Source organism: Pristis pectinata, chromosome 14 (genome assembly GCF_009764475.1).
Source record: "Pristis pectinata isolate sPriPec2 chromosome 14, sPriPec2.1.pri, whole genome shotgun sequence".
Lineage (NCBI taxonomy): Eukaryota > Metazoa > Chordata > Chondrichthyes > Rhinopristiformes > Pristidae > Pristis > Pristis pectinata.
In genome coordinates, this window is record NC_067418.1 from 51,712,441 (window position 1) to 51,784,529 (window position 72,089).

At 46.7% G+C, this 72,089-nt stretch overlaps 5 non-coding genes across 5 annotated transcripts; 4 read left to right on the forward strand and 1 right to left on the reverse strand.

The window, feature by feature from the left end:
• The first annotated feature begins 6,415 nt into the window (after nucleotides 1–6,415).
• On the forward strand, nucleotides 6,416–6,487 carry trnaw-cca (transfer RNA tryptophan (anticodon CCA)). The gene has a single exon. It is a non-coding gene; the product is annotated as a tRNA-Trp (tRNA).
• Nucleotides 6,488–43,982: 37,495 nt separating this feature from the next.
• On the forward strand, nucleotides 43,983–44,054 carry trnah-gug (transfer RNA histidin (anticodon GUG)). Its single transcript has one exon. It is a non-coding gene; the product is annotated as a tRNA-His (tRNA).
• Nucleotides 44,055–46,835: 2,781 nt separating this feature from the next.
• On the forward strand, nucleotides 46,836–46,917 carry trnal-uag (transfer RNA leucine (anticodon UAG)). The gene has a single exon. It is a non-coding gene; the product is annotated as a tRNA-Leu (tRNA).
• Nucleotides 46,918–48,823: 1,906 nt separating this feature from the next.
• Nucleotides 48,824–48,896, forward strand: trnav-gac (transfer RNA valine (anticodon GAC)). Its single transcript has one exon. It is a non-coding gene; the product is annotated as a tRNA-Val (tRNA).
• A 4,213-nt stretch (nucleotides 48,897–53,109) lies between these two features.
• Nucleotides 53,110–53,182, reverse strand: trnav-aac (transfer RNA valine (anticodon AAC)). The gene has a single exon. It is a non-coding gene; the product is annotated as a tRNA-Val (tRNA).
• Nucleotides 53,183–72,089: the final 18,907 nt, after the last annotated feature.

The window sequence follows — 72,089 nt, forward strand, 5'->3', positions numbered from 1 at the left end:
TCCTCCCCCTCGCTCTTAACGCTGACCTTGTCCTCGAATCACAGCTCTCCCGCGCCCTCTCACCCAGAATATCTCTCTCCCAGCCAGACAGCCCCTCTCTCTCTCTCTAACGCAGACGCTTTCCCTACACCCACCCCGATCCCGAACCCCGCTCTTTATTTCTGTTTGTGAAGTGTTGCACTGCTCTGTCGCACAATCAATGCCCTGTTCATAGGGAGAGGGCAAAGTGTGTCTGTTTGGTGTCCAGGCTCCGCTTCTCTGGCAGTGTAGACAGAGAGAGCGATCCTCAGCACAGCCCAGACCTTACACCTCACACATAGACACAGGGAGTTCCAACCGTCTTTAATGGGAACCAGGCCGGAGAAGAGTGGGAATGGGGGTGACAGAGGGGTGAAGGAGACTGCAGTGAGGGAGAGAGGGTGGTGCAAAGAGGGGTGAGAGAGAGCGAGAGCAAGAGAAGCAGAGACAGAGAAAGAGAGGAAAACGGAGAGAGGAAGTGTGCTGGGTTATAGATAGGTAGAGAGAGAGAGGGAGAGAGAGAGACACGGGATGGGACAGATAAATATTCTGGGTTCGAGGTTACGGGAGAGCAGGGATTTGAGGACACGGTCAGGTTCCAGAGCGAGGGAGAGGAGTCAGTGGGAAGGTTAGGACCGGGATCAGGGAGTCAGGTGTAAAGAGTTTCCACAGTCTGCTCCCGACTCTCTCTCTCTGTCTATCCCCTGCGCCCTCTTTTTCGAATCCTGACTCTTTCTCACTCTCTATCCTCCACTCTACATATGGAACCTTGACTCCTGCTCTCTCTCTCTTGCCACGGAACCCTCTCTCTCGAGCCCCGTCTCTCTGTCTGTCTGCCTGTCTGTCTGTCAGTCTCTCTATCTCTCACTAAGATCTCTCCATCTCTTCAACTCCGACGCTTATTCTAATGTGTTTAGAGGGTGCATTCTCTCTCACCCTCAATAAACGGCTCTCTCTACCTCTAAACCTAAATCTCTACATGCCTTTAAACCCGACTCTCTCCCTCTGTCTCCAGGCTCCCCCTCTCTCTCTGTCTCTAACCCCGACCCCGACTCCTTCCCACAATTTCTGTTTGTGAGATGTTGCGCCACTCTGTCCCACAGACAAATACTGAGCTGGTGATAGGGAGAGGTCAAAGGGTGTCTCCTTAGTGTCTAGGATTCCGTTCTGAGGCTGTGTCGACAAAGAGAGAGATCCCCAGACAAACTCAGATCTTCCCAATCACATAGAGACCCCGGGAGTTCCAACTCTGTGTACTAGTGAACAAGGAGAGTGGATAGAGAACGGGGTGACGAGGGTGGGGGTGGTGGGAGAGAGATAGAGAGAGGGGAGTGAAGAGAAGCTGTATGGGAGAGGGTGTTTGGAGGGAGTTTTGGAAAGAGACGGGGAGAGAAAGGAGGAGAGTGTGAGAGGAAAGGCAAGGAGATGAGGAGAAAGAGGGAGAGGAGGTTGGGGGAAATAAGAGAGAAATTGAGGGAGATAGGGAGGGAATGGGGAAATATTGACAGGAGAGATGAGTGGGAGAGGGATAGAGAGAGCGTGAAGATGGATAGAGGGAGAGAATGATAGAAATGGGAAAGAGAGAGAGAAAGGGAGAGTGAACGAGAAAGGAGAGAGGGAGAGGGGCAGAGTGAAAGATTGTGAGAGAGAGAGGGAGAGATGGATGATGACAGAGAGCGGGAGAAAGAGAAAAGCGAGGAAAGAGTCACACACACGGAGGTCGGGGACAGACATGCGGATGGAGAGAGGGAGGGAGGGAGAGTCTGGGATTGTGGGAGAGCCAGAGACAGACAGGGAGAGAGACGGGAGACTCATCTCACACTGGACAACAGCCTCTGTTCTCAGACTGTGGAAACTCTCTTTCCAGCCGACTCCGTGAGCCCAGTCCTGGCCCTCACACTGCCTCCTCACCGTCGCTCTAATCCCTGATCGTGTCCTTTAATCCCAGCTCTCCTGCATCCTCTAACCTGGAATGTATGTCTCCGTCCAATAGTAACTCCCCCTCTCTCTCTAACAACGTCTCTCTAGTTCTCTGTCTCCGACTCTCGCTCTCTCTCTCACTAAGCTCGTTTCTATCTCACTCATCCGTCTCTTTCTCGCTGTAATACCCCCCATCCCCGTTTATCTTTCTCTCTCTCTGGCCACGTCTCTCTCTCTAACCCCGAATCAGACTGTCCCTCTCCAAACCCGACTCTCTCTCTCTAACGCCAACTCTCTCTCTCGAAAACCTGTCTCTCTCCCTTATCCCGACTCTCTCTCTAACCCCGACTCTGTCTCTCTAACCCTGCTGCACTCTCTCTGTAACACAGACGCTCTGTAACTCCAACTATCTCTCTCCCTCTCTGAATAACCTCGTCTCTCTCTATCTATCCCGACTCTTCACTGTCTCTGTCTCTGCCTCTGTTGGCCTCTCTCTCTCTCCCCCTTTCTATCTCTTTCTCTATCGCTATCTCTATCTCTATCTCTCACTAGCTCCAACTCTCACTCTGTCAAACCCCGACAATAGTTTTATCTAATCCAGACTTCTTCTCTCTATTTGTTTGTGAAGTATTGCACCACCCTGTCCCACAGTTACACACTGCCCTGGTGACAGGGAGAGGGCAAAGGGTGACTATTGAATGTCCCGGGTCCGCAACTGAGGTCATGTCGATGGAGAGTAAGTCCCAGCACAGTACGGATCTTCCCCTCACATGGAGACCACATGATTTCCAACGCTCTGTCCTGGAAATCGGTGGGGGCGGGAGGTTGGGGAAAGGAGAGGAGAGGGCAAACTGGGAGAGGGACAGAGTAGAGAGGGGAAACAAAGGAGAAAGGGAGAGGGGGAGAAAGAGAGGGAGAGAGAAAGTCGGGGTTAGAGGGGGTCGGAGATAGATAGAGAGAGAGACGGTCGGGAAAAGAGTGAGAGAGAAGAGGGATTAGAGGAGAATGTTGGGGGTAGAGATAGTCGTGTTTAGCGAGAAAAAGAGAGTGGAAATCTGGGTTAGTGTGAGTGAGTCAGTGTGTGAGAATTCGAGAGAATCTCCGTGTCCTCAAGAGAGAGAGAGCCGGGATTAGCGAGGCAGTCGGCGTTGGAGGGAGAGAGAGAGAGAGAGAGGGGGGGGGTTAGAGAGACAGAGAGTCGGGATTGGACAGAGGTGGGGGAGCGGTAGAGGGATAGATATGGCTGGGGCAGAGATAGAGTAAAAGGGGGGTGGAAAGAGATGGACAGAGAGAGAGGGAGAGAAAGATGGAGAGAATGGAAGAGGGGTGAGAGAGAGAAAGAGGGGAGAAGCACACGAGAGGGCAGAGAGAGAAGCGGTATGGGGGGGAGATGGCAGACTCACACCGGGCGACATGGTCTGGACACAGAGTAAAACGACGGGAACGTTCAGTGAACAAAAGGAAATAAACAGAGGTCGACCATTCTGTGCCACGTGTCTGATCCGCCCTTCAACAAGATCATGGTGGACATTTCGCCTCAACACCATTTCCCCGCCCACCAGTTGACTCCCCAAATATCGGGCATTCTATGAATGTCAGGTATAAACACTGTCGCTGACTGAGAGGGACAGGGTTCGACAGAGAGTTGGTTAAAGAGAGGCTTGAGGGAGAACAACAGTGAGTTACAAGGAGAGAGAAACGAACACTGAGCAGCGGACAGGGAGTCAAGATGTGAAAGAGTTCGTCAGAGACACGGCGAAAGGACCGCAGTTACAGCCACAGAATGACGGGGATATTTGGGTGAAATGCGAGTCGGAACTAAATCGTTAGGCCACATCCTTGTGACAACCCTTATGGGACGATGAGCGGAATCAGCTGTTTTCAAGCTGCAATGATGGTGTTCATGTTTGCAGCAAGGATATTGAGCAGCTCTTGTAAAGCTTCATGGGAACGACCGGAATCACAATCTTCACACATCCCGGAGCCAAAGCTGGAAGATTAATTATGCGCAAGATTGAAGTGGCAAAACTTCCGCGTGTGAAGCGGACGCGACACCCGCTACACAGCAGAAACCGCGTCAAGGGTCACTGGAACACGCCGACTACGTCCTCACTCCACTCTCCACTGACAGGGGGCTTCTGCATGTCCATGAAAGACAACGTCTGCTGCCCAAGCAGTAAACACTGGCTGATCATCCGGCCGTCTTTCCGCAGGGGAATGCACACAGTGATGTGTAAATAAAGTAGGGATATACAAAGATCCCCGTCTCCCTGGGTCCCACCTGTCTCTTCAGGATGACTCTTCACACCTCTCGGTTGGTCCGGCTGTGTCTCCGACATCACTGCTCACAGATCACCCTGTCGCCCGGTTCCCACACTCTCCTCACTTCTCTGCATTCCGGCCACGACGTCAGTGGAAGGTCTCATCAAGAACAAATGAAGATGGAATTGCAGACCATCTGATTCCGAGTTGGTGCAGGAACGGCCCAAGCACAAGGAGAGTTTTACTCTTCAAAGTTCCGCCTGCATGAAAGCATAGAAGGGGTCAGAGAGTGAGCGGAGAACAGAAGGTTGTGCTGTAGAGGCCGCCATGAAGCCATTGCATCAGGAAACCACAGCATCTCCGGAGAGACCTTCATCTGATTGTGTCGTTGAAAGCAAGTAAGACAGGTGAAGGACATGGAACACGCGAAAACTTCCCATCGGGAGTGGACTGGTTCCTGATACAGGTTCCAAACCCCAATGTGAACCACTGCAGATCAGGTGCGAACACCGGGAACAAAGAGAGCGGCAGAGGGAACGCAAAGGGGGTTCCCATGTTCAGGATAATGTGGGATACGGTAATGTCTCATGATGCGTGCAGTCAATCAGCGGGCAGGGGATGAGGGACTTCTCTGGGTTATGTAAGGAACAACAGCTGCATTTTCTTGAATAAATGTCCGGTTGCGTCCCTTACCCGTTACTTGATTTCAACAAAACGTTTTCAGAATGTTTCTGCGTGGTTTGGAACGAGAGACCTTTCGCGTGTTAGGCGAACGTGATAACCACTACACTACAGAAATGTTTCTCGATGCTTCGCATGGCCCACAACAGCAGACCCGAACAGCCCAATGTTCAGCCCACTCTGCCAGGTCGCTAATCGGTTCTGGCGCACGAGACTGACGTCTGAAATAGCGAAAAGAAAATGACTCCCGGTATAAATAAAAGATTGAACCCACTGAGGGACAGTTCAGCTGCCGCAACATTTATGGTCATCCCGCCGCAATTGAAAGTGCCTCCGGATGAATCAAGGCCAGGGGTTTGAACTGCACCAAACTTTTCACAGCCAGTGTGTGGTATGGAGACCTCCATTCTGTGTGAGAGAGGCGGAGTTTTAAATCTAAAAGACAAAGAAAAAACAACAAGGCAGAGAAATTAACAATAACGGTGTCTACCTGGGAGAGTCAGAGAAGGAATCGGAGAGGGAGACAGACCGACGAGGAGCAGAATGGTGAGAAGGAGACGTTGCGAGAGTTTCAGACACAGCGAGAACGCGATGGAGATGATAGTATTTCGTGCCAGATTCTCGGTACTAAACTGGTCCTGTGCTTCATCCCGCTGCCGGTGGGCACAGAAGTTTGATCGGGTGTCTTCAAACTGCAAGATCATTCCATGACTTGTCAAGGACAACAATTGTCAATGTGAATGGGAAAGGACAGAAAACGCACTCCCTTGAAAAAAAACTGGAGCAGGAACCAAGATAATGTTCCTTCCCAGGGTCGAACTGGGGACCTTTAGCGTGTGAGAAGAATGTGATAACAGCTGCAGTACGAAAACTGATGAACCAGTTAAAGGGGAACAGAGAAACCAAAAGGACGTTGACCACGAAATGACAGGATGTAAATGAAGGAAATCAGTCGGTTAGGCGAGGAAGGATACTCTTGGGCAAGGTGTCAACGTGTTTCTATGGGTTTCAGACAGTCAATTGCTGGCGAACATATTCACCGCCGCACCAGAGAATCCGGCCTGGTGCTGACGGTGCCATGAAGGAGCGGATCAGAGCAGCGCAGTGTGTTCTTAGTACGAAATGGGAATCAACACAGGAGGCCAGGGGCTGAAGTTCTGGAAGCCGCACCCGGGTAATGTAGACAGCCGCCACCCTGTTAACCAGAGCCACGAGCATCAGTGTAAATGAAACACTGAGCAGGTGGAGCGGAGGCGAGGGAGCGTTCATTTAAATTCCTCTCAAAGAATCTACGAAGACAAAACATGAGACGAGCTGTCGGGAGACTGTGTGCTCGCCATATGGAGTTGAACTGGGTCAATGAAGGGAAAGCCGCTCCGAGGCACGGCTCAGGCAGGGATCGGCAGCGCTCCGCCGGCAGCAGCTGTGTGACAGAGCGGGAATGCTGCGCAATTATCAATGCTCTCTGGCTGGAGAATCTCTCCGACTTCGACGGATCATCGACATTACTTCCATGACATAAAGATTTCCGCGAGACCTTGTGGCGCAACGGTAGCGCGTCTGACTCCAGATCAGAAGGCTGCATGTTAGAATCATGTCGGGGTCACAACCACTGTGTCGGTTTTGTCACAACAGTGTCTGCGGCGAGTTCTCTCGGTACTTCTTTCCGTCAGTGGACACGCCTTCAGTGGACAACTGGCAGATGCTCAGTTATTTCTCATCTTTGGTAAGTTCAGCAATGAAATGTTGATGTTTTTCGTAAGTGTAAAAAAAACATCTTAGTGAAAACTCTGGATCCTGGCAATCTGAAAGAAAAAAAAACAAAAATATTCTGGAAACACTCAGCAGGTCAAGCAGCGTCAGTGGAAGGAAGGAGCTGAAAGTTCTGCATTCACTCCGATGAATGCCAACCCCTGGCCCGCTGAACAACGGCAGCACTTTCAACGTGCACATTTTCACCAGAACGGTGGAGTATTTGTAGATCGAAAGGGAGTATCCGTTCGGCAAAGGAGAGGGTTCGCGGGGAATGGAAAGGTCCCATTGAGTATGCGAAAAGGCACATGTCTCAACTGGGCCAATTGAGGCAAAACGCGAAAGTCTGTGCAGCATTTTTCTTCGATGTTTTCAATTGGTGCAAATGTTGCGCAAAATCGGGTTTTGCAAGGTCATTGAAGTGTAGCCTTTGAATAGGTTAAGATCAAACAGCACCCACCTGCCCAGCACTCAAAGTGCGGCAGATGCTGCAAATCTGATCACGAGCAGATAAAACGTTGGAAGTTGTTTGCTGATGTGATGCCTTTCATGGCAAGATAAGCAGAATTCCGGAAGTTACTTTTCAACTCTGTACTGATTCACCAGATCACCATCAGCCAGCTCTCACGTTTGACGCCAACATTTAGATACACTCGTAACCCAGCGCTCGATTTGTTAATCTGTCCCCTTGTTATGGCTCTGGCTTCAAGAACAAGAAGACGCACCAATGGTCCCGGCGTTAATGCAGAGGGGGCTGCTCTGCACTCAAATTCCAGTATCATGGAGGAGGAGACGGCAGCCAGTCGATGGCCGAATTGCCCTTCCTGTGAAAACCTGACAATCTCAATGTGATTGTGAGTGCCTTGTCCTGAACCACAGCAAACTAGTTGATTGGCTAAAGTTGCCCCGATGGGAGTTGGCGGTGGGTACCTGACACATGATCATTGATGACCTGCTATGTTGCGTCCTGAGATGTGGCTGAACCACATAAGCCTGATTCGTGGTTCACAGACCTTCTGCTCCGACCAGCCAAATGATCACATCGCACAAGGAGGAGACGCCTTTCCGGAGGGTTAATTCACTGTCCTTCCCCGTGTGGCTCAATAGAAAGGCAGCAAACGCTCGGGGTTCACACACAGAACATTCCTGCTCCAGCCTCCTGATCCTGACTCTGAGGAGCTCGGTACAACACGATGAAGGCGCTGGTGATGATGATTGGATTTCTGCTGGTGACTGCACACATCACTGCTCAAAGGGTGAAGAGAGGAGGTACGTGTCTGTCTGGTTTCCTGATCTCTGCTTGGCCGTTAGATGTATTTATAAACTGAAACACTACCGTAAGATTCTTGGCATATTACAACAAAGAGGAGAGTCAAGTCCTCCGTAAGTAAATAGTACTGAAGGAATCCATTCGCCCCATTGCCGGCTGTCTGCACCGCGGTCCCGCTGATCTGATTCCGCCTCTCTACGCTCGATCACTAACTTCCATTGTTGACAAATGGAATACAACCTAAAAACTGCCTGGTCACCTGGGTGTGCCTGAATTTGAAGGAGACGGTGTGATGTGGTGGATGCAGGCGGAGGAGCCGGAGAGAGGAAGGAAGGTGCTGCCTGGAAAGGAGACGGGGAGGGAGGATAGGGAAAGGAAGGAAACGAATGAGGTGGTGGGAGAGGCAATGTGAGTGGCAGAGACGGGAGGAGAGGATACACAATTCTATCCCATTGTTACGGACTCGGTGCATGTCCCTTTAAGACAGAGTTAGTAGAGTGTGTGTGTGTGTCTGTGTATGTGTGTGTGTGTATGTGTGTGTCTGTGTCTCTTTGTGTGCGTGTGTGTCTGTATGGCGTGCTTACATCAACAAAATATAAAGGACGTAATGACGTTGCTGAAGAGGTCAGTAGAAGTCAGTCAGAGGAGAGAGAGAGAAAGGGGAGAGAGACACCAGCCTGCTAGTTTCTCTATCGATGGATGAGAAACAATAACTGTGTCTGTCACTACAATCCACATATGGAAATTAGGAGTAATCCGGCGGAGTTCACTTTGTCGCTGACCTGTAGAAGGAAACAGTAATTTGTGTGGACGACCACGAGTCGGATGCTTTTCGGGGTGAGGAAGTCACTACCGAGTAAACACTGAGGTGTTGTTTGGGTTCCATCGTGGAACATTTGGATTTAGTAATTACTCTCTCTATGTTCTCTACATCTACGTCTTATCTTCAGACAACGGTGGTTGTTGAAGAAGCCTTTGCTCATGTTTCACCTTATGGCTTGCTGAACTGAACTTTAAGAACCATTCCTGGACTTGAAGTTTGGGACTTTGCCACACACACACACACACGAAGAGTTTGATTTGGGGGTTAATTTCAAAGTTTAACATTTTTACTTCTAACATACTAACATTTTTACTTGTATTTTTTCTTATTATAGTAAGTAGTTATTAATAATGTAGTTTCAACACTGAATCATGACTCAGTGTGTTTCTTTTGTTGCTGGTTCGTGACAAAATTGGGGGCTCGTCCGGGATCCAATCCAAAGAATGACGAGGGAGGTCTGAGTTTGAACAAATTGGGGTCTTAGTGGACGACTAATTGTGGTCGGTCTGATAAATTCTTTTTAATTGGCTTGTGTGTGTGTGGAAATCGGCAACAATTGTTACATTTTTGAAAAAAGCCCACCCCTGGAGGATTGCAAGTGATGAGAAAGCCTGATTTGGTGAAGATTGCTGCAGAGCTACATCTTGAGGCAGTAAGGCGATTTATGAGAAAGGCAGATATTCAGAGACTGATGGCTGGCCATTATGTGGAGAAGAAGGTGTTTGAGGAGGAGGTGTTAAAACAGTTTCCTGGCAGTGAACCAGCGATTTCTGAGGCACAGGTGCAGCTGGCAAAGAGGCCGAAGGAAGGAAAGTAGAGTTAGAGGCTGAAAGGGAACGGGAACTAATTCGGTTGAAGTTTGAGGCTGAGGCAGAGGAAAGGAAAGCTCAGGTGGAATTGAGGAGGATGGATCTGGATAGGGAGGAGAAGGAAAAACAGCGCATCATGGGTTAAAAATGAAGTGAAAGTGTTTGTAATCTGATTCTGATTATTTGTTTTAGCCAGCCGGGAGGTTCGATTAGTCCCTCCTTTTGAGGAGGATCAGGTTGATCAGTATTTCCAACATTTTGAAAAGGTTGCTGTGAGTTCAAACTGACCAAAGGAAGGATGGGCTCTTCTGTTACAGAGTGTAATTAAAGGTAAAGCTCAACAAGCTTATTCTGCTTTGTCGGTTGAGGATGCAGCTGATTATACAATGGTAAAACAAGCTGTGTTAAGGCCGACGAATTGGTACCTGAAGCTTATAGACAAAAATTTAGAGACTTGAAGAAATCTGCAGATCAGACATACATGGAATTTGCCAATGGAAAGAGAATATGCTTTGAACGATGGTGCATGGCTGAAAATGTAGTTGGGGATAATGAGAAATTGGCAGAATTGATGTTAGTGGAAGACTTTAAAAGATTTTTCCCAGCTGAAATAACAACATATTTAAATGAAAAGGAGGTGGAAACTTTACAATAAACTGCTAGGTTGGCAGATGATTATGTTTTTACCCATAAATCCAAATGGGACCACCTAAAACCTTTCAAAAGAGTTATAAGGACAATCTTTAATGAGATTAAATTGGGAGGTAATCAAAAAGGGAAGGATGAAAAGAAGCCAGTGCTGGAGAAACCTGTTGAGCGTACTTGTTATTACTGTAAGAAACCTGGCCATGTAATAGCTAATTGTGCCCTTTTAAAGAAAAGGAAGGAAGCCGTGTCCAATGCTTGCTTTCAGGTAATTAAAAAGCAAAAAGATTTAGGAGATGTTGTTAAAGATCAGTCCTTGTCAAAGGTGAAAGCTGAGAGGTTGGAAGAGGTGAGTAAGGAATTCCGTTCTTGTGTATCAGAGGGTTTTATTTCACTGAATGATGGATCACCCCAGGTGCCAGTGAAAATACGTAGAGATACTGGGGCTTGTCAATCTCTCTGGCTGGACAGTGTTTTAAATTTTGGTGAAGAAACTGACACTGGTGAGGTAAATCGTTGTAGGTTGGGTGCTGAAGAATGTCAGAGTGACAGAGAGCGACATATTCAATGAATAGCGGCATTTTTGCATCCAGACAGATGGATATCCAACGCCAAATCAGAAAACTGTATTATTTTAATAAATTGAAATGATTACCGAGAAGAATCGGATTGTTTCTCAGGGGTGAGGTGAGCACAAATCATTGACGCATTCTATTGTCCGACTTATTCGCAACACAGATTTATTAAATATGCCTTGTGTACAAATTAAACTATACAATCTGTACCGTTACTTAAAGTCAAATCAAAGCCGAGTTTATTGTCACGTGCACAAGTTCATGTCTGCACAGGTGCAATGATAACCTTACTGGCCGTAACATCACAGCCACACAGCACTATTTTAGCAACATTGACGAGAAAAACATAAATGATAAATTATACACATTTTTAGTGGAAAGAAAAACAATTAGAACGAAGAAACAGAAAAAAAAGTTCCATTACGTTTTGGAAATCTGCATTAATTAGCGTTCCTCTCAGGAGTGAGGTGAACACGAATCATTCAGGGATTATTTTGTCAGATTTATTCGCACCACAGATCAACTAAATATATGGAATGTATAAATAGGAGAATAGGATCTGTGCATGATGTGTGTTCTTTAAGCATTTAAACAACTCTGTATATATTTAAATAATTAAACAGTAATGTGTAAACCTATCTGTTTCATTTAATATTTTCATTTGGTGACTGTCGCTACTTGTCCACAGGTCGTTTTGATAGAAAATAGAACGAATCTTTCATACCAATCTCCAGCCGGAATACATTTCGGATTTACATGATCCTTCTGGAGAGGGGTCAACACTCGATCTCCTCTCGAGAAATGAGGCTGGGTAAATGACTGATGCGTCAGTGGGGGGAGTAGTTTGGGCACAGTGACCGAAGTTATATTAGATTTAACAAAGTGATAGAGAAGTTAGGGCAGGTCCGCAAATTAATGCCCCAAATTCGGGAAAGACTAACTTTGATGTTGTGCCGACATTTTATCCTGATCTAAGATCTATCTAATCCTTCCCTCCTGCATTGCTCCCCATTTCTCCATCATTAATGTGTATATCTAAGAGTCTCTTAATTGTCTCGAATGTACCTGTTCCCACAACCTCCACACGCAGAGCGTTACACGCACCCACCACTGTCAGTTTAAAAAACTTACTTCTGACATCCTCCTTATACCTTCTTCAAATCACCTTAAAATTATGTCCCATCGTGTTAGCCATTTTAGCACATGGAAAAAGTCTCTGACAGTGCACTCGATGTATGCCTCTTATCACCTCTCATTCCCCTCTCTCCAAACAGAAAAGCCCGGGCTTACTCAACGTATCCTCATAAGACATGCTCTACAATCCAGGATACATCCGGGTAAATCTCCTCTGCACTCTCTCTAAAGCTTCAACATCCTATCTATAATGAGGCGACCAGAACTGAACACAATACTCCAAGTGTGGTCTAAATAGAGCTCTATAGGACTGCAACATCATCTTGCGGCTTTTGAATTCAATCCCCCGAATAATGAAGGCCAACACTCAATAAGCATTCTGAACAACCCTATCGACCTGCGCGGCAAACTTGAGGGTTCTATGGACCTGGACGCCAAGATCCCTCTGTTCCTCTACACTGCTAAGAGTCCTGCCATTAATTTGTATTCTGCGTTGCAATTCAATCTTCCGAAGTTTTTCACATCACACATCCGGGTTGAACTCCATCTGCCACTTTTCAGCCCAGCTTTGCATTCTATAAACATCCTGTGTCATCTACAACAACATTCTGCACTATCCGCTGTACCATCAATCTTTGTATCATCAGAAAACCACACTTACACATCCTCATCCAAGTCATTTATATAAATCACAAAGAGCAGGCGTCCCATAACTGATCTCTGTGGAACACCACTGGTCACCGAACTCAGGCAGAAGGCACTCCATCCAACACCACCCTCTGCCTTCTATGTGCGAGCCAATTCTGAATCCTCACAGCCTTTTTTCCCTGGGTTCATGCTTCCTGACTTTCTGAATTGGCCTTCCATGAGGAATCTTATTGGTGTTGGTATTGGTTTATTATTGTCACTTAGACCGATGTACAGTGAATTGCTTGTCTTACAAACCCATCGTACAGGTCAATTCATTACACAATGCAGTTACGTTGAGTTCATACAGAGTGCATTGATGGTAAAAACAATAACAGCACAGAGTAAAGTGTCACAGCTACAGAGAAAGTGCAGTGCAATAAGGTGCAATGTCAAAACAAGGTAGATTGTGAGGTCATAGTCCATCTGATTGTATAAGGGAACTGTTCAATAGTCTTATCACAGTTGGGTAGAAGCTGTACTTAAGTCTGGTGGTACCTGCCCTCAGGCACATGGATCTTCTACCCGATGGAAGAGGAGAGAAATGTCCTGGGTGGGTAGGCTCTTTGATTATGCTGGCTGCTTCACCAAGATAATAAGAGGTAAAGACAGAGTCCAAGGAGGGGAGGCTGGTGTAACGCCTTATTAAAATCCATGTACACCACATCCACTGCTCTACCTTCATCAACGTGCTTTGTCACATCCTCAAGGAATTCAATCAGGCTCCTGAGGCACGACCTGCCCCTTCCAAAGCCATTCTGAATAACCCTATTCAGCCAATGATTCTCCAAATGCCCATAAATACTGTCTGTAAGAATATTCTCCCGTAATTTGCCCACCACTGAAGTAAGTCTCACTGGTCTGTAACTTCCAGGGTTATTCCTACTCCCTTTCTGAAACAAAGGATTAACATTTGCCAATCTCCAATCATCTGCCACGACTTCTGTGGCCAGAGATGTCGCAAATACCGTCTCTACAGGCGCAGCAATCTCTTCTCTCGCTTGCCGTAACAAACTTGGATAATAACACGGAGCAGTAGAACGGCAAAACATCCCAAACTGGTTCGATAATTCTGACTCAAAATATCACAAAACAGAAAGAGACATTTGGTATTTCGGAATCATGAAAAAAAAAATCCCATAGAGAGTCAGCTTCCAAAAGGGACATATAACAATGCAACTAGGCTGATCCTGACAACAGCTCAAAACAATTAATTGGCTCAAATAAAATCCGGGACGATTCTGCTAGCCAAAGTAACATTGAACACAATTTAGAATCAAATCCACAGGCACCATGATCGACTTGGCCTCTTTCTATTCCATCGAATTCCGATATTTTGATGCTGGTAGGATCCAGGTGCAATCACACACCTTTATCCAGTTCCCTAAAAAATCCTCTTCTGCAGGATCATCCCAATTGAATAGCTGACCTTCCAAACCAGCAGCGCCCGCACCCAGTCCCTGCCAATCATCAAGCCAGGGCAGCTCCTTTAACACCCACCCTCCTTCTCAGAAAAGGGATATTTCACCTGAACCCCAGAATGCAACCAAAGGCTGTGGTAGACAAAGGCAAGTGAAATCGGACTGTGGGATGTATATGTGGGCCAGATGAAACTGGCAGTTACCAGTGTGGCCAGTAATGAAGTACACGAACAAAAAAACAAGTCTTGCCTTCTGTAGTCTGACATCTCTTCCAAACTGTCGGTACTATAAATAGATGGAGCGAGTTCAGAGGTATTTACTCAGGAGAGTGGACCCTGCAACAAGCACAAACTGCTAACATTTCCGAAACCTTTCCCAGTGGTTCCCAAGGTCTCGAAGTTCCTCATCTGTATACGCTGCGGAAAGCATCACTGCAGCTAAGTATATGCCTAACCCAAGCCTAAAGCAGTTTTTAGTACGAATCAAACTTGTACAACTCAAAATGCAAGAACAGTACCTTCGAAGCAGGGTCACAAAGGTGGCCGTGATAGACCAAAGAATTTTCTGTGAAGAAAAAACATTGATCTGTGCAATTCACTGCCAACCACTTTGCCACACCCCTGACTTTGGTTTTCCCTCCAACCCCATAATCCCACTTCCCAAACAAAACAACCCACTCATTGTCAGTAACTTCTGAAACCCGACGTCTGTACAAAAATAAAAGTCACTTCACTGATTCTTGCAGACCAATGTTCTGTCCTCAGGAACCAGTTCCATCTTCAATCAACTTCTTATCTCCATGGACGTCCTGCAACAATACTAACATATCACAATTCACCGAAATATTCCGGCAAAATTCACTCAAATAGTTACAAATGCCTACCTGGGGGAAAGCATTCATGTGCATCCTAATGTTTCATCCCCAGCTAAATCATACAAATATTCTTTATGTTGTAATGAATCGTGGTAACAACTGGCTGGTTCATTTTGCATCAGTCAGAAGATCCAACCAGGCAGTTTGCGATTCGCCCGTGCGATTTCTCCACTGGAGCAATGGTTGATGTTTACAGTATCACATTAAGAACTTCGACTACTTGGTCACAGAGACATCCCACCGTGAACTCCACGAAACCAATGGGCTTCAGATCACTGGAGTGGGAGCCGTGCAAACATCCCTCGCCAATATTAACAACCTCCCCAAACAGCAAGGCAACCCACTGAACACGTGCCGACTTGCACGTCTACTGCCTCCATTATTCCTGTTCTGCAGGCCCCCCCCCCCCCTCCAATGAGTTTCTGGCCTTCGATTCCTCACGGCTCAGACACCTGACTTCTGACCACATCTCCTTAATCCTTAACTCTCAACTTTCCCAACCCCAGTCGGAATTACAGGCCCCAACAGGTTGGTATCCGTGCCCCCTCTTGCACCACCCGTCTCCGATCTGATGAAGCCCACGCCTGACCTCAGAACCTGGTAAACAGGTGATACATTTTGCCAATGAAATCGACACACCCGAGTTTCTGGGAATTAATCTCACTTGTGGCAGCAGTGCAGTGATGAATACAGTCACCGCCCATTATACCTGCACCATGTCAGACCACGCACAAACATCTAACTTCTGTGCCCACAATGCTGATTGGACTTTGTGTGTCTTGATGATGGAGCAGGAACCAAGTCTGGTCATAGGATGGAGGCAGTGCTGGAGACCAATAATTTCAAATCAAGGGATCAATGAAGGGAGGCTTGGGAATTGGTGAGGAGTTCCTTGTCTCAGTGCATGCCTTCGAAAACTATGCGGCCCACCTGCCATTGCATTCCAACATTGACCCAGCCTTCATCCTGTCTTCAATGACTGACACTCATTCACAGTCAAGCAATGACTCAAGGTGGTGGATGTCCAGAATTATGCACCCTCTGCACCGATTTTTGCAGATTCACTGGAGAAAGCATCCTGTCCGGATGCATCTCTGGTTGTATGACAACTATTCTGCCCGTGAATGCAACCAACTGCAGAGAGTTTTGGACACAGCTCAGACTTCAAGGAAACCAGTCTCCACTCCCTGAAAGGTCTACTCGCTGCCTCGGCAAAACACCCAGCATAATCAAAGACCTCACCACCCCAGCATTCTCTCCTCTCCCCCCCCTCCCAACGGAAGGGAAAACACGCCCTGAAAACACGTACCAAGAGTCTCAAGAACAGCTTCCATCCCGCTGTGATTGGACTCTGGAACGAAACGCTCATACGTTAAAGATGAACTATTGACCTCACAACCTACCTCGCCTTTTCCCTTGCACCTAATTGTCTGCCTGCACTGCACCTTCTCTGGAACAGTAACGCTTTATTCTGCATTCTGTTATTGTTTTTTTTTTCTTTTTGCACTATGTCAATGTACTTTTGTATAGAATGATTTGTCTGGATGGCATACAAAACAAAGCTTTTCATTGTATCCCGTAACATGTGACAATAACAATAACCAATAATAAACCAATTACCAATCAAGGAAGAGGCTAAAAACCAGAACAACACGGGCAGTGATGTCTGGATTACTTCCAGTGCCACGTTCCAGTGAGGGCAGAAACAGAAAGATGGGCCAGATGAATGTGTGGCTGAGCAGCTGGTGCAAGGGGCAGGGATTCGGGTTCCTGGATCATTGGGATCACTTCTGGAGCATATGTGACCTCTCCAAAAGTTGACGTTGAGTTCGTTGTCTTTTGCACAAGTAGATGAAGGCACAGGTGTCACAAAGTACTGACTTGCAGCAGCGCCACAGGCACACAGAGCCACAGAGCAATACTGCATGTATACAGGCCCCTTGGCCCAACGAGTCATACCGACCACGTTGACAACACAGCTATTCCCAATACCTTGCATCATATGAGCAACATTCAAAAGAAAAACTTAAATTGAACACAAATTATACACAACTATACACAAGAGGGACGGGTTGCACCTCAACTAGAAGAGAGCCAATATCAGGGGCGGGAGATTTGCAGGTGCTCCTCGGGGGTATTTAGACTATATCGGCAGATGTGTGGGATCCCAAGCAGGAAGCAGGCCGATGACAGGTTGCAGGCAAGTCCTGCAGTGAGCGAGAGCAAATTCAGCATCCAGGACAGAAGCAGCGCAGAAGGAGAGGTGAGACCACTTCATTAAACCGATTAAATCAATGCAAGAGGTCTAACGGACTAGGCGGACGAACTCAGCACGTGTGTTGGCTCTGGAGACAGGGATATTATCGCCATAACGGAAACACGGCTGACAAAGAGACGGACTGGCAGCTCAGTATTCCAGGATGTAAGTGTTCCACGCAGGACAGAGGACAGTTCGGACAGGAGGGGAGCACAGATGATTCTGCAGATGCTGGAAGCTGGGGACTCACACACAAAGAGCTGGAGGAGCTCAGCGTTTCAGGCCGCATCTCTGGAGGGAAATAAACAGCCGACGTTTCGGGTCGAGACCATCAGATCTGGATGCAAGGTATTGGAGAGCAGAAGGCAGAATAAGAAGGTCGGAAGAGCGGCGGTGTCACAGGCTGGCAGGTGATACGTGAGTACATGTGAGAGGGGGAAGGGAGGCAGGTGGATATGTGTGTGTGGGGGGGGGAGTGAATGGGATTGATGTGAGCAGCTGATGGGTGATTCATGGAAGAGACAAACATCTGAAGAAGAAGCAGTGCGACAGGAGAGGAGAACATGGAATGAAGGGGAGATGGGGAACAGATGGGTGGGTAATGAGGGAAGGGGAGGGGAGAGAGCGGGGGTAGTGGCACGGTATTAGGAAAGAAAGAAGAGGGAAGGGGAGAAGGAAGGTGGAGTGGTTACAAGGAATCAGAGAAACTGACGGTGAGGCCGTCAGGTTGGAGACTACCACGGCGGAATATGAGGTGTTGTTCCTCCATCCTGCGTCTGGCCTCCACGTAGCAATAGAAGAGGCCGTGGATGTACATGCCAGTATGGGAGTGGCATGTGGAATTGAAATGGCTGGTCAACGCTAGATCCCGGCTTTTGCGCCGGGCGCAGCGAAGGTCCTGGACGAAACGGTCGCCCATTCTGTGCCGGGTCTCACCGATGCAGAGTGTGCCGCACCGGGAGCACCTGATTCAACAAATGACACCCCTGGATTCAGAGTTGAAACGCTGCCTCACCTGAAAGGACTGTATCGGTCACTGAATGGTGGTTACGGAGGAGTTGCACGGACTGGTGTCGCACTGAGTGCGATCACAGGGATAAGTGCCGGTAAGGTCATCTGCCGGGAGGGACAATTGGAATAGGGAGTCGCGGAGAGAGCAATCCCTGGGGAAAGAGGGCGGGTGGGGAGGGAGGATATCCCTGACCGTGGGATCCCATTGTAGGTGGTGGAAGCTGCCGAGAATAATGTATTGGATGCGGAGACTCGGGGGCAGTTAGGTGAGGACAAGGGGGACCCTGTCCCTTTTATATCGGGGCTGGAGAACATTGCAAACGTGGTGAAAATGGAGGAGATTCGGGTGAGGGCTACATTGATGGTGGTGGAAGTAATACCCTCTTTTCCTGAACAAAGTACACTTCTCCGATGTCCTGGAATTGACAGCCTCTTCATGAGAACAGATGCGGAGGAACTGGGAGAAGACATCAGCATCCTTGCAAGTGACTGGGTAGGAAGAGGTGTTGTCAAGGTACCTGTGGGAATAAATGGGTTTGAAAAAGATATATGTGGTTAATCTACTGCGGAGATGTAGGTAGTGAGATCCAGAAAGGGTCGATACTCCAGCTCCGAACACGGCCGCGGAGGCCTCCAGGCCGAGATCTCTCACATCGCCGATTGGCATCGGGCTGTACACACCGACCTCTGCTTACTGGGGACAGCGAAGTAGTCGGCGGGAACAGGAATTGACGAAGAGGGCTAACGACGAACGTGCGCGTTCTTCTGAATTGGTTATTTTACTGACAGCTCGTGGGCCAATGAGGTAGTGAGTAATTTTTAACATTGGTACGAACAGCATGGAATGAACTAGAACAGGACAATTTGGCACCGATCCCATTACCTGCGAAAGACAATGAGACATGATCGCACTGGAGGGGATGAAAAAAGGATTGAGCTGTGGTGTCACTGGAGAGGGTGCAGAGAGCATTGGTAGTGTGATTGGACTGGAGAGTGTGCAGAGATTATCAGAGGTGGGATTGGACTGCAGAGGGTGCAGAGAGGATTGGGGGTGATTGCACTGGAGATTATGCAGAGGAAATGGAAGACAGCGTCGAGAAGTGTGTTCTTGGGCGAGGAGCTGGTGCAGAGGGCAGGGATTCATGCTCACGGTGAATTGTGATTTCTTCTGTGGTCGCCGCGACTGGTCCAAGAGGGAGAGGTTGCATTGAACCCGAGAGGGACCAACATCCTTGCAGGGAATTTTACCAGTGCCACACGGGAGGGATGAAACCAGATTCGCAGTGGGTGGTATTCCGAGCAGGACCAAGTCTTGGGATAAATCCAGCGACAGCAATTATTAATGTGAGGAATACTCAGTTAAACTTCATCTATTTCAATGCTTGAGGTGTAACAAGTAAGGTGGGGCTGGGGGCGGGCGATCTCAGAGCTTGGATTGGCTCTGCGGACCTGGAAGCTCTTGATATAAATGAAACACGGCTGAGAGAAGGGCAGGACTGGCAGATCAATATTCCAGGATACAAATGCAGAGGAACAGGTAAACATGAAGGAGCGGAGCCTTTTTGTAAAGGTAGGACGTAACAGCGATGCTCAGAGATGATATTATAGGGGGATCGTCCAGGAAGGCCACATGGGTAGAACATAGAAACAAGAGGTGGAGGGTCACTCTGGTGGGGCTTATTAGGGTGACCCATCACCAGAAGAGAAACATGCTGTTCCCGGACACCTGATATCACACCCTGAGAAGCCGCCCACTTGCAATGCGTTCCATTCGCTTCAAACATGCTCAGCCAATCGAAGTCTGCGAGATCCGATCTTACTCCCCCAAGTTAGACATTTTCCCGTTTTGGTCTGCGGAACCCAGGGGAAAATAAAATCTCCCGGTAATACAACCCTATTATTGTTACAACAATGAAGTCCAATGGAATCCAGGGAGAGCAACTTATGTGTTTTGGTTTGCAATCACAAGAAGGCACACCAGCGGCTCTGAGTCGACTGGAGTTTGAGGAGAAGAGGTATGTCATCGAAGGGTCTTGTACATTTCTGCTAATGAACGGCGGAGTGTATTCTAACTGTTTGCTGGTATGGAGTCTCCAATGCACAGGATCGAAAGAGGGTGCAGAGGGTTGGGGCGTCAGCCAGCTCCTTCACCGGCACAACCTTCCCGACCATCGAGGATATATTCCAGACGCCGTGCCTCAGGAATGCGGCATCCCTCACTGAGGACCTTCACCAGGGAGTATGGAGACCCTCACCCAACGAACCAGGAACGGCTTCTTACTCTAACCTTAACCATAATTCAACAGGATTTTAAAGACATTGCAGAGGAGCTCAAAAGGTGAGGGCGCATCAACCAGAAACAATGTGAATACCTGACAGGGACACAAGCTCGGGGGAGAAAGTTCTCCATTCTCACCAAAATACATAAGCACCCAGAGACTTGCACCTTACCAGCCGATCTACTTACGGGAATGGTCCATCATAGCAGACATCACCAGTGGGACCTACATGATAGCAGAATACATTGACGCCTTCCTCAATCTACTTAGAGAAGAACATCCCAGTTGCGTCAAAGACACAAACAACTTCGTCCAAACGGTCAATTCCCTCTCAGTACACCCTGACATCATAATTTTCACCATAGGCATTGAAAGTCGAAACACAAATATAGAGACAGACAGGGGCATACAGGCAGTCTGAGAGATCCTGCAGAAAAACCCAGACCCGGACAGGGCAGTCGAGGCCTTTATCAAACCTCTACTGAGCCTGACAAACAATTACTTTGAATTCAGTGATGAAATAAAATTCGATGTCAAAGGCACGGCAATGGGAATCAAATATGCCCCAGACTATGCCAACATATACATGGAAAAATGGGAAGAGACAGTCTTCCCGAAATGTCGAAAAAACCCATGTACCTCCATCGATATCTAGATGATATCTGGGCTGCTATTACACATTCGGAAAGAGAGTTAGAAGAATTCATCCAAATCCTGAACACACATCACCCCTCCATAATCATGAAGGCCATCACAAGTACAGAGGAATTTGATATCCTGGACAGAACCGTTTTCAAACTAGCAGCTGAAAATGGTCGCCTGAAACTAGCAACCAAAGTATTCCTCCAGACAAGATACACAGATACCCTCCTGCACACAGCGAGTAATCACCCTAAACAGAGCTTCAGGGGCATCATCAAATCACAGCTGATCCGCTTCCACCATATTTTCACCGGGGAGGAGGATTTCAACTGGGACACCTCTGTCCTCTTCACTGCGGTGAGATGGATATGTTACTGTCAAAGCAGAGTTAGGTACATAAAATCAGAGTTATTGACGCCTCACACACCCCAGGCCACTGAACAGGGCAACATCCAAGCTGCCGCTGACAACAGGGTACAGTAGGATGGCCACTAGTATCCACACAGTAATTAAGACGCACTTCCAACAACTGAAGTGGGAAGTGAGCTCACAGAGAATACACAGTAGTGTCAGCTTTTAAAAGGGCTCAGAATCTAAGAGACCCATTTGTTGCTACCAAAATACACACAACTCTAAACTGTGGTGCGAGACACTGTAGATCATGTAAACATGTAAAAATAGCAAAACGCATAAACAACAGAGAGCCAGGAAAATTGGCACAGAGAGAGCAGGGGATAACCTGTGACCAGGAGAATCTAGTCTGTGCAATTCAGTGCAAAGAATGTCACATCTTATACATAGGAAAAACAGGTAGCAGCCTCAGGGTTAGACTTACAGGGCACCTCAGTACAATTACAGGGCAAGACCAGAGCAGACATGACAGCAGGCATTTCCAGCAGCACGGGAAACTAACCTGCACTGGTCAACCTCCCAGAGAAAGAGAGCAGAGAAGAAATGGATTGAGTTATTACAAACCCACTCCCCAAACATTCTAAAGCAAGTCTAAACCAAGTCTAAAAAAATCTAAATATATCAAAATCGGGCCTGGAAAAATTAGGCTTAGAAAGATTATGGTCACGCGTTCCCTAATATTTTGACCTGACTGCGACCCAATCACAAAAAGATCTTACCCCTCATCAAACACCCACTCCCATACACTCCCACACACTCACACCCTGACCCAGACAGGACCCACGCCCCATAGACCAGCTAACATGTACTACGGCGTAATCGCACATACATCCCTGTGCATTTATGCTGGGGTCCCAGTAGTGCTTTTCCCCTAAAGCAGACCAGGCAACACACATGCACTACCTAACAAACCCCCAAACACTTACACCCGGGTCTCTGCGGCTCGCCCGACAGCCACATTACATTTTCCACTGCCCGCCATGTTACACACATCTCTGTATACATATACTGGTGTCTCAGATAGCTTCCTCACACAGGCCAGCCAATAGGCATTGTCACCAACCAGCAACAAAAGAAACACACTGTGCATGATTCAGTGTTAAAATCTATTTTATTAATCACTACTTATGATAATACGTAAAATAAAAGTAAAAAAAAAATGTTAGTATGTTAGAATTCAAGAATGTTAAACCTCGAACGTTAACCCCAAAACTAAACTCTTCGTGTGTGTGTGTGACAAAGTCCAAAACTCCCAGTTCCTGAATGGTTCTTAAAGTTCAGTTCCGCAAGCCATAAGGTGAAACATGAGCAAGGGCTTCTTCAACAACCACCGTTGTCTGAAGATAAGATGTAGATGTAGAAAAACATAGAGAGAGTACATACGAAATCCAAATGTTCCACGACACTCCAGTGTTTACTCGGTAGTGACTTCCTCACCCCGAAAAGCATCCGAACCGTGGTCGTCCACACACAAATACCTGTTTCCTTCTACAGGTCAGCAACAAAGTGAACTCCACCGGATTACTTCCAACTTCCATACATGGATTTCTATGGCAAACACAGTTATTGTTTCTCATCCATCGATAGAGAAAACAAGCAGGCTGGTGTCTCTCTCCCTTCTCTCTCTCTCTTCTTCTTCTTCTTCTTCTTCAACAACGTCATTACGTCCTTTATCTTCTATTGACGTAAGCACGCCCCACACACACATACTCTCTATCTTAAAGGGACTTTCACTGAGTCCGTAACACCTCCCACCTAAAAAAAAAATTTCCCAAGAAAATTTTAACCGCGCATACAGTTAGTAATGTTAATAATTATCATGCTACACAACTACAGACTATCAGATTAGTACAGATACATGTTTCCCATTTAACATCGAGAAAGACAATCAGCAATCACATTATCTTTGCCTTTAATGTGAGTTATCATGAGATCAAACTCTTGCAAAATTAAACTCCAGTTTAACAGCCTTCTGTTCTTGTTTTTGACTCGGCTCAGAAACACCAATGGGTTATGATCTGTATACACAGTCAATGGTTTCTGAGCGGTGCAAACATATACACTGAAATGTTGCAAGGCTAAAACAAGCGACAGTAATTCTTTCTCTATGGTGGAATAATTCTTTTGATGCTCATTAAATTTCTTTGAAAAGTAAGCTACAGGATGGTCAATATCATCAAGGTCACCCTTCTGCAACAACACAGCTCCTGCAGCTTCATCACTGGCATCTACTGCTAATGAAAATGGCTTTTCAAAGTCAGGTGTTCTGAGCACAGGATGGTAGCATAAAATGGCTTTCAGCTTCTCAAATGCTTCTTGACAAGAATCTGTCCAAACAAACTTTACTCCCTTCTTCAGAAGATTAGTTAGGGGAAGAGCAATATCAGCAAAACTTTTACAAAATTTTCGATAATATCCAACCATTCCCAAAAATCTTCTAACAGTCCTCGTACCTGTGGGAATAGGGAACTCAGATATTGCTTGAACTTTTGCCTGAACAGGAGCTTGCTTGCCTTGACCTACAACATAACCAAGATACGTCACAGTGGCATGGCCAAATTCACTTTTAGCCAAGTTAACTGTAAGGTTAGCCTTGGAAAGTCTTTCAAACAACCTTTCTAACGCAGAGATGTGATCCTCCCATGTATCATTCCCAGTCACTAAGTCGTCAATGTAGGCATCTGTATGTTTTAACCCATGAATCACTGAATTAATCATTCTTTGAAATGTTGCCGGAGCATTTTTCATTCCAAATGGCAAAACATTGTATTCATACAATCCAGAAGGGGTTACAAAGGCTGAAATTTCCCTTCCTCTATCTGTTAATGGAACACACCAGTACCCTTTTAATAGGTCAATCTTTGTAAGAAATTTTGCCTTTCCCACTCTGTCTATGCAATCATCCACCCTAGGAATAGGGTAAGCATCTGACTTTGTTACAGCATTCACTTTCCTGTAATCTGTGCAAAATCTAACAGTTCCATCAGGTTTAGGTACAATAACACAGGGCGAACTCCAATTTGAAGTAGAATGTCTAATAATATCATTTTCCAACATGTATTTTATTTCCTGATCAACAAGTTTACTTTTTTCCACATTCATTCGATATGGGTGTTGTTTGATTGGTTTTGCATCCCCAACATCAACATCATGGGTAATTATCGATGTTCTGTTTGGAACATCTGGGAACAGATTTTTAAATTTTAAAATTAATTCTCTCATCTGTTGTTTTTGTGAAACTTGTAAATGGTCCAACTTCGTTTCAAGGTTCTCCATGATATTTTGGTTTTTCAGTTTCGATGGAACAATATTTGGTCTAAATTGGCCTTCCTCAACATCAACATCAGGCATTCTAGAAACAACCTTTACACCATCCACCAAGGCCACAACTGAATCCCTCTCATAATAAGGTTTTAGCATGTTTACATGACAGAGTTGTGTTTTCTTGCGTCTATCTGGTGTTTTGATTATATATGTTAGATCAGTCACTCGAGATTCAATAACATAGGGTCCAGAAAAACGAGCTTGCAAGGGATTATTTTGGCTAGGGAAAAATACCAACACCTTTTGCCCCACTGCGAATGTCCTAGGCCGAGCACGTCTATCAAAATATGTCTTCATTCTTATCTGGCTTGTTTTCAGATTCTCTCTCGCTAGCTGGCAGACTCTCTCCAACCGAGTTTTAAATTTTTGGACATAGTCCAACAGACTCAAGTGAACTTCCTCATTAACCCATTGCTCTCTTAACAACTCCAAAGGTCCTCTCACCCGATGTCCAAACACAAGCTCAAACGGACTAAATCCTATTGACTCCTGGATCGATTCTCTAACGGCAAACAAAAGTAAATGGATACCTTCGTCCCAATCCTTGGTGTTTTCAAAGCAATAAGTCTTCAGCATATTTTTGAGAGTAGAATGAAATCTCTCCAGAGCTCCTTGAGATTCTGGGTGATATGCAGATGATACAATCTGCTTTGCTCCCAGCTCATAGACTATTTGTTGAAAAATTTTTGACATAAAATTACTACCTTGATCAGATTGGATTTCTTTTGGCAAACCAAACAAGGTAAAAAATTTTACAAGAGCCTTTGACACTGTCTTGGCCTTAATATTTCTAAGGGGTATTGCCTCTGGAAATCTAGAAGTGGCACACATGATGGTTAACAAATACTGATTTCCAGTCTTAGACTTTGGTAATGGACCAACACAGTCCACAATCACCTTCGAAAAGGGTTCACCAAAAGCAGGAATTGGTTTCAAAGGAGCCACAGGGGGTTTTTGATTTGGTTTACCTACCATCTGACATGTGTGGCAGGTTCGACAAAACATCACCACATCTTTTCTCAAACCAGGCCAATAGAATTGTTTCAAGATCTTCCCTACAGTTTTATTCACACCAAAATGACCACCCAAAGGCATACTATGGGCCAGGTTTAAAATCTCATCCCTATAAACTTTTGGAACAACAACCTGATGAATAACTTCCCATTCCTCAGTAACAGGAACATGAGGAGGTCTCCATTTCCTCATTAACACTCCATTTTTGACATAGTATCCAGTTGGCACTTTTTCAATCTCCTCGCATGAGAGTGCTTTTTCTTTCAATTCTGTCAACTCAGGGTCCTTTGTCTGTTCCACCATAAAATCTTTCCTTGACAAAGACAAATCTTTAAATTCAGGCTCACTATAAGGATGTTGATCCTCCAGTGAAGACAGAAAAGTCTCAGATAAGGCATCAAAATTTTCTTCCTGTTTCGGACTGTTACAAGGAACCACATCAGACTGCACCGGACTGTCTGTCTTGGCTAATTCTTTAGCTCTAGCTCGAGTCACCGCACATGATGGGTAAACATCTAAATCATCCTCAGACTCATCAATCCTTGGTTTGGTTGTTAACCGTACCACAGGATCACTTTCTCCATTTGCAAGGTCATTTCCCAATAACAAAGAAACTCCTTCCACTGGCAAACTAGGTCTTATCCCTATCTCGACTGGTCCTTCTACGAACTTTGACTTTAAAATCACCCTGTGAAAAGGTACAGACATGGTCTCACCTGTAACGCCTCGTACTAGATTTACTTCACCAGTGTCACTTTCTTCACCAAAATTTAAAACACTGTCCAGCAAGAGAGATTGACTAGCCCCAGTATCTCTAAGAATTTTCACTGGCACCTGGGGTGACTCATCATTCAGTGAAACAAAACCCTCTGATACATACGAACGGAATTCTTTTCTCACCTCCTCCAACTTTTCCGCTTTTCCCTCTTGCAAGGACTGATCTTTAACAGCATCTCCTAAACCTTTTTGATTTTTAATTGCCTGAAAACAAGCATTGGGCCCAGCTTCCTTCTTTTTCTTCAAAAGGGCACAATTAGATATCACGTGGCCAGGTTTCCTACAGTAATAACAAGTACGCTCAACAGGTTTCTCCAGCCCTGGCTTCTTTTCATCTTTTCCTTTTTGATTACCTCCCAATTTAATCTCCGGTTTCCCTGGATTGTCTTTGTAACTCCTTTGAAAGGTTTTAGGTTGTCCCCATTTGGATTTATGGGTTAAAGCATAATCATCTGCCAACCTAGCAGTTTCTTGTAAAGTTTCCACTGCCTTTTCATTTAAATATGTTGTTAATTCAGCTGGAACACATCTTTTAAAGTCTTCCACTAGTATCAATTCTGTCAATTTATCATAATCCCCATCTACATTTTTAGCCAGGCACCATCGTTCAAAACATATTCTCTTTCCATTGGCAAATTCCATACAAGTCTGATCTGCAGATTTCCTCAAGTCTCTGAATTTTTGTCTATAAGCCTCAGGGACCAATTCATAGGCCTTCAAAATAGCTTGTTTTACCTTGGTATAATCAGCTGCATCCTCAGCAGACAAAGCAGAATAAGCTTTTTGAGCTTTACCTTTAATCACACTCTGTACCATAAGAGCCCATCCTTTCCTTGGCCAGTTTGAACTCACAGCAACCTTTTCAAAATGTTGGAAATACTGATCAACCTGATCTTCTTCAAACGGAGGGACTAATCGAACCTCCCTGCTGGCTGAAAAACCATCTTCAGAATCAGATTCCAAACTCCTACGCTTCATTTGTAACTCATGCTGCCTCTGTTTTTCCTTCTCCTCTGCCTCAAACTTTAACCGAATTAGTTCCCGTTCCCGTTCAGCCTCTAACTTCATCTGAGTTAGCTCTCGTTCCCGTTCAGCCTCTATCTTTAACTGGGTTTGCTCTCGTTCAGCCTCTATCTTTGCCAGCTGCACCTGTGCCTCAGAAATTGCTATTTCACTGCCAGGAAACTGTTTTAACACTTCCTTCTCAAACACCTTCTTTTCCACATAATGGCCAGCTATCAGTCTCTGAATATCTGCCTTTCTCATAGACTGCTTTACTTCTGTAAGGTTTAGCCTTGTAGCAATCTTTATCAAATCATCCTTTTTCGCCACCTCCAATCCCTTTTGGGTTGGTGACTCCAAAAATGCCTTAATATCCATTGCTGCTGGTTTCCACACACACAAGCCAATTAAAAAGAATTTGGATTGAATCCCGAACAAATCTTGTCAATCTGGGGTACAATCCCAGACGACACTCATTAATCTTTGGATTGGATCCCAGACGAATCTCGTTAACCTTGGGAACTATCCCGGACGAGCCCCCAATTTTGTCACAAACCAGCAACAAAAGAAACACACTGTGCATGATTCAGTGTTAAAAACTATTTTATTAATCACTACTTATGATAATACGTAAAATAAAAGTAAAAAAAAATGTTAGTATGTTAGAATTCAAGAATGTTAAACCTCGAACGTTAACCCCAAAACTAAACTCTTCGTGTGTGTGTGTGACAAAGTCCAAAACTCCCAGTTCCTGAATGGTTCTTAAAGTTCAGTTCCGCAAGCCATAAGGTGAAACATGAGCAAGGGCTTCTTCAACAACCACCGTTGTCTGAAGATAAGATGTAGATGTAGAAAAACATAGAGAGAGTACATACGAAATCCAAATGTTCCACGACACTCCAGTGTTTACTCGGTAGTGACTTCCTCACCCCGAAAAGCATCCGAACCGTGGTCGTCCACACACAAATACCTGTTTCCTTCTACAGGTCAGCAACAAAGTGAACTCCACCGGATTACTTCCAACTTCCATACATGGATTTCTATGGCAAACACAGTTATTGTTTCTCATCCATCGATAGAGAAAACAAGCAGGCTGGTGTCTCTCTCCCTTCTCTCTCTCTCTTCTTCTTCTTCTTCTTCTTCAACAACGTCATTACGTCCTTTATCTTCTATTGACGTAAGCACGCCCCACACACACATACACACATACTCTCTATCTTAAAGGGACTTTCACTGAGTCCGTAACATACACGTTCTGATCCCACATACACGTAGCTCCGTTTTCCGTGTACACCAACACCCGAATCCCAGAGAGCTCCTCTCACACAGCTCATTCCATGTACCACCCCCCGCCGTCATACACACATCCCTTTATACTTAGACTGGGATCCTGGACAGCTTCCCCAAACACAGCCGAAGCAACAGGCACCACCATTACCTTACATATACTCCCAATCAGAGCCACCGACACACTTAGCCAGGTCCCACTCAACTTTCCCGATAGAGATCAGTACACCACAATGCCATTTTTCTCCACTTATTTGCATACATCCCAATGCACTCAAAGTGGGATCCGAAACACCTTCCTCTCACACAGGCCAGCGAAAAGGCATCCCTCCTGATTCTACATGCACTCCCGTATATTCCTCCTGTACACCTACACCCAGGATCCAGGGTATAATATATAGCGACTCCACCCTCCCATTCCTATATACATGTCCAGATATCTAGGCGGGTGCTATGGTCTCTCTCCCCTCACACAGGCCAGGATACCACGAACCAGAGCACCTTCTCCACCTTCACTCCACAAACACTCCCACATGTCCAAAATTCACCACCATATCCAGCGTTGCCAAACTTTAACATCGTCCAACCCCAGCCAACACCTCGACAAACCCTCGCTGACACCCAAAATGCCCTAAACATCACCCTGCAAACCCTAGCCAACAAGTTCTGGTCGCCTCACTGCAGGAAGAATGTGGAAGCCACAGAGAGTGTGCAGAGGATATTTCGGAGGATGTTGCCTGGATTGAGGAGCATGCCTTCTGAAAACAGATGAGTGAACTCGGCCTTTTCACCTTGGAGGGACGGAGGATGAAGTGTGACCTGATAGATGTGTATAAGATGATGAGAGGCATTGATCGTTTAGATAGTCAGAGGCTTTTTCCCAGGGCTGAAGTGGTGGCCACAAGAGGACTCAGGTTTAATGTGCTGGGGTGTAGGAATGGAGGAGATGGCAGGGGTAAGTGTTTTACTCAGAGAGTGGTGAGTGCGTGGAATGGGCTTCCGCGAACGGTGGTGGAGGCGGATACGACTGGGTCTTTTCAGAGGTTTTTTTAATAGGTACATGGAGCTTAGGACAATAGAGGGCTAAGGGTAAGCCTAGTAATTTCTAAGGTAGGGACATTTTCGGCACAGCTTTGTGGGCCGAAGGGTCTGAATCTTGCTGTGGGCTTTCTATGTTTCTATGTTTCTAACACCCGAACAAGCCAAAATCCTTTACAAACCCAATAAATCCTCCCCACCTCAAATACACGACAGCAAAATCTGGGAACCACATCCCACCCTATTAAGATATGGAATAAAGACTAAGGCAGAGTTCTCAATAAAGGCGAATGGAGCGGGACCGGCATAATGAAGACGTGAGCCAGAACAAAGCGGCAGGGTCCAGTGAGACTGAATCTCCAGTAACGAGATCAATGAAGAAAGATTATTCTCCCACTGCCCCCTTACAAACAAACAAACGTGGATGAACATGTGGATGTGTGGGATGGTAAGTTCTCAGACGATGCAAAGATTTGTGGAGTTGTGGATTGTGTTGAAGATTGACAAAGGATACAATGGGAAAAAGGTGAGTTGTTGATATGGGCAGAGAATTGGCAGATGGAGTTTCATCCGGCGAAATGATCGGTGTTGCACTTTGGGAGATCAAATATAAATTGACTGTAACCTGTTAATACCAAAACCCTTCACGGTGTTGATGGACAGAGGGAACTTGTGGAACAAACCCATAGCTCTATGAAAGTGGCTGTAGAGATTGACAGGTCGGTGAAGAAGGTGTATGGCATGTTTGCCTCTATTAGTCAAGGCATTGAGTTCAAGAGTCGGGAAGTTATGTCCCCGCTGTATGAAACTCTGGTTGGGCCGTACCTGGAATATTGCATGAATTCTGGTTGCACCATTACAGGAAGGATGTGGAGTTCCTGAAGAGGGTGCCGAAGCTCCAGGATGCTGCTTGGATTGGATAGTTGTGTTGTTGGGAAAAGTTGGAAAAATGTGGTTTGTTTTATCGGGAGCGTCGTAGGTTGAAGGGAGAACTGATAGCAATTTATAAGATTACGAGAAGCACAAATTGAGTAGGAAACCGGTTTCTATTTCCAAGGGAGGAAGCGTCGAATACCAGAGCACAAGCCTTAAGGTTGAGAGGCGGTGAGAGCAAAGACGATGTGTGCGTCAGGCTTTTTTACCCAGAGAGTGTTGGGTGCTTGGACTGTCAGGTGTGGCGGTGGAGGGAAATACGATTGGGGCACATTGATTTACAGGCAATGGAGGGTTATGGACATTGTGTCGGCAGAGATGATTAATATAGTTAAGAATTGGAAAAAACTTGTTTCATTTGTACGGCACAACATCGTGGGCCGAAAGGCCTGTTCCTGTGATGTAGTTTGTTTTCTAACCCAGGTTTCTTGATCTGTGGCGTAAAACCTAAACTAGCGTGACGTCATTCTGCTGCGCAGAACCGACCCCAGATCATTCAAACTCAGCGTCGCGTCTATTGTCAGATGCACAAGTACACGAACGCACAGGTGCAACGATAAACGTACTTACAGCGGCATCACAGGCACATCGCGTTCTATAAGCAGCATTCTCAAGTAAACAAATTAAAATGAATTGTACACAATTTGCTCAAGGAAAAGAAGCTCAATTACAACAAAACAAAGTCACAGAGTTCCTTCCAGTTCACAATTCCCGGCCCGATTCTGCCTGCTTCCCCCCCAGTGTGTTTGGAGTGGGAGAGACGGAGTTGGTTCAGGCAGCGAAGCGGCGCGGATTTCTCAGCTCCTCTCCGCGCTGAGCGCATCTCACAATGAGAGTGAGTGGAGATTTCACCAGCTCCCTCAGCTGCTCCCTGAACTTAGTATGGGTCACCGCGTAAAGAGCTGTGTTCTTGCAGCAGCCCAGTTCCTTCATGGTGTTTGGTGGATACAAAGCCGGAGAAATGTCATACAATCGGAACCACACAGAAGTCACCATAAACAGTGCCCACATCAGGATGAAATTCCCCGACACAACCAACAGCAAAATGAGGGATTTCCTGCGGCTCTCCATCTCCGGGTCTCTGGGACTCTCCCCACTGCTGTGACCCCCGAGTCTCTTGCGGGCTCTGCTCGCCACTAAAACGTGTCTGATGGTCAAAGCCTTGAACAGGAGAATTAGGACAAATGGGATCGCAGGGGTGAGGAGGTAATTGAGGAACTCGACTGACCCGAAACCACTGAGAACAGAACACCGCCTCTAACCAAGCACAACCAAGGTAAATTAGCAAACATGTATTCTCCTGAGAGCATGAAATACCAGAAAATGTTCTTTAAACAGCTCAGCCCGGCCACCGTGCCAGAACCACAGACGCCGTTCTCTCGGTGCAATATTTCACTTTCAGCTTCTGACAACGAATGGCCACAAACCGATCAAGAGTGAAAGCGACGGTGAACCAGACAGAACAGTCGGTCGCTGCGTAAAGCAGTACGGCGTGGATATTACACACGGGAATATACCTTAGGAAACTAAACGTCTCCAAATAAACAATCGGAATCTGTCTCAGTATCAGGTCGAAGACTGATTGCCCTGGTTGCCATGGACACCAGGTAGAGAGTGACGCCTTTGGAGAGACCGTACTTTCCCCGCGACAAGACCACAATCGTCAGCACGTTCACTGTGAAGAGGTAAATAAACACAAACATGACAGCGGGCTTGGAGCAATGTTAGCAGATTCACAGAGAGGGAAGTCAAATGTAGAAACCTTTTCTCGGATTCAGAGTTGGAGGTGGTTGTACATGACACAGGGGTGTCTTCTGGAGACGGGGAGAATAGATCAGTGAAATCAGCCAGTAACTCGAAAATAACGATATCACCTCAACCAACAGACAGGTGAGAAGCTATGGTTCCGTGATCCGGGAATGATGCCCGACGAGTGAGCAATTCATTACGCGTTCCACTTAATAAAGATCAAAGTCCTCAGTGTCTGAGCTTCGGCTGAGGGAGAGGTGATCTATTGACCTGGTCGGTATGCGAATTCAGCTGAGGCTTCTGACCCTGGTCATTGCTCAGTGCTCTGTGAGGGCGTCGCTGATCATTTTGTGGTGACCCGAGGTCAGTGTGGGTGGGAGACACAGCCACTCTTTCTGCTTTTTATGCAGATACTTTATGTTCGTTGTGGGTGAATCAGCCCAGGGTTCTGGAAGCCAACACAAATGTGTCGGGGCCGCCACCTGCTGCTGATTGTGAACATGACGCAGCCACAATGGAGATTGTGGTGAAATTTGCACAGGTCGCCAGTGGACCAGTCTGATTCAGCCACACGTAGTGCCTGGCAGGGGAATGGAGGCGGTGGGAAACTACCAGAGGTTCCAGAATGAAATTACACCATAATCAATGCAACAATATCAGTTTGCTTGTTGCCGCAGAGAGTTCTGACAGCTGGGATCACCATACACGGCAGCAGCAAGGACAGCGTGAATTACAGAAACGGCAGTGCAGATAGCAATGGTTTATCGACAAATAAATGTAGCTGGGGACGTGTCAGCAATATGAGAAGATATCATAGAGATACGAACGATAAATAAAACGGAGTTAAATGCCATTCAAAGCGTTGATCCTCGCACACGGAACAAGTCTATGTATGGCATGTCCCTCAACCGGAGCTCAGTTAGTGAGGACGGTCCGCTTTGTTAACCGGAACAGGTAATGAGCAGTCCACCCACCAGAACTCTTTACCTGTCTCCGTGACCACTGCTTCTCACCTGTCTCTTGGTCCTCTCGTTGTACAGGGACTTACCTGGAACAGCAACAAAAGCGAGTATGGGATAATAGACGGGCTGGATCGTCAGGAGTAAATAGTAGATCCAATCTTCTACTGTTATCCAAGGATCATCCGATAAAACTAAGTCATCAAATAGGAATACACCCCGCCCCATCGCTGTAACATTCCACTCTCCTGTTTCCCGGTCGCAACCCATTCCTGTACACCTCTCTCACTGTTCCCAGATTCCAATCGGTGACCAGAACTTCACACTCTACTGTTTACAAATTCCATCCGTTCATGTAACAACCCACATTAATGTTCGCAGCTCCTGAAATATCTTCTTCCGTTCTATAGCTGCTGCTCTCTGTCAGTGACGGAGGGGCTGCTCCCACTGACACTGTGAGACTTCATCGAACGGTACAGATTTTAAAAGCAGTGGGGAAACACCTGGTGACACAACCGGGCTCCGTGCAGATTGAGGTTAATTACACTCACAGAACAAACATCGACGGATACGGACGGCAGAAGCAACACGTGAAATGAACGAGGTAAAAAGGTGATGGTGTCCACAATATATATTCACGGACCTCGACATTCTCCCTATCCCCCCCCCCCCATCGGCAGTAAGATACAAAAGCCTGAAATCACGAAACACCAGGCTCAAGGACAGCTTATATCCCGCTGTCATAAGACTACATAACGTTTCCCACGTGTGATTGGATGGATTTTCCACCTCACAGTCTTGCTCGTTATGACCTTCCAACTCTCTGTCTGCCTGCAGTTCACTTTTTCTTTAAATCTAACACTTTATTCTACATTCGGTTATGGTTTCATCTTGTACCACCTCAAAGTACCATTGTAATGAATTGATCTGTATGAACGGTGTGCAAGACAAATTTTTCACTGTACCTCCATACATGTGACAATAATAAACCAAATTAGTGCTGCTCAGTGAGATAGACCAATAAGACCAGTGAGCTGTCTGAAGCGCAAATGGGCATCGGACGTGTGAACCATATGTCGGTGGACTGAGCGCAGTTCCCTCAAAGTGAAAGATCCAGATGAATCCTTACTTTGAAGGAGAGGGCGTAGATAGAAACCCGGGAACCTTGAGTCATATGATCTGATATCAATGAAAATAACTGGCATGGATGATTCAGACTGTTCACAAACACTTCGGAAATTATGCGGGGTCAGATTGCTTCATTTATGACATGGATTTGGGGCCACATTTATGGGGCCTCGATGACGCTGAAGACAGTGTTGGCAAGGTAAATGTTCTAGAGCATGTGGATATCAAGAGAGAGGATGTGTTGCAGCTGTTAGAAAATTAGGGACAGATAAGACCCCGGAGCCTGAATGAATGTTCCCCAGGCTGCTACGAGAGGTAAGGGAGGAGATTGCTGAACCGTTGGCTAAGAACCTTGAGTCCTCGTTGTCCACGGGAATGGTACCGGAGGGATGGAGGGTGGCAAATGTTGTCCCCTTATACAAACAAGGTAGTAGGGACAGGTCAGGGATTTTATAGATCAGTGAGCCTTACGTCTAAGATGGGTAAACTGTTGGAAAGTATTCTTAGAGATCGAATCTATGAGCACTTTGAGAATCATGGTCTCATCTGGGCCAGGCAGCGTGGCTTTGTGAAGGGCAGATCATGTCTCACATGTCTGACCGTGCTCTTTGAGCAGGTGAGAAGGCGGATTGATGAGGATAGTGCAGTAGATGTGGTTTTAATGGATTTACAATGGCATTTGACAAGATTACACATCGTCGGCTTTCTCAGAAGGTCAGAGTGAGGAAGTAAAGGATTAATAAACTATAACTGCATTCATAGCTTAAGACGCACGAGAATTATAGCTACTCAAAATACTGATATAAATAGTGGCTTTCAGGTCAGAACAGCCATACCACTGTTTTCCTGGGCTGTGTACTGTGCGATAATTGCTGTGTCTGGAACTTAATTAGATTCCCATCATATTTAACTATAGGGATGATAGTCAACCTTAACGGTAAATGGGAAGGCTGTCTCAAACAATGAAGCTGATACCTGCCTTTGTGTCTCCTGATTGCAAAACGATTAGCTGAACCTGGGGTTCGTTTTCTTTGTCCGTTTTCTGCTCAACCCAGAAAAGCCCTTTGTCCGTTTTCTGCTCAACCTAGAACTGTAGCGCCTGGCCAATTAAAGTGTGCGTGACAATGTTTGTATAAATAACTATTTACTCCTTTGGACTTCGGAGAAATCCGCTGCAGGCTCCACGATAGTGCAAGGAGATTTCTCAATCGCGATATATTGTTAAATGCACGCGTTTGAAGTAAATTGTGGCACTGTGTGGTCTTCCAACAGACAGAAGGAGAACTTCAAAATCAGGCTAACAATTTGGTGAGCCAGCCAGGAATCCAAGACGAGGTTTCGGAAGCGGCGTGAGCGGTCAACAGGGACAATGAATACCTGAGACGGATAGTCCCACAAGCTAAACTTCACCTTGATCCCTCTCGGGAAGCCGGCCTCCTGACCGATCCCTTTGCTTATCGAAAATCCTGACGGTCTCCTCACAGCCACAGGTAAGGAGGAGTTCGAGTCCCCTGTCTTGGATTTTGGGTTAATTTAAGGTTGATTTAATGTTTGGGGTTCGAGTCCCCGGTTGATTTAAGGTTTGGGGTTCGAGTCCCCGGTTGATTTAAGGTTTGGGGTTCGAGTCCCCGGTTTATTTAAGGTTTGGGGTTCGAGACCCCGGTTGATTTAAGGTTTGGGGTTCGAGACCCCGGTTGATTTAAGGTTTGGGGTTCGAGTCCCCGGTTGATTAAGGTTTGGGGTTCGAATCCCCGGTTGATTTAAGGTTTAGGGTTCGAGTCCCCAGTCAGAGTTAGTTTCAGTTCGCGAATTTTGAAGTTTAGAGATATGAGTGTTGAGATCCGTTCTCCAGTAAAATCACCCTGCCTTAGCGCTGTTCTTAAGAGGGGAAATCCCCCATGGGAAGGTCAGGAACCTGAAGTGGGTGAAGGAAAAAGACCGATCGCTCTTATAGATAATCACAGCGATCTGTACCCTACGGTTTAATAAACAAGGAGAAAAAAGTAAGAAAGAAAAAAATGGGACAAACTCTCGATAAGTCTGCGTCCAATACCCCACTATCTAAATTATGTAAAGACGACCAGAAGAAATAAATATAACTTCCGCAAATTATCGGCATGCCTCAATAAAAAAAAGGAAATGAAACATGATCATTAGGGGGAACCTGGGATTTGGATAAGTGCCAAAAGGTAGAAAAAACGATTTGGGAACGCAATACTAGAGAAAAAATGGAAATATTAATGTCCACTTGGAGGAAAACGGCCGAAGACCTAATAAGTAGATCTAACCAGAAAAGTTGGGAACATAATGCACTAAGAAGAGGGATTTAATGTGTGTGATGAGAAAGGCAATCACAAGAGTTGGGAAGTTCTGAAGTCTCAGTGGGGAGACCACGATGCGGAGAGAAGCAGAAGGGAGAGGGAAGGGATAGATCAGAGGAATAAATAAAAAACGTAGAAATAGTGATAAAAAGAATAATAGCAAGGAGAAAGTGGAGGTACCTTCCGACATGTCTGGTGTGCCCCTGTTGTTCCAAAATAACGATACGTATGAGAGTGAGGTGGATTGGAGGGTTCGACTCACAGCCCTCATCTACCACCAATTCCACTGCCGGCCCTATACAATGTGGCTAGTCCGAAAACCATTAGTGACAGCCAAGCCCCGTCACGAGAATAGTCCCTTGACACTGTAAAACCCGAATCAGAAATCAGCTTCGACAGAAAGAGAGGGTGCCTCCGATTGGTTCGAAAGTCACAGACATACGGTGGAACCTTTTGGTAGGGGACAAATCTACCGTCGGTTGGACAACGATTACGACTCCGATTCTACTACGTATAATGACGAGCTTAGAGGTCCCGACCCATCACCCTTGCCGAATAAGGGACAGGGAATTAAGGCGAAAAGAAAGCTCCTCAATAGGAGTGACCCTAATCCCGATCCAGCCAGAGCGCCCGCTAATCCCACGATCCAAATGTACACCCCTTGGAAGCCTCAGGAAATGTGTTTATTCATGAGTCAGGCGCCCAACCGTAAAACAAACCAGGAAGATTTTATAGATTATGTATTTGGGACAATCCAGTTGTACCAGTCAACACCCCCATTTTATACAAACACCCGGACGGGCAGAATGGCGCCTGGTACAAGACCTGCGTAAGGTCAACGATATAGTGGAGCCACTGCCTCCCGTGTTCCCGAACCCGGCCACCATTCTCAGCAACATGCCTGCCAACTCTTGTATTTTTACACTTATAGATCTCCAGCATGCATTTTTGCAACTTCCCTATCTCCCCAATCGCAGTACCTGTTTGCTTTCATCTTCCAAGGTCAGCAATACACCTGGACGCGTCTCCCGCAAGGTTTTATACACACCCCGACTATTTTCTCCCACGTTTTGCAGGAACAACTCCAACAGTTACAACTTTCTGATAAATCCACCGTTGCCCAGTATGTTGATGAACTTTTATTGGCAAACCCGTCGTAGACCGCCAACATCGCGGACACCAACAGGTTACTTAACGCACTTGGGATACGTGATACCTCCAGAGAAAGTAAAACGAACCCAGCGCCAGGTAACATTTCCGGACATCCTTTTAAATGCTACTGAGCGGTAGCTGACTCCTGAACGTATTTCACCCATCATTGCTACCCCAACGCCCGCTACCCCGACGGTTATGCACGCCTTCTTAGGTTTAGTAAATTTCTGCAGGCAGTAGCTACCTAACGTGGCCCTCCTTACTTAGCACATCACACCCCTGGCGTCAAGCCAGTCCGTGGGACCTTTTGAAATTACAGAGGAACAAAAGGACTACTCCAGTTGGTCAAATTTGTATACCTGATTCCTTGTTACCAATGCTTATTGACTGCCTGCATTTTGACATCCTCCTCGGCAAGGAGGGCATGAGTAACATTTTACTCCGCTATTGGTGGCGCTCCAGATTAGAGGAAGTATCACAAGGCAAAATACGATCGTGTTTGATCTTCCAACAAACCAGTACCGCGAGAGGGGTGAGGTGCACGCAGGCAGAACCCCCTTTACCAGGGGGACCTTTTGAATGTTTACAACTCGATTTTATTGAATTACCGCATGTACATTGCTATAACCGATGCCTTTTTGTTGTTGATGTATTTAGTAGATGGATTGAAGCTTTTCCTACCACGAAGGTGGTAACATTATTGCTTACAGAGATCATACCAAGGTTTGGGGTACCCCGACAGATTAGTTCAGACAATGTTCCTCATTTCAAAGGGAAAATAAATAACGAGTTGTGCGAAGCACTGCATATCAAACAACAGTTCCATTGCACCTTCCACCCTCAGGAAGCGGGTGTAGTGGAACGAGCCAACGGCACCCTGAAGAATACATTGAATAAATTAGTATCAATGACAGGTTAAATACGCTGAAGGTCCTCCCATTAGCTTTGTAACACATGAGAATTACTCCCCACTCGGCCACCGGGGTGTCGGCTGCCGAATTCGTCTATGTCCGCCCGGGAAGAACCTCATGGGATTCTGACACCCAGCCCCCTCCCCAGGTTGACCTTAATATCATGGTCAATTAACTACAAAAACATTTCAGGCAACTTACGACCTCGTTAAAGTCCCTTCATTCACGGGTGAAGAGTGCATTTACGCAGCAGGAGGGAAAGGATGCAGAGTGGCTTAATCTGGAAATTGGAGAGTTAGTGCTGATACGGGACTGGGACCTCGGTGGAAAGGACCCTTCCAGATACTATTTCATACGCCTACAGCAGTGAGAGTACAGGGATAGGAACGTTGGATTCATCTGAGTGACTGTAAACGATGGCCACCAGAGGGAAAATGACGCTTCTTAAATTTGGACTCTTCATCATTACCGGTACTGTTGTTTGGGCATTAGAGGACAATTTATTTTACAAAGCCCATAAAAAACTGCATGGCAATCGCACCGTTTGCTACCCCTTGGCAGAATCAATAAAAGGTCTTTTTGTAGCAACACCAAGCTGGAGCTCAAGGGCTCTCTAAAGATATGAATACGCGAAAACAAAGTGCATCGGGCAGACGGGATCTTACGAGAGGGTGCTGCCAGGTAATTGTTTGCAAGGAACCACAGCAGACCTAAGCAACACAACTAGCCACCAGTCCTTTTCCCACTGCTTCAACGGTAAGGGATGGGGTTGTGGGCTAATGATAGTACAGCACCACTTGTAGAGAGAGAAATTGTGCATTAGGGGCAGGATGGTTTAGGTGTGAGTGTGCCAACACTAAGTGTTTTGAACTACTTGCAGGGGAGCGATGGGTTTGTGGGGAAGAGAACGATACCGATGTGAAAGTATCAAATGTTTCTTTGGAATGGCTAGAATTCATGGGAGGAGAGTTGCTGGAATCAGTTGGTATTCTCAGATGCCTAGTCCGCAGCAAACGGCCAATATAACCTGTACCGGGCCAAGAAAGGGTATGTGCTCCTTTTCAATAGTACTTATACCACCACCCTGCCAGCCTGGTTCGCAATAGGAGCGATTGCGACATTCACGGTCAAATGCCTCCAGAAAGATCGTATCCGACGAAGATTGTAGCACGGTCAGTAAGTAAGGAATTCTGCGAAGAATGGAGGGATCCTGTGGTAGTGGGATAATCGTTCGGCTATGCATTCCTGAGTGATCTCTCTCAAGGGGGTTCGGCAGGGACCGTGGCCGCAAACAATCGGAACTACCTCGTCTGCGGAAACAGCACCATCAAGGTCCTATAGGCAGTGAACCAGGAAATGGCGGATCTTCGACTTTATGCCCAACAGACCCTGTACGCTGTGGACTACCTGTTAGCTCAGAAAGGGGGAGTATGTGCCACAATAGGGGATAAATGTGTCACCAATGTTAGGGATGAGGCCTACAATATTTCCCATGCTATTATGGATATTCAGAAGCAAGTAGATAACTTTGGGAAGGAGGGAAGGTTTGGTTGGTGTGGCTGATGGGAGGGTCAGTGGCATCATAGCTGCTGCATGGAGCTGTAGGGATGAGAGTTATTATGATAATATGCTGTGTGGCGCTGACCTGCTTGAATACTTCTTGCAAGGTTATATATAAAATTTCGACCCCGTTCTGAGCACCCCTCCAGGTTATCATGATATGATAAAAGGGGGGGGGGATGAGGAGGTGTAGGATTAATAAACTATAACTGTATTTATATATTAAGACGGATGAGAATTACGGCTGCTCGAAATACTGATTTAAAAAGTGTTCTTCAGGCCAGAACAGCCACACCACTGCTCTCCTGGGATGGGTGATGTGTGATAACTGCTGTGTCTGGAACTTAATTAGATTCCCATTATGTTTGCCTATGGAGATGATAGTCAATCGTAACGGAAAATGGGAAGGTTGTCTCAAACAGTGAAGGTGCTACCTGCCTTTGTGTCTCCCGATTGCAAAACGGTTAGCTGAGGTGTGAGGCTGCTCTTTGTCCATCTGCGGTAGCCCTTTGTCCGTTTCCTGTTCAACCAAGAACTCCGGAGCCTGACTCATTAAAGTATGTGTGACAATGTTTGCATAAATTACTGTCTTCCCCTTCTGTACCACGGAGAACTCCGCTGCGGACTCTTTTGAGAGTAATAAAGTTTCTCCCTAGCGATATATTGCGAAATAAACGAGTTTGAATTAACTTGTGGCACTGTGTGATTTGCGACAGACGGAAGTGGGCCTTGAAAATCGGGTTAACAATGAAAATGCAATTCATTGTCAGCAGGTCACATGTAACTGCATAGTTTGAAAGACGGGATGCATTCATTCATTGCGCAAACGTGTATGTGAACATAATCACATCTCATGATATGAAGTCAATTCTGTCCACAAACATATGATGCATTTTATCCAGGCTTGAATAAGACAAGCTCGCATTTATTCTTTGGATCAAAATATAAATTGTTGGCGGGTAATTATGCAGAGCCAGAATGACCAGGACTATGACCTCAAGACCCCGCAGATGAGCATTTCAATCCAAGCGCTTCGCTCTCCTCTCATTCAGTACGCCGATTTAAAGCAGCAAATTTGAACACAGAGGTTGGCAGACATTGCCATCAGTTGAAATGTTAACCTCAGAGTGATGAAGCCAAAGTAATTCAACAGATTATTTGGCAAAGTGATTGCACCAGGAGAAAACCCATACGGTCACGGGCAAAATCCACACAGACGGCACCGGCGGTCAGGATTGAACCCAATTCGCAGGCGCTGTGAGGCAGCAGCTTCACCAGCTGCGCCACGGTGCCGAGATTTCATTACATACAGTTCCCCTCTCAACAAACAGTGATTTCAATATCTTCAGGTGTCCTGGCAACAAGTAGACATCTCATAAATTCCCTTCAAGCTGCACAAGAAAACATTTCATTATAACGCAGACAAAAAAATCATCTCTCAACGTCGAAGTCGAGTTCATTGCCATTTACACAAATTCATGCACACACATGTGCAATGAAATACATAAATTGAACATGCACCCAATTTTACAAAAATAATAAACAATTATAACAAAAAAGCACGAAGTCCATATTACTGCAAAGTGATCAAAGTGTTGCAGGAATTACGTTTGTGCTCGTTGGTTCAAGAGTCGAATGGGTGAAAGGAAGCAACTGTTCCTCTACTTGGTAGTGTGGGACTTCAGGCGTCTGTACTTCCAGCTCGATGGTAGCTGCGAGAAGATGACATGGCCCGAATGGTGGGGGAGTTTGATGATGGATGTTGCGTTCGTGAGGCAGCGCCTCTGCCAGATAATGCTGCTGGTAGAGAATGATGTGCCTGTACTGTATTGGGTTCAGACCACTTCTCTCTGAAACTTCCCGCGTTCCTGCCCATTCGAACCTACGTGCCAGACCATGATGCAAGCTGTCAGGGCACTTCCCTGTAATCGTCGGAGGTCCAAGCCTTATCCCTTCATCACCTTCCTCACAAACAACCGGGGATCGAAACAGCCATTCCAGGTCAGACAAAGGTTAACGTGCATACCCTCCAACCTCCTCTACTGCACTCGATGCTACCGAAGTGGCCTCGCCTACATTTGCAACACCACGCTTAGATTAGTCGTCCGTTCAGCCAAGCACCCGCTCTCTATCGTCAACGGCCATCATGAGCTTCCTGATGCATGCAAATCAACTCTCATTCCCTACCCACACTGACCTAACTGTCGCCGCCCCACCCCGGCCTTCACCACTGCCAAACCCAATATTGACCAATAACGTATTCCCCCTGTGTGCTCTAAGGTTCAATGTCATGAACGATGAATTCTCCAGTTTCAGGTAACCCGCACTACCTGCATCCATCTCTTGGTCGTCCGAAATCCTCTGATACCCCCTTCATTGCAGGCCTTTTGTTGTATTTACTTATCTGATCCAAGCCTCTGACTCTACCGCCACTCATCCCTCTCCCTACTTGGCTCATTCTGCCCACCATCCACATAATCACCTGGTTACACCTTTCTCCTTCACTTCCTGTCTCATCCCTCCCGTTCACCATTTTGTTCCTGCTACTTCTCCCCACTACAAATTCAGTCCTGATGCAGGGTCTCGACTCGAATCTTCAACAGTCCCTTTGCCCCTAAAGATTCTGCCCGACCCCCTGAGTTCTTCCCGCTCTTTATTTGTTGCACTAAAATAGCAGTAAAGTGGGAGATTAATGACGTACTAGGGACGATTAAATTTGAAATCAAGGAGATGCAAAGGTGTCAGCATTCAAAGAAGGATAATCTCTCACTCGGTCATGAGTAAAATGAACGGTGCCTTTCTTACCAGCTTTCACTGCAGTGCAGTGCAGAAACATCCACGCAGTTCACAGATCCACACCTGAAAGCAACTCACTGTGGAAGGCAGGAGACACAAGGCACTGCAGATAATGGAATCTGGAACATACAACAAGCACACTGTGAGATGAACTCAGCGGTTCAGGCATGCTTTTGTGGAAGGCAAGTAATGGCTGACCTTTCGGGTTAACACCCTGAATCTGGACTGACAGGGCAGAGGGAGGAGATTCAGTATACTGGAGAGGAGTAAGTGGTGAGCCAGGAGCCGGCAGGTGATCGGAAGACTTGGTCGGCGTGAGCGATAATGGAGAGACGTTGACAGGTGGGGAGACTGACAAATGGACTTGGGAGAAGGGGGATGAGTGGGTTGAGAGGTTTAAACAGACATGGAAAGGCAATAAAATGGAGAAGGAGTCCTGTGGAAGAGAAACTTGGCAGAGCAAGCCGCTGATTTACTGTTGGTCACCAGAGCGTCAGTAGATGAGAAGCAACCTTGACAGAGGCTTTGACAGTGCAGGACGAGCACAGCTGAAGTGTGTGGCCGTGATCGTATAGTGGTTAGTACTCTGTGTTGTGGCCGCAGCAACCTCGGTTCGAATCCGAGTCACGGCAGACAGTAGTTTACACATTTGATATTCAGCAGCTCCTGCAAATTCAACGCTTTATTGTTGCTGAATTCCCGGCCGCTGCTTCTCCCCGGGGAGTGAGTTTCCGCTGTCACCACCAGATTTGCCCTGGACACACGCCGACTCACAACATTGTACCTGGAACCAGGCGGTGCATTTGGAACTGAACATTCTCGACAGATCAACAGGCAAGAGAGTATAAACGGGCTGTCTGGGTATTTATCACCCATAAGGTGACAACGTTAGCAGCCGGGGCCCGCATAGTGCAAGAGGCAGAACCAGATGCATTGCCTCAGCAACAGCGCAGTATCTACGCTCTCTGGACTGGGGCGATGAGAGACAGATCCGATATTCCATGTGCCCCAAGTGAGTCCAAGTTCTCCCCTACAATCCAACTCTCTCCAATTCCTTTGATATCTTATTTGTACTACAATCTGCTGACTGTCTTCCGAAATACATTCAACACCTTAACCACCACAGCATTATGTGGTTCAGAATTCCGCAGCTTGATCGCGCCCCCAGTGAAGGCATTCCGCCTCATCTCATTGATAACATTTCCTCTCATATTATTAACCGTTACCCTCTGGTTGTTGATTATAAGCTAAGGGAAACATTCTGCAGCAAGCCAGCCTGTAGAGCACTTTCAGTACATGTACAATGCATTTGGCAACGTTGCAGAAGAGCCACAAAGTCAGTTGAAAGTGCATAAGAAATGCATCGTGTTCTGAATGGCCTGTTTCTGTACTATACGGCCCTAAGTCTCGATAAAAATTATGAATGGCAAAGGAAGGGGAGATATTAGTTATTCGTTCCAATGGCAGAGTTGTCAGAGTCCATTTCAGTTGGAGTCAGAATTTTGGAGGGGATCTGAGGAAGATTTTCTTTCACCAGAGGGCGGTAGAAATCAGGTACATGATGGCAAAGAAAGCAGTGGATAAAAATGTTCTTACATTTCAGAGCCAATTAATACGCACTTGGATCCGGACGACAAAACAATCTCTGGACCAAGTGAGAGCAAATGGAATTGCTGGAGATAGGTACTTAATCGTCGGAAGTGACAGGGTGGGCCGAAGGACTTGTCTCTGTGCTGTATGACGCTGTGACGCTGATGGGAACACTGAAGCCGGGTTTTTGTGTCAAAAGCAGAAATTCCAAAAGTGGTCAGCAGGTCAGGCAGCAGGAGAAAAAACAACGGTTGAACATGTCCTGCTTCGCCCTCACTGACTGCATATCTGAACAGAACTGAAATCACATAACAGCTTCCTCGTTTCACCAAAATCCCGCACTCAAAAATCTCCAGTGATTTTTGCAGTGTATGAACGATATTCCGTGAAAAAAACTCCGGATAATCAGAGCTATTGAATCAGAGAGTTTTCCAGCACAGTAGCAGGACCTTTGGTCCGACTCATCAATGCCGACAAAGTTGCCAATCTGAGGCGGTCCCACTTGCCGGAACACTGAACCCACTGTGGTAAAGCACCTCTGTCACAAGTGTGTGGAACTGACTCTTAAACAGTAACTCTAATCTTTCTAATCTGCAATTGGATGAAACGTCATCCCCGATTTCCGCTTGTCAGGACCCCTCATGAACTCACAAGTTTCAATCAAGACATCTCTCGGTTTTCTCAACTCAGCGGATACCCGACTGGCTGGACAACCTTCCTTCACAAAGCTCCCGCTGATTCCCGGTATCGGTCAGGTAACTTTCACTTAATTATGTCCAACTCATTCAGCTCCGGAAATAAATAAGGAAGCCAACATTGAAAATGCTGTTGCTGATGCCGTGCCAGCGCCGCTCTTCATTTTTGATATACAATCTCCCTGCATTGGAATTCAAAACATCCGACAAGAAACAATGACATTTCATCACTTCCCTGAATATTTATAAAACTGCAAGGTGTTTTTTTAATCAATTACGCATTAAGATACAAGTTCTACCAGCATTCCGTAGTTTTGCAATCGCTCAAGAATAAAATGAAGAGCCCCTTAATTTAGATTGTATGCCAAATAGACAATGTCATATTTTCTGATATTGTTCGGGCAGTTGTCCTTTCGCCTATCATCTACGTCTCCTTTGAAATGCCAGAAGGCTGTCCACTTCTCTGGAATTCAACTGCTTCTGGTTATTGTTACTTTATTTTTGTTTGTTGCCAACACCGCATTCCTGTTTTGATCTTACGTTCAACCCGCGTGGCCTCACTTCCTCGCTGGTTTAAAAGATTGTTTCGCTTCATTGTTAAAATTGTTTGTTTATCTCATTGAGACAATACTTTTCGTTCCCACGTCCCTGTCTTCACGGGAATAAAATTAGCAAAGACGCTGAGCTGTCAGTCCTCTTTTCCCTGAAACTTCGCTTCACAAATGGCTGACCTACCGACTTCCTGTTCATCATCGGTTCGCCGGCCCTGTTCATTATGCTCATTCCATGGATGGATGTCCTCCTTTATTTCCTGTGTGGCAGAACAACTACGAAGCATCGTTACCGCTTGCATCAGTGATGTGTTTGAGGCACAACAGAATTTAGAGGGAAACTTAATCCAGTCTTGAAATTCGAAATTACACTTACAGCCTCAGAGTGCGGTTACCCTTCTTTGTTATTTTTCCTGACTCTGTCTCTTCCCACTCGATCACTGTCTGTCTTTCACTGTCCCTTCCCCAAAAGTATATCACAGAACTCATTTTGTTCCTCGAAGTGAACATCCATGCATTAATTGGAAAGTGCAGACTCGAAGCAATGAATTGGAGATAGGATGTTAAGCAAATCGGTGGTAGTGTGGCCGAGCGGTCTAAGGCGCTGGATTTAGGATCCAGTCTCTGAGGGGACGTGGGTTCGAATCCCACCACTGCCAAGCATCGAATTTTCACCTGCGCTTTTTGAGAAGCTGCTCAATGCACAGACAGTCACAGGCGACTTTCTACAAACGGACCTTGTAATTGAAATACCCCATTCTTCTGACTGTTTCAATAAACCTGTTCTGCTTCCAAAACAGCACAACTTTTCTCACTGAATTGCATGCAGTTTACTAAGTGGAGCCCCATCAATGTGCTCGACGTCATTATTCCTATTTTGCTATTGATGTCGGCACAGCTTATCATCCATATTCCCAACACAGTGAATGGTGCTCGCTTCCTTGAAGCCAATCGATGATTTTCATTTGGAAACTCAGCCAATGAGACCGGTTGATGAGGGAAATTTCCCTGCCCACCAACACTCAACCCTCTTTAAAATATGGAAGAGAAATGGTATTAAAGTTTGCCCACTTTGCTGCATTTAGCTCTGCATTGAACGGAGACTTCTCCTCCTTTAATTCTCCCCTTGATATCTTCATCTTTCCGTAACTTTCTTCTTTCTCAAACGTCTTCGCTATGCCGTCCTTCAAATGTTCCGACTTCAAAGCGAAATGTGAAAAGGTGAATTGCTGCCAATGTTCAGTGGGCCAGTGGGCGGCCTTACTCCACTTTCTTCATGAGAAAACAAAATCTAAAGCAGTGCACTCATCTCGTGAGCATAAAATGAAACCAGCATGGTCATAATTCCATCACAATGTTCCCTGGGGATTTTTGTGCTGTCGGTGACATTTCAGATATTACGAAAAACACAGCAAGTGTTGCGAATTTTTCAGTTGGCCAATGACACTGTGCGAAATGGGATGTGCCAACCAACGGTGAGCGTGCGCTGAATTCCGCAGCCGCCGCGCCGCAAACGCTGTGAGGAAAAATCAAAACTCAGCTTACAGGACACCAACATCAGTTGAACTCGCCGACTTCTCCAGGACAGTGCCGCTGCCCATGGAACACAAGGGCAGCGCACCGAAGAAGTGGATCATCTGAGCGACGGACGATCTGCAATTAGGTAACACTTTTATTATTTTTCACATTGGAAGTCAGAAACCTGCAGTAGGAAAGATTCCATTCCTGTACAGAAATAAAAATCAGTTCTCACTTGTCCCATGTGATCGTTTGCTTCACGAGGTCTCCGTTAAAGAGAGGACCTCTCTGTCCATCCTGCTGACATGTTGAATTTTTCAACAAGTTTCCGTTTTGAATCTGTGGGTATTGAATGGTGGGTTATAACTGACAGATACGGTGCTGGTGCCACATGCACAGTTTTATGTTCCCCGATTGGAAGCTGACTTACATTACGAAATGTATCATTACGAATAAAATTTTCATTTTGCCACAGTCAATTTAATTCTCCACTGTATAATTCTTCTGGTTTGCAGGTGAGGGCCTGAGTCTGGAAGAAATGGAATGGAACGTGGAAAATAAAATGGGATTAATGAAAGATCAGTGTGAATGTTCACCTAAGTCGACAACTACCTAGAAGCCCCAATAACTCACGCGTAGCCCCTCCTACTGCTATCCAAGTAGTCTGCAAATTTATCCATCACATGTTTCAGTAACTTCTTTCGATTAACTTCGTTGCTGAGGTAGGGAGAACTGAAGAGATTGTCTGAGACTGGCGACGCGCTAATCTGTGGAGAGAAATCCCAGAGATCCAGCTGAGTTACTCGCGAGGTGTGGAGGGTCATCTTGAGGAGACTGATGGAAGCCAGATTGACAGAGGTTTTGTATTTCCCGACGTTATTGGTACAGAACCGTGCACATTCCTCGATTGAAAGAGGAGAGGAATGATTGGCCAGAATTTGTGCTTGTTGCTTGGGACATAAGAGGCTGTAATTCAAGGGGATACAACAGAATCTGTCAGTGCTGAGCAGCGTGGCAAAGAATATGAGGTGTTAGCAGCCTCGCGTGGTTTCTGTGGTGTAGTGGTTATCACGTTCGCTTGACACGCGAAAGGTCCGCAGTTCAATCCTAGGCAGAAACACTGTTGATTTCTTTTGTGCTCCAGGTTCTGAAAAGCACGTGACACTCGGCCTTCCCATGAGGGCTTACAACAGCTGCCCAAAATTCTTGCTGCCACTTTCAAGAGAGACAGTATGGATGCAAATACTTGAGGTCGGTGAAACGATCGTTGCAGGACTCGAACCTGTAAACTCCTGATGGCGTCACATGAAACACCGAAGTCAGAAGCCTTACCCATTCCGCCAGACAGTCCATTTTTTTTCAGGACCCGAGGAAAAACCTCAGAAATGATGCTGGGTCAGTGTTCTGCCAGAAAGTGAGAAGAAGATGCGACGCATTTTTCCAGCACAGAAAGTTGCCCTGTTTGAATTGTTTCAACAATTAGGATGTGTTCGCGACAGAACGACGAGAATTCGCAGACGGGCGCAGTTTTCATCGCGGCTCAAAAGTGCGAAGGATCGCGTGGCCTGTCTCTGCTCTTCCCGCTGACAGACAATATGTGGTCATGCTGACTCAGTGAGATGCCTGGAGTGAGCTCATTCAGGGTGAAAACTAAATGTAATTGGAGCGGACTACTTGAGGCAGACATCATCTTCCCTTCTCTGTGGGTTGTCTGAAGCACCACATGATTTCCCTCATTTACATCACCAGTGTTATGACAATGATGTACTCAGAGCCCAGGTTCCCAACACTCCGAGAAAGAACACGTTGCACGTGGCCGAGACTCCATAATTACCTCGTTATTTCCCTTCATTCACTTATTCCTAATTTAAAATCCTTGTAAGTCGCCCACTGTTACTCTGTCACCAAATGAGGGATGCTGTTTGAAATTAGACATAAATGAGAATTTGACGAATCTCTGAAATTCTCCGGCCCCGATGTCGGTAGAGATTGGACCATTAAATAGTTCAGGTGCGTCAAAACAGTTCGCCCGGTGTTCTGATCGTTTCCTTCCAGTGTTGCTCGTGTTGGGTGAGTCCCTGTCGCGTAACAATAAGGATTTCCAATTTTCAACCTTCTATTCATTCACATGATTATTTTCCAATTATTATCCGATGTTATTGTCACGGAACCTGCATATTCACATGGAGAACCGCGGTCTCTCGTTGTGGCTCATTGGATCCATCACCCATTTCGATTTTCTTGCAACAGAAACAACATCCGGACAGACAACGTTGATGCAGGTTAAGTGGGCAAGTTCCTCCAATATAATCACATCCCAACTGAGGATCTGAATTCAAACAAGGTGGAGACGGTCCGAAGTCATTTGATGTGAACAAATGAGAACAACCACAATGCAAAAACCAGTGATCCGGGAAGTAATTCGGACCTCCGGCCCCACCACTATATTCATTGTCAGGGTTAGTACTTCACTCCATCCATTCGCTGATGACTCCCACTTTCGCCGAACCCCTTCGCGTCTTCAACTCCATTGGTCTGATTCGAAAATACATTCAAACTGAATTTCTATGACTCTGGAAGACATCAAACGATTGAATATCTGCAGTATACTCTGGCTGAGAAGTCAAAACGCTTGAGTAAAAGGATTTTTTGACTTTGTTTCCCTTTGGAACGTACTGTCCTGAAGCGCAGTTTAATTTGGGGCATGTGGATATCCGAAAGATGGTAAATATCCTTCCCAAACGACGTGGAGTAAGAAACTCTAATTACGGACAGGCATAATAATGGAGTCTCCGAATTCTTTTCATAAAACCGTTAACAACACCCCGTTACACTGACCAGCAGTTAACGACGATTCTGGGATTCGAAACCGCGTGTAGAAAGCAAAATTGTGTTAGCAGTATGTCGCCTGAACCTCGTCTGTTCTTACGTCTCGTTAAATGATATGATCTTCTCCTGTGCCCCACACGATTATTTACATGATAGATATTGTATTTCCATTTACGTCTTTTGATCATCGTTGAACGAATTATAAATCATTCCTAATCCCAAGGCCGATCTAATCTTTTCTTGCAGATTTGTAAGCATTTAGTCGATTTAATATTGGCGACAGTTAATTCTATGGTTGAAACACTTTTCCTTTGTGCCTCTGTGCTTTGTAAGTTATGCGTTGTATATTGAAATATAAACGACACCCTGTCCATAAGATCGAGCTTTAATGAAGTTTTCCAACCTTCCCTAGACAAACTGTCACTGCTTCCGGTACTTCTTCCTTTGCTAAATTCGTTGTCCGGGTCAGCCTCAACCTTCCTTCTCCCGTCCAATGAAATCTTCAATCAGGATGAGATTCCAATTACAGCCTGCAGAGAAATGTTGAAGATCATGAGACCGCCGGTCAAAGTACTGTGCCCTGCAGTTCATATTTTCCATCTTTCTTCTTCTGTTAAAGAGCATCGCGTCACATTTCTCACTACATGTATAGACAGAATATTGGCTGTCACGCAGATGTCAGAGAGTGGGGGAAAAGGGTCATATTCAGGATGGATGTTGGTGACGATTGAAGTTCCGCAGGGGCCAATGTGACGATATAAAAACCACTTTAAACATATATAATATGGATGAAGCAACTACTGCCATTGTGACCAAGTTTGCCGACAATATCAAGACAGGTAGAGATACCGGTATGTCGCAGAGGCACGAAGTCTGAAAAAAGACTTGCAAAAGGAGAGTAAGCAAAGAAGTGCAGATGGAATACAGCACAGGGAAGTGTTGTGTTATGCACTTTGGTTGGAAGAATAAAGGTGGGGAATATTTTCCAAACGATGAGAAAATTCAGACATCAGAGGTGCAAAGGGACTTCCGTTTCTCATTCCTTCAAAGTTAATTTGCATGTTGAGTCGGTAGTAAAGAAGGCAAATGCAATACTTTTTTTCATTTCGAGAGGACGAGAATATAAAAGCAATGATGTACTGCTGAGGTTAGCGAAGGTGGTGTTCCGCTGGCATTTGGAATATTATGACCAATTTTGGGCCCCGTATGGAAGGAAGGGGGTGCTGGCCCTGGAGGGTGCACGGAGGAGGTTCACAAGAATGATCCCAGCAATGCAGGGCTTAACATATGAGGAGTGTTTGATGTCTCTGGGCCTTACTCAGTGGAGTTCAGCAAGACGAGGAGCATCGCACTGAAATCTACCGGATACTGAAAGGCGTTGATAGAGTGGATGAGAAGAGGACGTTTTCATCAGTGGGAGAGTGTAGGATCCGAGGGCACAGGATCAGAATGAAGGGACGTCCCTTTATAACTGAAGTCGGAATATCTTCAGCCAGAGGGTGGCGCATCCATGGAATTCGTTGCAACAGGAGGTGCTGGAAGCCAAGTCACTGCAGCCAGAAATCTTCTGCATGTCACTGAACGAAAACATCTGCTGCCCGGGCAGTGAACACTGACCGATCATCCGACCTCCTTTCAGTAGGGGGATCCACACAGTGGTGGGCAAATAAAGCAGGGAAATACAAAGATCCCCGTTATTCTGGGCCCCACTTGTCTCTTCAGGATGACTCTCCACAACTCTCGGATAGTCTGGCGCTGTCTGTGACTGCCGGCATATCACGCTTTTGATTGTCTCTCATGTAATTCTCACTACTATTCATTCCGGCCACCTCGTCAGTGTAAGGCCTCATCAGGAACAAATAAAGATGGAGTTTAGAGACCACCTGATTCCAGTGGGTGAAGGAACGGCCGCAGCACAAGAAGCATTTTACTCTTCGAATTTCCGTCTGTATGAAATCATAGAGCGAGTCAGAGAGTGAGTGGGAAACAGGAAGTTGTGCTCTCGTGGCTGTTCTGAGGCTGTTACATCAGGAAACTGCTGTGGGGACAGGAGAACATTCTGATCCGGAACTTGTCGCAAACTCAGCACGACAGCAGCATCTCCGGAGAGACTCTTCCTCTGATAAAGTCACACTGAAAGCAAGTCAGAAAAGCTAAGGACATGGAACACATGAAAACTAATTCACCCTGACTTCCGATCGGGCATGGAACGGTTCTCGATACAGGGTAGTGTCCAACAGGCGCACTTCTGACGCCCAATGTGAACCGTTGCCGTTCAGCTGCTTACACCTGGTAAAATAAGGGCGGCAGATCTAAGGCAACGGCGTTCCAATGTTCAGTATAACGTGGGATACGGTAATGGTTGAGGATGCGTGCAGTGAAACGGCGGCCAGGAGATGAGGGACTGCTCTGAGTTTGGAAGGAGCAAAAGCTGCATTTACATGAATAAACGTCCGGTTGTGCTCCTTATCCCGTAACTTGATTTCAACAAAAATATTTCAGAATGTTTCTGCCTGGTTTCGAACTAGGGACCTTTCGCGTGTTAGGCGAACGTGATAACCGCTACACTACAGAAACGCTTCCGTTGCTTTTCAGGGCCCGCAGCAACAGATCCGAACAGCCCAATGTTCAACGCACTCTCCCTGATCACTGCTTGGTTTTGGCTCATGAGACTGACGGCTAAAATGTCGAAAAAAAAACATTGTTCCCGCTGTCAATAAAAGATTGAATCCACTAGGAGAGTTCAGCTGACTCCAAAATCTCTGGTAAACCAATCGCAATTGAAAGTTCCTCCCGATAAATCACGGCCTGGGGTTTGAACTGCACCACATATTTCACAGTCCGTGTCTGGTCTGGAGAGCTCCTTTCTGTGTGAGAGAGGCAAAGAAGAAACAGAAAGGCAAATAAATTAACGATAATGGCGTCCAGTTAGGAGAGTAAGAGAAAGAAACGGAGAGGGATACAGACCGATGAAGAGTAGAATAGCTAGAAGGAGAAGTGGCGAGAGATTCAGACACGTGGAGAACACGATGGAATGATTGTGTTTCATTCCAGATTCTGGGTGCTAAACTGGTGCTGTCCTTCATCCGGCCGCCGGAACAGAAGTATGATCGGGTGTCCGCAAACTGCAAGATTATTCAATGTTTTTGCAGCAAGACATTCGGGCATTAATTGTCAAGGTGAATGGGAAATGATGGGAAACTCACTTCCCTGAAATAAATACTGGAGCAGGAGCCAAGATAATTTTCCTTCCCAGAGTCGAACTTGGGACCTTTGGCGTGTGAGGCGAACGTGATAACCCCTGCACTACTGAAACTGATGAGCAGAGGAACTCCAGTTCACGAGGAACAGAGAAACCAACAGGACGTTGACCAGGAAATGACAGGACGTAAATGAAGGAAATCGGTCGGTTGGGCGCTGAAGCAGAATCTGGGGTAAGGGTTCAACGTGTTTCCAGGGGTTTCAGGCAGTCAATTTCTGGCCAATTTATTCACCACCGCACCACCGAATCCTGCGCTAGTGTTGACGGTCCCATGAAAGAGCGGATTAGAGCAGTGCGACACTTAAGGTACATTATCAGCACGAGGTGGGAGTCAGTTTAAACACAGGAGGCCAGCAGCTGAAGTTCTAGAAGTTGCGCCCGGGATATATCAACAGCCGCCACGCTGTGAACCAAAGGCCCGAGTATCAGAGAAAATAAAGCACTGAGCGGGTGGAGCGGAGGCGAGAGGGTTGATTAAGAATTCACTCAAATTATCTAACGAAGATAAAAACTGAGACAGGCTGTCAGAAAATTGTGTGTCCGCCGTGTAGGGTTTGACTGGATAAATGAATAGAAAGCGGCTCCCATGATACGCCTCAGCCGGGGATCGGCAGCGCTCCGCCGGCAGCGCCTGTGAGACAGAGCGAGAATGCTGCGCAATTATCAATGCTCTCTGGCAGCTGCCTATCCAACCACTTCGAGGGATCATCGGCATTTCTTCCATGACGCAAAGACTTCCGTAAGACCTCGTGGCGCAACGGTAGCGCTTCTGACTCCAGATCAGAAGGCTGCAGGTTTGAATCACGTCGGGTTCACAGCAGTTGTGTCGGTTTTGTCACAACAATAGTGCGGCGATCTCGCTCAGTGGTCCTTTCCGGAATTTCACCTTCACTGGACACGGCTCCGGCTGACAACTGGCAGATGCGCAGAAGATACTAGAAACATTCAGCAGGACAAGCAGCGTCGGTGGAAAGAAGCAGCTGAAGTTACAGCACATTCTGCGTTCGCTCCTCCTTTACCATGGAACCAGAGAACACTACAGAACATAATACAGGCCAATCTGCCCTTCCAGTCTGTGCCAAAATGTTATTCCGCGAGACCAATTGACCTGCACCCAGTCCATAACCCTCCAGACCTCTCCCGTCCATGTATCTCTCCAATTTATTCTTAACATTCAAGAGTGAGCCCGCATTTACTACATCAGATGGCAGCCTGTTCTACACTCCCACCACTCTCTGAGTGAAGAAGTTCCCTGCAATGTTCCCCCTAAACCTTTCCGCTTTCACCCTAAAGCCATGTCTTCTGGGACTTATCGGTCCTAATCTGGGCGGAAAGAGCCTACTCGCAATAACTCTGTCTATACCCCTGATAATTTTGGAAACTTCTATCAAATCTCCCCTCATTCATCTTCACTCCAAGGAATAAAGTCCTATCCTGTTCAGTCTTTCCCTGTAATTCAACTCCTGAAGACCCGGCACCATTCTAGTAAATCTCCTCTGCACTCTTTCAATATTACAAATATGATTTCTAGAGTTTGGTTACAAGAACTGCACACAATACTCCAAATTTGGCCTCACCAATGTCTTATACAAACTCACCATAACATCCCAACTCCGATACTCAATACTTTGATTTATCAATGACGGGGTACCAAAAACTTTGTTTACAACTCTGTCTACCCGCGACGCCACTTTCAGGGAATTATGTATTTGAACTCCCAGATCCCCTTGTTCCTCTGCACTCCTGAGTGCCCTACCATTTACTGTGTATATCCTACCTTGATTTAACCTTACAAAATGCAACACCTCACACTTGTCTGCATTTAATTCCATCTGCCGTTTTCTGGCCCATTCTTCCAGTTGGGTCAGATCCCTCTGCAAGCTTTTAAAGCTGTATTCGCTGTGCTCTTCGCCTCCATTCCTGGTATCATCAATAAACTTGCTCATCCAATGTACAATATTATCATCTAGAACATTGATACAAACAACAAACCAACAATGGCCCCAGCTCAGATCGCTAGTCACAGGGCTCCAGTCTGAGAAACAATCATCCACTACCACTCTCTGTCTTCTCTCACACAGCCAATTTAGAATCAAGTTTACAGCCTTCCATAGATACCTTCTGTCTGAACCTTCTAAACTAACCTCCCATGTGGGACATTGTCAAAGGCCTCACTAAAGTCCGTGTAGACAACATCCGCAGCCTTTCCTTCGTCTACTTAATTTACATTGTTTATCTCCCTTTTGAAAGCCGATGAAAGCCGCCGCCTGGCCCGCTGCACATGCGCAGCATTTTAAAAGTCCACATTTTCACCAGAACGGTGAAGTGTTTATAGATCGACAGGGAGCAAACGTTCGGCAAAGAAGAGGGTTCCTGGGAAATGGAAAGATCCCAGTGAGTGAGTGAAAAAGGACACGTCTCAACTGCCTGGGCCAATTGAGACAAAACACCAAGGTCTGTGCGGCATTTCTCTTCAGTGTTTTCAGTAGGTTTGGTTGGAGATGTTGGAAAGGGAGCTTGCCTGCTTCCAGCAGGTCTGGGCTTCGTTCCGAAACCAACAGGTCAGGTTCCCTTCAAGAAAGTGAGCGTCCTTCACAGTGGAGGGAGTGAAGAAGGGAAGTTGATGCCGGTAGCTGTAGGGAATCGTCAGAAGGAGGCGGTAGCCCAGATTGTTTACTCCTCTCTGTCCCACAGACGGGACACCGTCGACCTGGGATTTCTCAGCCAAAATTTGTGATGTATTATGAAAGAAATTGTGACAAGGTAAGTATTCAAAGTGGATTTACTTTAAACCTTCTGAAGTATCTCTCATATGCTAATTAGGAACAGGTTATACGGAAGTATTTTTATTGATAAAAATATTTTTATCTCTACAAATATTCGACATAAAGATTTTAAACATATTTCCTTTAATATTGAAATAAGCGCTTTTAATCTTTGTCACCATTTTCATTGGACCAGTCCAGAAGCAGCGTCCGAAGATCTCTGCCGAGGCAGCGCTCACTATCAGAGTTCCAGTCCGGCCAAAGTCCCGCAGTGTCAGAACTGAGGGTAACTGCACAGCTGGAGGGCCTACGATAAATGAGTACTGCACTGTCGGAGAGATGGTGCTGGGAGATTCCTGAACTGACTGAACGGTAGGGCTGAGGGAGTAATGCACGGACCGAGACACAGTACTGGGAGAGAGCAGCTCTGTCGCTGAGACATTCCTTTGGCGACTGCCCCTGGTCTTTGGGCATGTTGATGCTGGAAGCCCTCCTTTGTCTTCAGGTCCTATGTTGACCTCACAACCATAGCCATCATAATCTGCGTTATTCTCACAAAGTTGCCTTTTGCGTATTTTGACTTCCACTTCCTGCACAGTGACTACAGTTTATTATCTAAACAATAGTTCATGGACTATGATGCAATTTGTGATCCTGAGCTGTTGGGAAATTCTTCCGCAATGTGACACATTCCTGTCTTCAAGCTCTCAGCGTATCCCTCTTCAAACCTGCACCCATACAAACGACATCTCCCAGAGAGCAACAGAGGGTAATCACTGCGCTTGAGCACATGGTCATCGAAGGGATATAACACCTGCGCACTTCCCCGTGCCCTCGCCGAACACCGTGAGCAGCAGCCGTTCCCCGAAGCGGGAACCGTGTCTGGGAATGTCACCTCTCCCTCATGACCTCGCTCCATCCTTCAATCTCCACCGCCGCGCGCCGCCAGTGCCACTGGAAAGGATTTCGCCGTTCTCGAGCGGCATTTCTCGACCGACGGATTGTTGGCACCTTTGACATCAGTGGCCAGGCTGCGTACCCCGAGAGCGACCTTTCTTCTGTAGCAGAAATATCGCCCGCAGGGGCGACCCTGAGCTTTAGTTGTCTGTTGGAGAAGGTACACCAGCTGGAGCATCGGATGGAGAAACAACCTATGAAAGATAAAGGAGCATATCAGCAGGGAAGGTCACCGGGCAGATAGAGCCAGGCACACGGAAAGAGAAAGACAGCCATACTAAATCATAGAGCCAGAGTCCAGGACACGGAATGCACAGGGAGCCAGGCCCAGAGCGAGGTACTGTCACATTCACAAGCGCGAAAACTTGACGACACATTCATACAAACAGCCACAGAGACAGGCAGTCACAGGAACAGACAGACATAGTTCTAAGGAGAGGCAAAACCTTCGCACAAGGACTGTGGTGGACACTAATTCACTGACTGACTGATGTTCACATGAATATCGAGATGAGAGGTGGGCAGACATCATGTAGGACGTATCACCGCTGAAGCACGTGAGCACCAATCCAAAGGCAAGGCTAGTCACAGACAGAGGCAGTGACGCTCAGTGACAAAGGCAGGAATACATACTAACAGAGGGAGGGACACGTGAGGCAGAGGCAGGCACACTCACGGACAAAGCCAGGAACACGGAGTGCAACGGAAACCCACAGACTGGGGCATTCACTGACAGGCAACCATACACAGGCAGACACAAGACAGGGAAAGAGAGAAAGGCAAGTAGTTGCAGGCACTCAGGAAGTGAGGGACAAGTAGAACACAAACGGAGAGGCATGGACACAGAGACGGGGTCACTGACTGACAGAGACAGGGACACTCCCCGACAGGGGCAGGGACCACACTGACAGAGGCAGGGTCACTTAAAAACAGGGGGATCATGAACAGTTCGGCACAAGAAAGGGAGAGAGTGAAGGCAAGCAGATGGAACACACACAGTGATGGAAAAGGACACACGCAGGGTCAGGGCAGAGCAAGCACCCACACAGACAGAGGCATGAACATTCAAACCCACACAGACAGAGTTATTTGCGAATGCAGATAACTGCGAAAATTCATGGACAGGCACATTCAATGTCAGAGCCTGGAGCACATGAAGGTGTTGTCAGGCACACTGAGTGACACTTGCTGGGATATAGACAAGGAGATGCCGATGCACACACTGTCTGGTGCAGACGCAAATACACATTTGGACAGGTAGCTATCAGGTTGCTGCAGGAATACTCACAGACAGATGCAGAGACACTCACATATAGGGGCAGAAAAATCAAATACAGAAGTAGTTTAACACAGAAAAAGAGACAGGTACGCAAGCATATCCTGTCAGGCATGTGTACTCAGAAAAAAATCATCCACACCCTCTGGTCAGCACACAGACATACAGCAAAAATTCACAAACAGTGAGGCAGATACAATGAGAGAGGGAAAGGTGGTGGAGAGGCAATAACGGACAGAGACAGGTGAACGCAGGCACAACCACAGAGGCAGGTACGCACAGCAGCATATCAAGGTACAATCACACACACACACACACACACACACACACACACACACACACACACACACACACACACACACGTGTTGTCAGTGTGGAGGACAACATTATCCAACAGAACAATATTGACATGTTAGCTGCGATTGACAGAGTAACGACAGCTGGAAATTATTCATGAAACGTCTGGCAGGATGCCTTTTGCGAAGCAAGTCGTATAGGGTATAAACAGTGAAGGGTGGGACCTGAGTAGTACTGAGGAACAGAGGGCTTGGTGTACTTGTCCATTTGCCCCTGTAGACAGCATCACGTGGATAAATAGGCAGACGGGACAGGTGCCTTCATTCCCCAATGTTTAAAGTTCAAGAGGGACGCAAGAAATTGCAGACACTGGGAAGTGGAGCAAGAAGAAAAACTGATGGAGAATGTATTGGGTCAAGAACCTGCATCAGGATCTCAGTCAATGCAGGGTCTGGGCCTGAAACATCAAGCACCCCTCTGCCCCCACAGATGTTGCACGGCTGGTTTCGTTTCTCGAAAAGTTTGTTTTATGTTACACAGATAAAATCTTAAAGGCACGGGTGGGAGCAGTCTGAGGTGGAGGCTGGAACATTCAGTGACATGGGCATGAATACTCAGAGGTGGGGGCTGGAACATTCAGAGGCAAAGGGTGGTATTACTCAGAAAGACACAGATTCAGAGGCAGGGACAACCACACACAAGGCAGTCACACTAGCAGATGCAGGCAGGACACTCCAAGACTTGTTCAAGAACACTCACCGAGAGAGTCCGGGACACACATGTACAGAGACTGGTGCACATGCATAACAGGGCTGTGCGTGAATAAAGAAAGTGATAGGTGCCCTGCCAAACTCGCACGAACAAAGCTCGAGTGGGGAAACATAGAGCGCTGGGCATAGTGACAGAGAGCAAGAGAAGTGGCAGGAACGCACAGCTACTGAGGCACGTACTGACGTACAGAGGCAGGCAATCTCTGGAATGGTTCCAGAGAGAGGCAGGAATAACGACAGACCATGCAGGTCCACAATCAAATCAAACACACACACACACACACACACACACACACACACACACACACACACACACACACACACACACACACACACACACACACACACACTGCCAGGCTCTGTGTGTGTGTGTGTGTGTGTGTGTGTGTGTGTGTGTGTGTGTGTGTGTGATTTCTGTGGATGTTGCTTCATCTGTGAATGTTTCTGCCTCTGTCGAGGACTATTTCAGCCGCTATTTGTGATTCTCCAAAACATAAAAACACGGTAACCCCCATACAGAGATTGACGTAGATCCACACACACACAGCCAGAGTGAAAAGATAGGCTAGCACCCTTACAGCCAGGTGAAGAAATTCAAAAAAATTGACTGGTACACATGGTGAATGGAAAAAAAAATCACACACAGACCGGTAGGCACACATGCACAGAGACTGAGGTTGGCATATAGTCAAAGAACGGAACATAAACGCTGAAATAGAAACATTTACAGAGAAGACCAGGTGTCCCCAAGTGAAGTGGAAGATTAATGCACCTGCAGAGATTGTCACATAATCGTGAAAAGATAGGTATGCAAGATTGACAATGAAGGAGAGAGTGAATGTGAGAGAGAGAGAGAGCGAGAGAGAGAGAGAGAGAGAGAGAGAGAATGAGAAGGATCAGACAGAAAGAGGGACAAGTACACCCACATACAGAGAAATCCAGACACAGGGACAGAGGCAGGTGCACAAAGGCAGAGAAAACCAGACCATATTATGAACATGGATAGTCCCAGCTACAGAGTGATGCAGAACAAACAAATTTCAGAGGCAGGTGCACTGAATATTAGTGACTGTCATATTTAACAGCATGGTCAAACGAGAAGGACATGCAGGAACATTCAGAAACAACAGGAGATGCACAGTCACACAATTACATACAGGCAGACACACCAGTGGATAGAGACAGGGACATTCATGAACTGTAAAAGAACACTCTCGCAGCGAGGCAGGTTCCCCCACACACATAGACTGATAAACTGACAGACAGAAGCAGTCACACTCACAGACAGGTGGGAACTCTCAGAGAAAGAGACGGGCACGGCAACAGACAGAATCAAACTGGTGATGGATCCAAATTCAGCTGCAGTTGGACTCAGTGAAAGATCCACTCAAGAGATGGGGCAGGCGCATGCTTAAACAAAGCGAGGGACAAGTACACTCACAGACAGGAGCACGTACACTCAGGTTCAGAGAGAGGTACACTCACACAGATTCTGCCAGGAAGGATTGCAAACACAGCCATGCACACACAAGGAGAGAGGCAGGCGAAAATAATTTCAGAAGCAGATGCCTGCCATCTCAGAGGCTGCCACACTTAAACTCAGGGTCGGCGAACCCTGAATGAAATGCAGACACTCTCACCGAAGTGCAGCAGAGGAATGGTGCTTTGAGCGGCACCAAAAATGCACATTGCGAAATGTGGCTCACGTAGAAGTTAGACAGGACAGGAAGATACTTAGAGACTGGCGACAGCAAAGGCTCCGTTTGCAACAAATCACACATCACAAAGCGAACAACAGCCAATGAAAAATTCTTGCATCCGGGGAGAGGAAGCTGACGCAGACAGTCGGAAACCGACTTAATTAACAATGTGATTAAAGTTGTCTGCAGATTTCTCTGAACTGCAATTCGTTGCAAAGAATATTTAAAACGGATAATTCTTTATTTTCAGGGAGGGTTGGCTTTCTGCATCACATTTACTTCAACTGTTTCTTTCGCTTGCCTGTTTCCTTTCAGGTACTGACATATGGCCTCCCAGTTCCCTTTGCACATAAACATTTTCTTACCTATCACTAATTGAATAATATTCTTTCTTCTTGTTTTCCCTGTCATAGCAGTAACCTCTCAAGTATCAGTGTTAGACTCTGCCTGTCATGTGTCTTCCCACTCACGCAGATTGTATAATGGAGACACTAGTGACTGCAAATGCTGGAATCTGTAGCAACAACCAATCTGCTGGGAGATCTCAGGGGGTCGAGCAGCATCTGTGGGAGTGAAGGAATTGTTGACGTTCAGAGTCGAAACACTGCATCAGGACTGAGAGCGGAGATGTGAGATGGCAGGTATAAAGTGGAGAAGGGGAGTGGTGAGAAAGGGTTCCAGTGTGATGCTGGACTGAGGAGGGGGTGTAAGGTGACAGGCAGGAAGTGACAGGCAGGGGAGGTGAGCGGGGGTGTAATTGAGAGACAGTGGAAGGTGAATGAAAGACGGAGGCAGAGAAAGAGAGAGAAAAATGTAAAACAACAGATGGGACAAGGCGTGGAGGGTGAAGGTTGGAGACCGCTGCTGGAGGGAGATAAGCAGGAACACAGTGCTCTCCCAGGACTGGATTCGGATAAGTAAAGGTGGTGAGAACTATGAGGGGAGAGGTGAACGGCAGTTGGAACCAGATGGAGAGGAGGACCTGTGTGTGACGTGGGTGGATGGAATCAGGAGGGGGGGGGGTGAAGATGGGTGAAGGGGGCTGTGGTGTGAAAGAAAGGGGCAAAAGTGGGAGAGCCGGAGAAGGATCAGAATGGGGGTGGATTTTAAACGCCGTTCCCGTGGCTGTTTAGAATTATGCTGGAACTGTTGAATGATTTTCACTGGAAGATGCATCTGAATCCGCCCTTCATCACCAGCACTAGCATTGATTCACTTAATTCCTTGGTGTCTTAAATGAGAGTCGTAAATTTAACCTGAAACAGTTCCCGGGTTCATGTAAGAAGAAGGCGGATGCTCAGTAAAATATTGTGTCCTGACCTGTACAAACTGGAATGAAAGGTATTCAGTTCAGCTGCTGCCTGGTTGATTATGATCTGAAATATGCGCAAATGTTGATCAAAAACAGTTTAAGCACGGTAACTAAAGTGCTGCCTTTGGAGAGATTAACCTCAAAACAACGCCCACGTCTGGATGAAGCAAAATGAGGCAGAAGCTGCAAATCTGAACATGAGCACAGAAAATGCTGGACATAGTCTTCAGATGCGGCACTTTCAGGGTCGATATGAAGAGAATTGCGGAATTTAACATACAGCTCCGGAATCATTCCCCGGTCATCACTAATCACCTCTCATATTTAATACGGTTGTTTAGGTTTGCCCGGGACCGAGCGCTGGAACCCCTCCCTTCCATCGCGAAATCTGAATGGTCAATCAGTCCTGTCCTCCGCTCTTGTTTATTCTGCAGCATGGCAGAGACTAACAATGACCTGAAATATAGGGCAGTGTTTGAAGCAACGACAGGATCAGTGAGGTTCATCAAATGATGCTGTTGGAGGATAACCATGAAGTTGACAGCTGGAGATATGATAAACATAAAATAATGGGATGGAACAGAAATGCTCAGAACATGAGGAAACATTTTAGGAGAGGTAAAATTAAATAGTCAATGTTCTCCCTGATGCCTTTTCATCGGACGTTCATTATCCTTCCATTACTGTTGAGACAAACATTCGGCATATTTGATGCTGACTGAATCATGTTGTAATCTTCTGAGATAGCCAGTCAACGCCCCCTTACAAGTGAAGTTAGGCCTAGGAAACACAACTCTGCGACCAGAGGGAATCTCCCTCTCTGGTCTGCTGACGTTCAGCCATCATATCTCTGCTCTTCCTCCCTCCCAGGAGGTCATTCTGACCATCTAAGTGTGTCAGGTACTGTTAGCTTTCTCACCAAATACCAGTTTTATTCGTGCAGTATTTTGTTTTTATCTCTGGTCAAATCCATTTGAACCTGATTACAAGTGATTTAGTTGGCAATGACATAATAGATTGTCGTGTCGCCTAAACCTTTGGATGATTTTATTGAAAGACAGCGTCAGAGTGATACAGCACGGAAACAGGTCCTTCTGCCCAACTGGTCCTTGCTGACCACAACATCCTCCCTGCAGGTCACAGTTGCCAGCGTTCGGTCCATAACCCTCCAAGACCCTCCGCTCCATTTCCGTTTAAAAATGACTCTTAAAGTTTGCAATAGTACTCGCCTCGGCCACTTTAACTAGCAGCTCATTCTACGTCCTCACTGCTATCTCTGAGTAGGTGTAACTTCTCAGGTCTCTTTTAAGTATCTCCTTTCGTAACTTGTATCTATGCCGTCTTGCTTTGGACTCACCAGCTCTGCGGAAACGTCGATGATCCTCCTCCTTCTCCACACCACTCATGATTTTGTAAATTTACGTGAGGTCTCCCCTCATTCTCGTGCGCTCCAAGCAATAAATATCCAGCGTAGACGACCTCTCCCTATAACCCAGGCCCTCCGGTACAGGTTGCATTCTCGTAAATCTCTTCTGCACACTCTCCTGTAACAGTGTGATCAAAACTTTACAGAACAACACAAGTGAGACCTCACCAACGAGTTGTATAACTGAAATATAATGACCCTACTCCTGTACCCGATGCCCTGACTGATGGAGGCCAGGATGGTAAACGCCTTCTTCGCCAGCCTGTCTCTTTGCGCGGCCGCTTTCAGCGAACTGTACACTCGTAATCCCAGGTCCCTCTGTTACACAACACTCATCATGCCCCGCCATTCTCTGTATTAAGTCCTACCCTGGTCTGAATGTACAAAATGCATCACCTCGCACGTATCTCAGTTTAAATCTATTTGCCATTCCTCAGCCCCTATCCGTGACTGATCACGATATCTTTGCTATTCATTGTAACCTGCTTCACTATCAACAAGCCCCCCCCAAAAAATTATTATCATTAGCAGATTTGCTCATCGTGCTAGGTACGTTCATATCCGAATCACTTACATACATAATGAATAACAAAGTTCCCACCAATTACACTTGCGGAGCAACACTCGTCACAAGCCTCTAGTCGGAGAATGGACCTTCAACCATCAGCTCCTGCTCCCAATCAACGAGCCAATTCTGAATCAACCGCGTTAACTACCCCTGAATCCCATGATACCTTTCCTTCCAGATGAGTCTACCATGCGGAATGTTGCCAAAGCCTTTACTAAATGCCATATGAAGCACATCCTCTGCCCGACGTTCATCTCTTCCTTTAACTACCTCTTCGAAAAACTCCCAAAAGATTCGTAAGAGATGGCTTCCCCCACACACAACCATGCCGACTATTCTTGATCAGGCCTTGACTATCCAAGCGATGGTTGATCTTCTCCCTCAGAATTCCCTGCAGGAGCTTCCCCACAACCTAAATCAGGCTCACCGGCCTGTGGTTTCCTGGTCTGTTCTTGCAACCCTCCCTGAACAATGGAACAACATTAGCCACCCTCCAGTCTTCTGGAAATTCACCAGTGACTAAAGACAAAGCAAATAGGTCCACAAGGGACACCGCGATTTCCCTCCTGGCATCGCATAAGGCCCAGGGTGCAGTTGGTCAGGATCTGGGGATTTGCTCACCTTAAAGCGCTTCAAGGCTGCAATTACCGCCTTCCTCGTGATGCACATATGACCCAAGACCTCACTAATTATTCCCCTCATTTAATTGGCATCCATGATATTATTTCTCAGTAAATATAGAGGAGAAGTGGACATTAAAAATCACAGCCATCTCCTGCGGTTCCACGTACAGGTGGCCCTGATGGTCTTCAAGTGTCCCGAGTTTCTCCCTCCTCACCATTTTACTGTTAATACAACTGGAGAACCTCTTGGGGATTATCTTCAAACCTGCCTGCCAAATCCATAACATGTCTTCCCTTTTCCCTGATGATTTCCCTCTTTGGCATGGTATTAAACTTTTTACTTTCACAGAGGGTCTCGTTCTTTCCCAGCTGCTTAAACGAGACGAAAGCTTCCTTCATTTTCCTTACCAAACTTTAATATCTCTCCCTATCCAGGTTTCCCTGAACTTGGTATGTCTGCCCTTCATATCGGATCAGGAAGGGAAGACATCCCGACCTCCATCACCAGCGCTGAGATTTATTCACTTCATTTCCCGGTATCTTAAATGGAACTGGGACTTTTGCCCAGGTCAATGTGAGGAAACGGCGGATGCTTGATGAAACATTCTGCCCCCGCATATCCAGGCTGGAATGATAAGTGTTCAGTTCAGCTGTCACCCGTCAATTATGATCTGAAATGCGTGCAAATGTTACGCTAAAGTAGGTTTAGCAAAGTCATTAAAGTGCAGCCTTGGGAGAGGTTAAGACCAAACAGCACCGACCTGCCCAGCACTCAAAGTGCAGCAGATGCTGCAAATCTGAACACGAGCAGAGAAAACGCTGGAAATTGTTTGCAGATACGACGCCTTTCATGGAAAGATAAGCAGAATTCCGAAGTTGCTTTTCAGCTCTGCACTGATTGACCAGATCACCACCAACTAGCTCTCACGTTTGATGCCAACATTTCGGTTCACTCGAGACTCAGCTCTCGATTTGTTAAACTGTCCCTTTGTGATGGCTATGGCTTCAAGGAACCAAAACCCACCAATGGTCCCGGCGTTAATGCAAAGGGGGCTGCTCTGCACTCACATTCCAGTGTCATAGAAGAGACGGCAGCCAGTCGGTGGGCCGAATTTACCCTCCTGTGAAAACTTGACAACATCAATGAGTTTGTGAGTGCCGTGTCCTGAACCACAGCAAACCTGTGGATTGGCTAAAGTTGTCCCGATGGCGTTGCTGGGAAGCTCGGCGGGAGTTGTTTATGGGTATCTGATACATGATTATTGATGACCTACTCTGTTGGGTCCTGGGGCGCGGCTGAACCGCACAAGCCTGTTTCGTGATTCACATAGACTTTCCTCCTGCGCTGAGCTGCCAAACAATCACATCACACACGGAGAAGGCGCCTTTCCTGAGTCTTACTTCACTGTTCCTCCCCGTGTGGTTCAATAGAAAGGCAGAAAACGCTCGGGGATCACACACAGAACATTTCTGCTCCAACCTCCTGATCCTGACTCTGAGGAGCTCGATGCGACACAATGAAGGCGCTGGTGATAATGATTGGATTTATGCTGGTGACTACACACATCACTGCTCAAAAGGGAAGGGGAATAGGTACGTGTCTGTATGGTTCTCTGATCTCTGCGTGGCGCTGAATGTATTTATGAACAGAAGCACTGCTGTAAGTTCATTTAAGTCATGGTTGCTATGATATCACAAGACAGAGAGAGTCAAGGCCTCGGTGAGGTAATGTTACTGAAAGAATCCATTCTCCCCATTGTCGGCTGTCTGCAGCGCGGTCCCGCTGATCTGATCCCGCCCCTCTACTCTCGAGCACTAACTTCCATTACTGACAAACGGAATAAAACTGAGTAACTGCCTGGTAACCTGGGTGTGCCTGAATTTGAAGGAGACGGGGTGCGGTGGTGGGTGCAGGTGGAGGAGCCGGACAAAGGACAGTAGGAATAAGGTGCAGCCAGGAAAGGAGACAGGGAGGGAGGAGAGGGAAAGGAAGGAAACGGATGAGGTGGTGGGAGAGGGAATATGAGTGGCAGAGACGGGAGTAGAGGAGACACAATTCTATCTCAGCCACTGAAGCTCCCTCTTTCTCCATGTCTTGCCTTCATTCAGTCCTCCTGTCCCCCTCTCTCACACACTCCGCTTCCCATTAAAGTCCGTGATTCCGACACCAAACACTTCCCAACTTTAAGCGTTCCCTCCGCTCCTGAACACGCAATCACACACACTCACACTCACACACACACACACACACACACACACACACACACACACACACACACACACACACACACACACACACACATTCATCCCTTGTCATACCAAGTGATTCTGCCCTCTCTTGCTTTTGTTCCTCCGGTACTTCCTTCCCCTTTTCCTGCCACTTGTTTCCTTCCCGCACTCTCCCCGACTCCCTCTTGCAACCACACGCTGAAATCGATCAACTTCGGTCTGCCTTCCCCTTCACTTCCCACCTCCTCAGCCTCACTCTTTCCCATAGACACACTCTCCCTTCCCCCTCCCGCTCCCCTGATTTCCCTCTCCCCACTCTCGCCTTTTCTCTCCCCAGTACCCGCTTCTCCCAGTTCCCCGCCCTGATTACACCCCCTCACCATTCCCCTTTATCGACCTCCCTCGAACCTCCCCAAAACTCTGTCCTTCCTCTCCGTCTCCAAGTATATTTCCTATTCCCTATCTGTCTCCTCTCCCGCCACACTAACTCTCTCCTCTATCCAACACTTATCACCACTCACCTACTCTTCATTCTCCTACTTCAACAATTCTCTATCCTCCCTTCCCCTTTACCTGCGCCTTCTTTCCTTTGTCTGCTCTCAACACACCTGCTGTCTCACCATTCACCTCTGAAACCCTCCTCTCTCTCTCTGTCCACCAGCTGTCTCTGTCTCACCATTCTGTGCCTCCCGCTCTCTCTCTCTCCTTCCCTCTCACACACACGGGTCCCTTTTGTACATGAACATTCCCCACTCGATCACCACTTTTCAACGGAAATCTATGACAGAACATTACCCACATCGTGTTCTATCCTCGACGTTACTGTCCACTGTCACCTTTTGTCTGTCAGCTGGGAGCTCATCATTCCTGTCACTGCTCAGTTTCTCACTCAGTTTGATGTGCCTGAAGTCATATCTCTGGGACTGGTACTCCTGTCTGTGGCAAATTCTTTCACCTGCCTTTCTGAATACAAGGAGGCTCTGCATCTCGGGGTAGGGAAACGGCCATAAGCCCTGAATTGTTCAGGTTCGGAACTGGTCCAGAGTCAGTCCCAGTAACAGCGTCCGACTCTTGTTTTATGATTTCTCGCAGAACCCCGATCTGTACCGCACGATCAATTGAGCCGTGTTGGTTTTGGAATTTATTGCATGCCTGTTACGTCGACGCGGGGAGATTTGACGACTCGAGGTTTGTGATGCAACCACAAGGATGGTGGAAGGGTCATCCAGCTTTCTGGTCTGCTGTTGCAAAGCGAAATAGTGAATAATCCAGTGGCGGATTGCCTCCAGCTGGAGCTGGCTAAAGTATACGTCAATGTTCCCTTCGTCCACGGCCACAGGCGAATAGTCAGCTCTCATAACCCCTGAACCCTGTATTAACGCTGTCGGAACCAGGAGCCACTGTGCGAAATGATACATCCTGCAATTTCCACAGCGTCACGTCGGGGTCTTGATTTTCTTTCGGGTCTTTGAACCCGGTGACAAGGGGCTTGGGGTTGGAATATCACAGGAGACAATTATACGGTTCAAGCAACATCCAACACGGCTCCACGAATTGATTATTAATGAGAAAGGGGGATGGTGCAGAGAGTGACAGAGAGAGAGAGAGAGAGAGAGAGAGAGATGGATAGATAAAGTCAGACAGGTAGAGCGAGAGAAGGAAAGAGAGTGCGCAAGAGGAATCGTTAGGCACTAAGAGAAGGTACGACAAAGGATTAGAAAGAAAGAACAGAACTGAGAAGGAAAGGGATAAAAAAGACAGAGGGAAAGAGATTGAGATGATTCTCAGTTGCCGTGTCCGTGATCTCCTTTGGATGTTGTGGGAACAAAGTGTTCTCGAGATGATCCTGCCCCTCCCTGTGAGTGTCCCTGCCACCTCCCTGTGTGTGTTCCTGTCTCCTGCCTGTGAGTGTTCCTGCCCTTCCTTGTGAGTGCTCCTGCCCCCTCCCTGTGAGTTTTCCTCCACCATACTTGTGAGTGTTGTTGTTCCCTGCCTGTGAGTGAACCTGTCCCTCCCTGTGTGCCCCGACCGCCTCCCTGTGAGTGTTGTTCTCCCGTCCCTATGAGTGTTCCTGCCTCCATCTGTGAATGTTCATGGTCCCTCCCTGTGAGTTCCTGCCCCCACCTGTGTTTGACAGTGCCCCATCCCTGTCTCTGTCTGTGGGGTGCTTCTGATGCCCCTGTGTACAGTTGTCCCTTAAATTGTGTGTGCCTGTGTCTACCAGCCTTTGTCTTTCTTCCGTATCTCGTGCCGGGCAGTGCATGATATCCTTCGTCCATGATTGTTCCTGCCTCCATCTTAGCATTCTTCCCTCTGTCAGTCAGTGTCCTGTCTCTGTCAGTGTTAATTCCTCACTCTTGTTTTGCGTCTGTCTGTGTGTGGAGTTCTGCGTGCCTCTGACCGTGTCTGCATCTGCAGCTTCCTGAATGTTCCTGAGTGTATCTCTGAGTTGGCGTGATCCTGGCGTTAAGTACTTCACCTCTGAAATTGAGACTGCTGCCCTCTGAATTTGTTTGTGACTGCCGTGGTTTGCAATTATGCCTGCCCATCTCGGTGTGAGCGTACCTGCCTCTCTGTGGAGTGCTTCGCCTCCCCTGACTCTGTTTATATTTGTCCCTCAAATTGCGTGTGTCTGTGTTTGCCTGCCTTTCTCTCTCTCCCTTTCTCATACCTGCCTGTGTATGTTTTCCTCTGTCAGTGATTTTCCCGGCCTCTGTCTCTGTGTTTTCCTGCTTCTCTTCTATGCTGTGCCTGTCTCTGTGTGGAGCTATGCCTGCCTATGACTGTGGCGGCATCTGCAGCTGCCTGAATATTCCTGGGTGTGTCTCTGTTGCCTTGACCCTGTATTTAAGTTCTCCACCTCTGACACTGAGAGTGCCAGCCTCTGAAATTGATTGTGACTGAGATGGTTTGCAGTTATATCTGTCCATATGTGTAAGTGTACCTGCCACTGTATGTGGAGTGCATCCACTGCCCCTTGTATACACTTGTCGCTCAAATTGTGTGTTCCTCTGTCTGCCTGCATTTCTCTCTCTCTCCCATGCTCCTACCTGCCTGTATATGATTTCCTCTGTCTGGGAAGGTCCCTGCCTCTCTCTCTGTGGTTCCCTGTCTCTGTTCTCTGAGTGTTCCTGCCTCTCTCCCTGATTGTTCTTACCTCTGGTCATCAGTGTTCCCGCTTCTCTCTGTCGGTGCCCCTGCCTACATCAGTGATTGCCCATGCCTCTGTTGGACAGTGTTTATGCTTCTGTCTCTGACTGTCCCTGGCTCGTCTCTGAATGTTCGTGGCTCTGTCTGTCAGTGTCCCTTCCTCTGTCAGTCAGTGTTCCTTCTTGGTCGTGTGCTATGCCTGTCAATATGTGCAGTTTTGCCTGCTCCTGACTCCGTCTGCAACTGCAGCTGCCTGAATATTCCTGAATGTGTCTGTGAGTTGGAATGACCCTGCCTTCATGTGTTTCACCAGTGACATTGAGAGTACAAGCCTTTGAATTTGTTTGTGACTGACTTGGTTAACAATTTGGTACGTCCACCTGTGGAGAGAGTGCCTGTTTCTCTCCGTGGAATGCTGCGCCTGCCCCTGACTGTGTATGTAACTGTTCCTAAAATTGTGTGTGCCTGTGTCTGACTGACGTTTTATCTCCCCATTCTCTTGCCAGTGCATGATTTCATTTGTCATTTCATGTTCCTGAATGTGTCACTGAGTGCCCCTGCCTCTGTTCATGAGTGTCCCTACCTCTGTCACTGAGTGTTTCTGCTTTTGTCATTCAGGGGCCTTTTTCTATCATTGAGTGTCCCTGACTCAATGCACATGTTCCATTAGCCGGCGGGCCAGGGTGCGGGGCTTTGTTCCCGACGTCACTGGACAGACAGTTGCCTTGGGTGTCGGCCATTCAGGAGCCCGGAACTTGCCTGTCAGGAGCCGCAGCGGCGGTGCTCGGGCGGTGGGGACGGGAAGAAGGACCCTGTGGCTTTGGGAATGGGGTTGCTGCTTTCCGCGCTCCGAGGCGAGGCTTACGCCGGCTGCGCTGCTCTGCTTCGCTTCCCGCGGGTCAGAGGGCGGCCCACAATGGATAACATCCCCGCTTCTTCCGCTCCTTGGAAGGCTGGTGTGCAGGCGCAATATTCGGTAGCTGTTGCATTCTGTGAATTGTAGGCACTGAGTGCTGCAAGGCACAGCGAAAGACTGAAAGATTGGAGACAGAAACAGCTCACAGTGAGCCAAGTTCATTCGTCACCTCAGATTGTGAAGCGCCTCCGAGGCATGAACGACTCTTTAAATCACTGTCACTGTTCTAATGT